The following is a 60,948-nucleotide window of genomic DNA, read 5'->3' on the forward strand; positions in this document are numbered from 1 at the left end:
TACTTGAGACTCTTATGGTCGGTGAAGATCTCAAATTTCTCGCCATAAAGATAATGACGTCAGATCTTCAAAGCGAACACAATGGCTGCCAATTCCAAATCATGGACTGGGTAGTTGTCCTCGTGAAGCTTTAGCTGTCTAGAAGCGTATGCGATCACATGCCCACTCTGAGTCAGGACACAACCTAACCCCTGAAGAGAAGCATCCGTGTAAACTACATACCCTCCAGATCCTGACGGTAATGCTAACACCGGCGCAGAAGTCAACCGCCGTCGAAGCTCACGGAAATTCTCCTCACACTCGGAGGACCACTCGAAATCCACACCCTTGCGGGTAAGCTGCGTCAACGGTCGAGCTAACTGAGAGAAGTTCAGAATGAAGCGACGATAATACCCTGCTAGACCCAGAAAACTACGGATCTCAGCAACCGTCGTCGGACGCGACCAATTAAGTACCGCTTCAATCTTGCTTGGATCAACAGAAATCCCCTCCCTGGATATGATATGGCCAAGAAAAACCACTCTATCCATCCAGAACTCACACTTGCTCAGCTTGGCGTACAATTGCTCATCTCGAAGAGTCTGCAGTACCAACCGCAAGTGAGAAACATGCTCTTCCGTATTACGCGAATAAACCAGGATGTCGTCAATGAAGACCACGACAAACTTGTCCAAATACTCCCTGAAGACACGGTTCATCAGATCCATGAATATAGCCGGCGCATTAGTCAAACCAAATGGCATCACTAGGAACTCGTAATGCCCATAGCGAGTACGAAATGCAGTCTTGGCTACGTCCTGATCACGGACTCTCAACTGATGATACCCAGATCTCAAGTCAATCTTGGAGTAAATTGATGTGCCCTGCAGCTGGTCAAACAAGTCATCAACACGAGGCAACGGATACTTGTTCTTCACAGTCACTCGATTCAGCTGCCGGTAGTCAATGCACAGCCGCATCGACCCATCCTTCTTCTTCACGAAGAGAACAGGAGCTCCCCAAGGAGATACACTAGGACAGATGTACCCCTTGTCCAAAAGATCCTGTAGCTGATTCTTTAACTCACGCATCTCTGACGGAGCCAGACGATACGGTGCTCTAGAAATAGGCGAAGTACCCGGCATCAACTCTATGCCAAACTCGACTTCCCTAGCAGGAGGAAAACCCGGAATCTCATCAGGAAACACATCTGGAAATTCATCCACAACAGGAATGCTCTCTATCCCAATACTCTCAGCGGACAAATCAACTGCATAGATAAGGTAGCCTTCCCCGCCAGACTCCAGAGCTCGACAGGCTCTCAAAGCTGATACCAAAGGCATCGGGGGTCGCGCTCCCTCACCATAGAAAAACCAACTCTCACTCCCTTTCGGATGAAAGCGTACTAATCTCTGATAGCAGTCCACTGAAGCTCGATAGGTAGTCAGCACATCTATTCCCAGAATGCAATCAAAGTCGTCCATCGCCAGGACCATGAGATTCGCCAACAGAACGTTCCCTTCGAACTCTAAAGGGCAACCCATCACTAGACGCTTAGCCAAAGCAGATTGGCCCGTCGGAGTAGAAACAGACATCACTACGTCTAGTGCAATGCATGGTAACTTATGCCTCTTAACAAAACGTGCAGAAATGAAGGAATGAGATGCACCAGTGTCAATAAGTACAAGAGCAGGTATACCATAAAGCATAAATGTACCTGCGATGACTTTCTCATTCTCCTCCACAGCCTGATCATGTCTCAGGGCAAACACCTGGCCAGAAGCTCGTGGCCTCAAATGAGAACTCCCAGCAGACTGTCCCTGCGACCTCTGCTGAACGGTGGCCTGAGAACCCGATCCTGAACCAGATCCAGAACCGCCTCCCCCAGACATTGGACAATCTCTCCGGATATGACCAGTCTCTCCACAATGGAAACAAGCTCCAGAAGCTCTGCGGCACTTGTCGGATGGATGGTTCTTCCCACAGTTATCACACTTGTCCTTCTTACCATAACGGACAATACCTCCAGAACCAGAGGAAGAAGAAGATCCAGACTTCTTGAAAGTTTGGGCACGGGGACCCAAAGAACTAGCAGGTCTCGACTGAGAGAAAGACCTGTTCCGCCGAATGCTGTCCTCTGCCTGATGACAACGGCTCACCAAACCCTCGTAGGACATGTCGTCACCAACCGCCACACGATCATGGATCTCAGGGTTAAGGCCCTGAAGGAACAGATTATACTTCATCTCTGAGCTATCAGCAATCTCGGGGCAATAGGATAGCAGATCAAAGAACCTCTGCTGATACTCATCGATAGACATGGTTCCCTGTCGCAGACTCAGTAGCTCGCCTGCCTTCGACTGTTGGAGTGCAGGAGGAAAATACCGCTTTCGGAAAGCTGTGCGGAACTCGGCCCAGGTGGCCACTCCTCTCGCCGCAACAAAAGGTGCAGAAGTAAACCTCCACCACCTGCGCGCACGCCCATCCAGAAGATAGCCAAGGGTCTCCACCTTCTGCTCATCGGTGCATTGGAAAGTCTGAAAAGTCGTCTCCATGCGGTCTAACCAGTTCTCCGCATCCTCCGGAGACTCACCTCCAACTAAGGGCTTAGGACCCATAGCTAAGAATCGACGCACGGTGAAACGCTCGTCGTCATGATGACGATGACGCCGTTCTCGACGAGGCTCCCGGTCGGCATCACCCCAACGCCCACCAACACTGCCATGAGAACTCTGGTCGTCATGATTTGACATCTACAAAAATACCTCAAGATGAGACTAAATCCCAAGAAATCTTTTGCATGCTCAGATACCATAAATGTAGTGACCCTTACCCGGATCACCTACTAAACAGAACTTAGGCATGCAATTAACTTAATAAAACAGATATCAGAATAAAACTGCGGAAACCAATAACATTATACAATCCCAAGAAAAGGAATCTGTAATTATCCAATATTATACAACCAAATCGAATAGCTGTATAAACCCAAACAACAGTAATAAAACCTAGACGAAGCTCCAGCTGGCCAACCACTGACTAGCCCCTCCTGGATCCACCCTCCTCGTCCAATCGCAAACCTGCCCCATGGAATAGGGTGTCCAGAAAATACAGAGTACGAGACGTGAGCATAAAACGCTCAGTGCGAGAGTATGAGTATACATGCATGCAAAGTGAACTCCCTATAGACTCGAGGTCAAGGATCAGATAACAGAGACAGACCGGGCCCTGGTATGTAGCACGCTGTGCCGTCGCTTCAGGAGGTGGCTCCCATACCGAGATAACTGTGGATACGCCGGACCCAAATCGATGGAAGTCCATCCACTAACAGGATAGGGTACAACCCTACTACAGACATCTCGAAGGAGATACAGCAAGATGCAAATGAATGCAGCATAATATCATGGCATATAAATCATGCAGTCATATAATACATGCATACTCAGTCAGGATATCTCGAACAGTACTTTCGTACCTCAAATACCAGGTAGGCACTACCAGCTCTAAGTCCAAGCCTAAAGTCCGCCTACACAGCGAAATGATACTACTATCATTATAGTGCTCTAAAAGCCTTAACTAAGCTATTGCATACTCCTAAATATTTATAGGAAGCAAAAGCTATACCTTCGTCCGTCGTTAGCCCTTTGATGTCGATGCCTCCAGAACTTGGGCACAACTCCGCTACGACTACCGAACGCCTCTCCGACCTCCGGACCAAGCCTAAGAAGACTAGAACAGCTCCAAAAGGACTAGAAAGGAAAGGAGAACTCGGAATTGGCAAAGAGAAATGAAGTCTCGGCCTTCTATTTATAGACAACGATCGGAGCCTCTGATCCTCGATCGGAACGTCCGAACCTGGATCGGAACGTCCGATCCTGCCATCGGAGCTTCCGAAGATCCTGATCTGCCACGTGTCAAAATATCACTTGATGACTCCGGATAGGGGTGATCGGAGCCTCCGGTCCTGATCGGAGCTTCCGATCCAGCCACACGTCATGGATGACGTAATATCATCGGTGCCTCCGATCCTCATCGGAGCTTCCGATCCCGATCGGAGCTTCCGATCGTCCCTTCGGAGCTTCCGATCCGTCCGATGCCTAATTGAATTAATTAGCATTAATCCTTTAATTACTCAATTAGGGTTCGGGCTACTACAATAAACTTAACCAGAACATTTGGCGACGAAAAACTATACATTTGGCGACGCAAAATCACGTCGCAGAAATAACCAAATTGTTTTTTTTTCTAAAATCAACAATAAAGAGGTTGCCAAAACAGTAGGATACACGGACCTTGGCACGGGGCATGCACGGGGTCCGTGTCTTGCACTCAAAATTCAACAATGAAGCTTTTAAAATCTGAAAAATGATACAATCTACATATAAGCTTATCAACATGATTCTATATACTTGACATGAATTTAAACATCAATCTACATATCTGTAATACATGAATTCTCAAGTATAAATAAATACTCGACAACAACATATACAAAGGTGCTTGTTGTTCTAACATGTTTACCACATTCTTAAACTACATGTCATCTGCTTAAAACCCAAGTCACCACTTCTAATATTTCAATCTCGTACTATCCAAGCCATATCTGACTTGCTTATGCCCCAACCTGATGCAATGCACACATACAAACAAAAAAGCAACAGCCGGATAACTCCGGTGAGAATAAATCTCAGTATGAACGACATGCATATACCTCATATAAGCATAATAAATCTATATGCTATAATAATCTTAAATCTCAAACATGTAAAAACATGTCAATCATAGAAGCATAATCGAATCTTCATTCATTTAACAAAACTATTCAGTTACAGCAATATCAAATCAATCATATAAATACATTCATATCTTGAATGGCATATAATCACATGCTAGCATTTATAAACGCATATTCTAAACCATAGAAATCTCTAGGTTAATGCATAAATGTAATGCATGTTTCAAGGAATAGGCTATCAAATCTGATACCAATAAATCTTAGTTCTTGGGATCCTAGGGAAATAAAATCTTTAACCGATCACCAATTTACCCAATCGAGGTGGCGTTAAATATCTCAATTCCCCTGACTTTGGTGCAACTATAGTGAGTCTTCTAGCTCTGAAAGTAAATCTACATTCCGTGCCACTCAACTATAGCCCTCCAAATGTCATTTTGCAATCTAGGCCAATCAGCCCTCTATGCTTTTCGAGGTAGGGTTCAAGATGAATGTAACATAATCTTGATGCATTAAATCATACAAATACTGATAAAAATCTTAAACACACAATTCAATAATCATTCAAAGCAACAATAACAAGTAAATCACATAAGAGCACTTAAACAGATAAGTATGTGATTTTAGGAAACTCGATAATCAAAACGATCTCGAGTTATTCTTCCCATAATATCTAATGTCTATTCATCCCTTTTGTCTGGTTCAAGTATCTAAACTCGTGCCAGTGTAGTGACCCGCAATTAATCAAGGTAATTAAGGTAATTAATTACTAAATTATGCCTAAATAGTCCAAGATAGATCGGACGGCCCGAAGAGGAGTTCGGAGGATCCGAAATGGATCGGAAGCTCCGAAGTCGGGATCGGAAGCTCCGATCGAGATCGGAAGCTCCGTCGGCAAGATCGGAAGCTCCGATCTGGATCAGTATACATGTCATCGGTTACGTCAGCAAGGTGGCTGACGTAATATCGGCGATCGGAAGCTCCGAAGGGGCGATCGGAAATTCCGATCGTGATCGGACGTTCCGATAAGGGATCGGACGTTCCGATCGCCGTCTATAAATAAGGGGTCCGAGCCCTCATTCTGTGCACCGAGTTCCCTCCTTTCCTCTGGTTTTCGAACCTTCTTACTTAGATCTACGGAGTTCTAGGCATCCTATTGGGAATCCGGTAGTTGCCTAGCGATCCTGGCGTCGTAGCGGAGGTGTGCCTAAGTTTTGAGGCGATTCTATACCAGCGGGCTGACGACGGACGAAGGTATAATTTGGCTTCCTAAAAATATTTAGGAGTATAAAATAACTTAGTTAAGGCTTTTAGAGCGTTTATAGTGATGCATGGACTTTTGCATATGTAGACGCAGTAGAGCAGACTTGTAGGCTTTGGACCTAGACGGGTGTGCTAGGAGTTGACCTACAGTGTAAGAGGTACGTAAGTACTGACCGAGATAGCCGGCATGATATTTATACATATGTGTGTGATGCATGATGTATGTGCTTTATTGGTTATGTTTTACTGTTTTTAGCACATGCATATGTTTTTACGGAGACTGCATCGGGTATGATGTGAGTCATGACAGTTTCCATCAGTCGAGGCGATTCTTCCTGAGGATTCGTGTCTTGGGAATATACGAGTACCACGCGGAGTTGCTCTCTTGCCCGATACTATGTATTCCAGGCGCCATGAGTAAAGTGATTTAACGATGATTTTTAAAGTCATATGCATGCTCATATTTGTATTTATATCATTGCTTCCGTATTGAGCGTTCTAGCTCACGCCCCTGTATTTGGTATCGTGTACCTTGTGGCGGGGCAGGTTTGAGGCTGGACGGTACCGGTGGTTCCCAGCAGTGTTGAGGTTGCTACCGTGCATAGGTAGTTTTTTAGGGATTCTGATACCCTAATTTCGATTTGGTTGTATAAAGAATTGTACACTGTTTCTATCATCGGTTGTATTCTGCTGATTAGATTTGTTGTACTTTAAAAATTATCCGCTATTTAACGCTTTAATTATTGTTGCTTGCGCTAATCACTCTGATTAGGTAGTGGATCCGGGTAGGGTCGCTACATTTATTGGTATCAGAGCGCATTGCAACTGGGAATTTGTAAAGCGGATTTTAAGAGTTGTCTGTTGTTATTGACAGATGGCAGATGATGATTACGAGAGTCAGGCTAGCGGTGGTCGTTGAGGTGATCCACCAAGGAGACATCACCATAGACATCATCATGAGGATCATAGGCGTTTTAGTATGAACCGTTTTCTTCAGATGGCTCCTAAGCCATTGGTGGGTGGCGAGGCTCCTGCAGTTGCTGAGGACTGGTTGGAGCGTATGGAGAGTTGTTTTCAGGAGTATCAGTGTACTGAAGCCCAGAAGATGGAGACTTTAGCTTTTGTTCTAGAGGGAAATGCGAAGAGGTGGTGGAGAGCTACTTCTACTCCATTTATTGCCGCCAGGGGTACCGCTACTTGGGCTGAGTTTAAGTCTTCCTTCGAGAAGCATTACTTTCCTCCAGCTTTGCGTCAGACGAAGGAGAGCGAGTTGCTGAGTTTGCGACAGGGTACTATGACCATTGATGAGTACCAGCAGAAATTTTTTGAGCTTCTTTCTTTCAGTCCCCATATTGCGAGTAGCTCAAAGACGATGCACGATCTATTTCTTCAGGGCCTTAACCCTGACATTCATCAGTTGGTTGCCATGGGCAGAGAGAGGAACTTCGAGAATTTGGTGAACAATTGTCACCAGGCAGAGGACAGTCTACAGAGGAACATGACTTTTGGATCTTCTGCATCCAGACCATCTAGCTCTTTGGGTCCAAGGGCCCAGTCTTTTAAGAGACAGGGTGGTACTTCTTCTTCTTCTTTCGGATCTGGCGGTGTTCATCGTTTTGGTGATTCACGACGTTGTCGTCAGTGCAAACGGAAGCATCACCCAGGACCGTGTCCTCATATCACTGGTGTTTGTTTTCATTGCGGCCAGGAGGGTCACATGAAGAGAGATTGTCCCACTTTGGCCGGTACAGTGAGTGGTTCGGGGAGTGTTGGTGGTTCTCAGACCACTATCTATCAGCCACCGCAGTATCAGCAGCAGCCTTCGCAGCAGCAGCGTCAGCAGTCGCAGCCATCGCAGCGACATCATTCTCAGTCTTCTTCGAGAGGACAGTCATCGCGCCCGCGTGCTCAGGGGCAGGTGTTTGCGCTGAACCAGGAGCAGGCTCAGGCAGACAGTGAGAACATGATTGCAGCTACTTTTAGTTTGTGCGGTTTTCCTGCTTATCTTTTGATCGATACCGGTGCTTCGCATTCATTCATATCAGCTCGGTTTGTTAAGAGGCATAGATTACCTTTTGTTTCCTTAGACGTATTGTTAGCGGTTTTGACTCCGATGGGTCAGGAAGTCTTAGCTAAGCGTCTTGTTTTGGGTTGTATTTTGGGATTTGAGGGACATCTGTTGAGCGCTAACATGATGGTTTTAGCGATGGATGACTTTGATGGTATCATCGGGATTGATCTTCTGACTTCGTATCGAGCGGTAGTGGATTGCTACCAGAGATTTGTCCAGTTTCGCCCCGAGGCTGAGGATTCTTGGTATTTCTATGGTGAGGGAGCGCGACCCCCGATGCCAGTGGTTTCTGCTCTGAAAGCCCGACGTGCTTTAGAGTCTGGCGGGGAAGGCTACTTGATCTATGCGATTGATGCATCCTTAGAGGGTCCGGACATGTAGGAGATACCAGTAGTCAGTGAGTTCCCGGATGTGTTTCCCGACGAGATTCCAGGGTTACCACCTGTGCGAGATATCGAGTTTGGCATTGACTTGTTGCCAGGGACAGCGCCGATTTCCCGAGCACCGTACCGATTAGCTCCATCTGAGATGCGAGATTGCAGAAGCAGTTGCAGGATCTTATTGATAAGGGCTACATTCGACCCAGTGTTTCACCTTGGGAAGCCCCGGTTCTATTCGTCAAGAATAAGGATGGTTCGATGCGTTTGTGCATTGACTATCGTCAGTTGAACAAAGTGACAGTAAAGAACAAGTATCCTCTCCCGTGGATTGACGATCTGTTTGACCAATTGCAGGGTACTTCTTTCTATTCCAAGATCGACTTGCGTTCTGGGTATCATCAGTTGCGAGTTAGAGACGAGGATGTTTCGAAGACAGCATTTCGTACTCGATATGGGCACTATGAGTTCTTAGTGATGTCATTTGGTCTGACGAATGCTCCAACTGTTTTCATGGATTTGATGAACAGGGTTTTCCGAGAGCTCTTGGATAAGTTCGTTGTAGTGTTCATCGATGACATCCTTGTGTATTCTCGTAGCATGGATGAGCATGTCTTTCATCTTCGTACTGTTTTACAGACCTTGCGAGAGCATCAGTTGTATGCTAAGCTCAGCAAGTGTGACTTCTGGATTGACCGAGTTGTATTCCTTGGTCATGTCATTTCTAGAGAAGGAGTATCAGTGGATCCTAGCAAGACAGAGGCTATTCTTAATTGGTCACGCCCGACGACAGCATCTGAGATTCGTAGTTTCTTGGGTTTGGCCGGATACTACCGTCGATTCGTGGAGAATTTCTCTCAGATAGCCAGGCCTTTGACACAGTTGATGCAAAAGGATGTTTCTTTTGAGTGGTCTTCCGCGTGCGAAGACAGTTTTCGTGAGTTGAGACGTCGATTGACGACTGCTCCAGTACTATCCTTGCCGACTGGATCTGGTGGTTTCGTAGTCCACACCGATGCTTCTCTTCAGGGTTTGGGGTGTGTGTTGACTCAAAATGGGCATGTGATTGCCTATGCCTCCAGGCAACTAAAGACTCACGAGGGGAATTACCCCGTACATGATCTAGAGCTTGCAGCCATTGTCTTTGCTCTGAAGATATGGCGTCATTATTTGTACGGTGAACGATTCCAGATTTTTACTGATCATAAGAGTTTGAAGTACCTGTTCACTCAGGCAGAGTTGAACATGCGACAGCGTCGTTGGATGGACTTGCTGAAGGACTATGATTGCGAAATCAATTACCATCCAGGATCTTCTAATCCGGTTGCTGATGCGCTTAGTCGCAAGATTTATTTGAGTTCCCTTCGTACCAGTGCAGTGTCACGAATGGTCGAAGAGTGTTGTTCCTTGGGTTTCACTTTCCGTCATAAGAAGGAACAACAGGGAGTTTGTGTTGCATCTGTGCTTGCCGAGCCAGCCTTGTATAGACGTATTCGTGAGGCACAGGGTGTTGATCCCAAGATTCAGAGATTAGCCCGGTTAACTGAGGGTGAGAATTCAGCTGGTTTCCATTTTCAGGCAGATGGTTTGTTGTGTCTTTCTGGCCGTGTGGTTGTGCCTGATGATTCCACACTTAGAGACGAGATCTTATCGCAAGCTCATCATAGTAGGTTCTCAGTACATCCTGGCAGCATGAAGATGTACAAGGATCTACGTACTCGATTTTGGTGGAAAGGAATGAAGCGCAGGGTTTATCAGTTCGTGTCCCGATGCCTTGTGTGTCAGCAGGTCAAGGCAGAGTATCGTCGACCCGGAGGTCTACTTCACAATCTCGATATTCCTGAGTGGAAGTGGGAGCATGAGACTATGGATTTTGTCACCCACTTGCCTATGTCTTCCAGGAATTGCGACGCGATTTTGGTTGTTGTTGACCGATTGTCGAAATCCGCGCATTTCTTACCATATAACCGGGATTTCACCTTTGATAGGATGGCACGGCTGTATGTGCAAGAGATTGTCCGTTTGCTTGGTATTCCACTGAGTATTGTGAGCGACAGAGATCCTCGTTTCACCTCAAGATTTTGGGGGAGTTTTCTGCGTGCTCTTGGTACCACTTTGAGTTTGAGCACAGCATATCACCCAGAGACTGATGGACAATCAGAGAGGACTATCCGTACTCTCGAGGACATGCTTCGAGCTACCGTAATGGATTTTGGCCCAGCATGGCACGATCATTTGCCATTGGTGGAGTTCGCTTATAACAATAGCTACCATAGCAGCATTTGCATGGCACCATTTTAGGCTCTTTATGGACGTCGTTGTCGTACGCCTTTGTTTTGGGACGAGGTTGGTGAGCGGCAGGTGGAGGGTCCTCAGATGATTCAGCAGATGACTGATGCAGTAGAATTGATCCGACGCAGGATTAAGGCATCCCAGGATCGACAGGTTAGCTACGCGAACACTCACCGCAGGCCACTTCATTTTGAAGAAGGAGAGTATGTATTCTTGCGTGTATCACCTTTCCGGAAGGTGATGAGGTTTGGTCTCAAGGGTAAGTTGTCACCAAGATTTATTGGTCCTTTCGAGATTCTCGAGAAAGTTGGAGACGTGGCTTATCGTCTAGCCTTGCCACCAAATCTTTTGGAGATCCACGATGTGTTCCACGTGTCCTTGTTGAGGCAGTATGTGGCGGACGAGTCGCATATTTTGCATCCGACCGAGGTAAAGGTAGATCGGGATCTATCGTATGTGGAGAAACCCCTGCGGATTCTTGACAGGAAGGACAAGGTACTTTGTAACAAGCGAATACCATTGGTTATGGTACAGTGGCAACGCAGAGGTACAGAGGAAGCTACTTGGGAGTTGGAGCGTCGGATGTTAGCCGAGCACCCCGAGTTGTTTTAAGATTTTGTACTCTGTTGTATCGAATGTATATTGTTCAGTTGTAATAAGAGCATTGATTTTGCGTACTATGTTTTCCTTAAGATGTAATTTCGAGGACGAAATTTCTTAAGTGGGGGAGAATGTAGTGACCCGCAATTAATCAAGGTAATTAAGGTAATTAATTACTAAATTATGCCTAAATATTCCAAGATAGATCGGACGGCCTGAAGAGGAGTTCGGAGGATCCGAAATGGATCGGAAGCTCCGAAGTCGGGATCGGAAGCTCCGATCGAGATCGGAAGCTCCGTCGGCAAGATCGGAAGCTCCGATCTGGATCAGTGTACACGTCATCGTTTACGTCAGCAAGGTGACGTCATGGCTGATGTAATATCGGGCGATCGGAAGCTTCGAAGGGGCGATCGGAAATTCCGATCGTGATCGGACATTCCGATGAGGGATCGAACGTTCCGATCGCCGTCTATAAATAAGGGGTCCGAGCCCTCATTCTGTGCACCGAGTTCCCTCCTTTCCTCTGGTTTTCGAACCTTCTTACTTAGATCTACGGAGTTCTAGGCATCCTATTGGGAATCCGGAAGTTGCCTAGCGATCCCGGCGTCGTAGCGGAGGTGTGCCTAAGTTTTGAGGCGATTCTACACCAATGGGCTGACGACGGACGAAGGTATAATTTGGCTTCCTAAAAATATTTAGGAGTATGAAATAACTTAGTTAAGGCTTTTAGAGCGTTTATAGTGATGCATGGACTTTTGCATGTGTAGACGCAGTAGAGCAGACTTGTAGGCTTTGGACCTAGACGGGTGTGCTAGGAGTTGACCTACAGTGTAAGAGGTACGTAAGTACTGACCGAGATAGCCGGCATGATATTTATACATATGTGTGTGATGCATGATGTATGTGCTGTATTGGTTATGTTTTACTGTTTTTATCACATGCATATGTTTTTACGGAGACTGCATCGGGTATGATGTGAGTCATGACAGTTTCCATCAGTCGAGGCGATTCTTCTTGAGGATTCGTGTTTTGGGAATATACGAGTACCACGCGGAGTCGCTCTCTTGCCCGGTACTGTGTATTCCAGGCGCCATGAGTAAAGTGATTTAACGATGATTTTTAAAGTCATGTGCATGCTCATATTTGTATTTATATCATTTCTTCCGTATTGAGCGTTCTAGCTCACGCCCCTGTATTTGGTTTCGTGTACCTTGTGGCGGGGCAGGTTTGAGGCTGGACGGTCCCGGTGGTTCCCAGCAGGGTTGAGGTTGCTACCGTGCAGAGGTAGTTTGTTAGGGATTCTGATACCCTAATTTCGATTTGGTTGTATAAAGAATTGTACACTGTTTCTATCGTCGGTTGTATTCTGCCGATTAGATTTGTTGTACTTTAAAAATTATCCGCTATTTAACGCTTTAATTATTGTTGCTTGCGCTAATCACTCTGATTAGGTAGTGGATCCGGGTAGGGTCGCTACAGCCAGTCTTGATCAATCACAAGTTATCAAACTTTTTCTTTTCACAATCTGCTCAATATATCATCAAGATTGTTCAAACTCTACTTGATTCAAACTTTGATTCAATTTCAACCAACTCGAGCTCTCCGAATCGAACTCGATCTCTTGCAATTCAAATCTAAAATGCATTGATATACAATTCAATATCAGCTGCCAATATCATTACAATCTTATGTAGGCTCAAACAATCCAACCACTTGATCACATTACTTGAATTCAAACCAACGACGTAACGGTTTGAAACCGGCAATTCTAAACGCATAAGCATCATCAATACCACCATCTAAATAATATATCATCACCAATTCCACAATATAATTTCGAAATATACAGCCCCATATTTTCAGAATTTCAAAAATCCTTTCAAAAATAAAAAAACATAATCAAACGACGATCTTTTCTCGATCCGTCTTAGATATGCTATCGTCATATATACTAAAACATGTTTATACAATCAAAACTTAATTCTAAAAACATCTTAAAATTCAAAAATGGTAGAAATTCTTAAAACTTACGTCAAAACGTAGCACTCGGAGCTGTGATCGCAAATATACGATCAATCGGAAATTCTACCGGGCAGATCAATTTTTATCGACATTGGAACTATGGAAATCGGCTTTTCTTCTTATTCTTGGCTGAACTCTCAACTTTCTGATTCCATTCTGAAGGATATACACGTTCAATGCAATATTTATCACATGTGTCATCCACTTGCAAAGGAAATTGCACTTTGGTCCCTAAACTTTGGCATGATTGCAAATCAGTTCCCGGACACGCGATTTACTTCAATTTCAATCCTTAATAATTTAAGAATATTATAATTTAATTCTAAACTCTAAATATTCTCAAATTAAATATTCTTGGATTAAAATTAATTACTTTTGGACCTTATTGCATTTTAGTCCTTGATTTTCTCAATATTTGAAAATCGGTCCTTCTTCAATTCTTTGCTTCTAATTAAATCCGTTTCATATTTAAACTCATAATTGAAATCTTAAATCCAGAAATAATCAATTCAAATATTCTAAGTTTTTAATTTAAGAATTCCGGATATTAAAATCTTAAAATCCGAAAATTCTCAAATTAAATATTTGTGACCCGAAATTAAAATCTCTAATTTTGACATTTCTCAAATTCATATTTTCTCATATTCGGAATTTAAATCTTAAATTTCTTAATTAATCTTAATATTTTCGGGTCTTGATCAGCTTAGTGGTAACAGGATTGAGTTGAATTTGGATATATGCCTGGTGGTCCAAGTTCGAATCCTGGGGAGAGCAAAAACTCTCATTTTCAGGTGGAGAGAAGACCGTGAGTATCGGCCTCGGCCCCCAGAGCAGAAGGCCAGATGGGCCAGAAGCAGAGGGACGCACCCAGCCCATTACACTATCGCTCTAACATGATCCCTTAGCACCCTCAGTAGCTTTTCTTCTTCTGTACCTGTCAAATATAATGAAAAAATTACTGGCAATTTATTGTCATCCTTCAAATATAAATACTTTAAATGGGAGGGGAGAGGTTTAAGTTAGAGAATGGGAGGCTCTTTGGCTGATGGTTTCAACGGTTTTGGAACATGCCCAAGCTCTCCGATCTTTGAATTTATCATCTTAGTCAATGTCTTGGCAGCATACAAGTAAATTGTGCACTCTTTTATGTCTTCACTATCATCTTTGTCAGTGATTATTTTAGTCATGCATATTTCAAATGGATCTCCACACAATTGTTCTTGCATATTACACTCGACCAAACCGTCAGTAGCATCAATTCTAAAACATTCAGAAGTGTCCATGGGATATCTCATAGAATGAAAAACATTAAACATTATTCTCTCATCATTCATTCTCAAGACCAACTCGCCTTTGTGTACATCAATAATAGCTTTTCCGATGGCTAAAAATGGTCTCCATAAAATTAGAGAGATCTCTCGATCCTCTTCCATATCAAGAACTAAAAAATCCACCAAAAAAATAAAATTATTCACCTTTACCAACACATCTTCCACAATTCCCCTATGATACTTAATAAACCTGTCAACTAATTGCAAAAAGATTTTTGTTGGGTTTACTTCACAAATTCCTAATTTCTCAAAGCACGACTAAGGAATTATGTTTATACTAGCTCCTAAATCACACAGTGCCTTACTAAAGAAAGAATTACCAATAGTGCATGGAATGGAGAAACTACCAGATCCTTGAGTTTTGGTGAAAGCTTATTTTGCAAAATAGAAGAACATTCCTTCGATAACATTACAATTTCAAAATCAATCAGTGTTCTCTTATTAGATAAAATTTCCTTTAACAACTTGGCATAACTGGGCATTTGAGCTAAAACATCTGCAAAGAGAATATTGATATGAAGCTTTCTAAAAACTTCCAAAAAATTGTAAAATTGACTATCCAATTGGAGTTGATTCGCTCTCTGGGATAAGAGGAGTTTACTCAAGTCTATATCAACATTCACATCAGTCTTAGAAGACTTACCTCTTTTACCTTTCGACAATGACTTTTTCGGGCTTTGCTTGTCTTCCTTCTCTCCAATATTCGCACCAATAGTCTCCTCATCCTCATCATTCTTTTCAAGTTCCTCAACCTGTGATCTTATCACGGCCATGATGGAATTCACATCCCTTGGGTTCTTCTCAGTATTGCTTGGAAACGACCCCGGCTCTCTAATAGATAGGTGGGTTTCTAACTGACTCATATGTGTCTCCAACCTTTTCAGCATAGCTTCTTGGTTCTGCAGCCTTGTCTCATTCCCAGCAACATATTTCATCATAATCTCCTCGAATCTGGGTTTCTTCTCTTCGGACATAGCAGGATTCGTAGAATTTTCAGAGGATTTCCATGAGAAATTTGGATGATTTTTCCAGCCCGAGTTATATGTGTTGCTGTAGGAATTGTTCTGCTACTGCCTTCCTTGGTTTTCCATGAAGTTTTGTCTTCGCCTCTAAATCCTGTAGTTCCTTCGTGACGTTCCCTTGAACATGGTTAACAGCAGATGACTGCATTTGTGACATCTGATGAGAAAGGGCGTCAATCTTTGCATTCAAAGCTGTCAATGCATCAATCTCCAAGACTACGACCTTCTTTTCCTTTTTCATATCCAGCCATCCCATATTACTTTCAGCCATATTCCCAATAATTTCCCATGTTTTTGCTGGAGTTTTTCTGAAAAGACTTCCATTAGCTGTAGCATCTAGCATAGATCTCACCGATGGATCTGCTCCATTGTAGAAAGTCTGAGTCTGTTGGATTTGCGTGAGGTTATGTTGAGGACACATCCTCAAAATCTTCTTGAATCTGATCCAAGCCGCATTCAGATATTCTTCCTCCTTTTTCTTAAATGAAATAATATCAGAAAACAGTTTGGCCATCTTTGTGGGTCGGAAGTATTTCTTCAGGAATACTTGGACAAGCCCCGCCCATGTAGTGATAGAACCGGTAGGTAAATCATCTAGCCACTCGAGTGCGTCTCCTTGCAAAGAGAATGGAAATAACCGCAGTCTCATTGCATCAGATGTTACCCCATTGAACTTGAGCGTGTCGCAGATCGACAGGAAACACTCCATATGAGCGTAAGGATCCTCCACAGTCGTGCCTCCAAAACGTGATTGTAGTTGGATCATCTGCATAATAGAGGGATTCAGCTCAAATTTATTCTCCTCAACAACAGGGCGAACGATGCTCGATCCATAGCCTTCCACAAGTCGGCAGATTAAATCCCATATGGTACGGTTATCTGCCATATCTTTCTCTGATTCAAGTTCTAGATTAAAATTCCTCTTAGCCCTCCGAATTCTGCTGAGCATGCGTTCAATCTCCAAGTCAAGTGCAACAAGCTCTTTGGAATATCGAGTGTTATGCATACACAAACATAAAGTACCTGAAAATCAAAGACAAAGGGAAATGTTCAGAATTCAATAAATAAATATGGAAAATAAAAGTCTAGTCTCAAGTAAAATAAAAATTCTGATATCACTATCAGTCCCCCGCAACGGCGCCAAAAAGTTAACCGCCTCAAAACTCGGTATTAAAAATAATTATTGGCAAGCGTATAAGGTCAAGTTATAGTAAGTGGACAAAAGTACAGATGTCGAACCTACATGGATTGATTTTTTGTGATTGCCAAATTATAATTATTCTAACTTAATCTATACTAAGCAATAAAAGTGATTTGTAAATTCAATTAAAAATTAAATTCTGATTAAATTGAATTAAAATAAGAACACAGTAAAAACCTTGGAAATAAATTAAATAATGAGAAATTTGATCAAGGTCACACGTAGGTACCGAACAAATCATGAAACCAGTAATAAATCAAGGATCCAGATTTAATCTTAAATCACAGTGAATTCTCCTAAATTATTCAACAGTCTATTTCTAGAGCAGTTAAACCTATTCAAATATTGATGGATTAATTATTTATAATTAATTCTAATCAAATTCATATGCATTGAGAATGATGAAAATTCAATTTTTACCTAAAGCCACACAATGAAATCGAATACTATTTCTATTCGATTTAACCTTGTGTTAATTATTGGAGTGATCAAAATCAATTCCTAATATTTCAACTTAGAATCAATTAACATGCAAGCAAATAATTGGCCAGATCATTCACAAGAAAAAACATAAATCCAATAATCAATAATTCTACTAAAAATCTAAAAATCCCAAATAACATCCAAGTATTCAATTTGTTCGGCCCAATCTCGTGGCCTCGATCGAAAAGAAACTACTACTCAAAATTAAACATAATTCTCAACTCAAGTTTTTACAACCAAAATTACGAATCAAAAATAAAAATAAAAAGAAAGGAAGAAGATGGGAGAAATCTTCACTCCAAAGATGTTGTAGCAGCCTTCTCATGTCTCAATGATGTCCGGAACGTGTGTAACCCTAAATCTGATAGGAAAGATCCTATTTATATGCCCAAGATCTCGAAAATATAGATTCCCTTTCGAACAAGAATTTTCCAAAAATCAGAACTCTGCACGCCGTCTCGCTCGAATGCAAGTATTTTCCGCTCGAGCGAGTAACACTCTGCCAAATTTTTGTTTTTCCACCTCGCTCGAGCAACTAGAAGTTTCTCTCTAGCGAGTAATACTCTGTAATGTTCTTTTCTTCACTCGGGCTTGCTCAAGCGGCAAGTTCTTGTGCTCGAACGAGAGATATTATGTCCAAAGTTCCGGCCCTTTGTAAATTTCCTACAAATAAACCAGGGAAAACATTATGTAGGCACGATGCATGCAATAAGACTAAAATTCATGAAAACATAAATAATAAAACATGAATCCATGCAAAATGAGTATTCACATGACATAAAAATATGCACACAAAATGCAATTATCATTCACTCAGGCAGAGTTGAATATGCGACAGCGTCGATGAATGAATCTTCTTAAGAACTATGACTGTGAGATTAAGTACCATCCAGGTACTACGAATCCAGTGGCAGACACACTGAGCCATAAGGCGAGTATTAGTGCTCTCTGCACTAGTGCTAGAGCTAGTACGATTCAGGAGTGTTGTTCTTCAGATTTTATGTTTTGGCATAAGAAAAGACAACATGGGATCCGAGTGTTTTCAGTATTATCTGAGCCATATTTATTTGCTCGTATCTGAGAAGTGCAGTTTTTTGATCCTAAGACTTAGAAGCTAGCAAAACTTTCTCAGGGAGACGACACATCTTGTTGCCACTTTCAGGCAGATGGATTGTTATGCTCGTATGGTAGAGTGGTGATACCTAATGATTCGACCTTGCGAGATGAGATTTTGTCTCAGGCTCATCGTAGCACATTCGTCGTACACCTAGGAAGTGCCAAGATGTATAAGGATATATGTACCAGATTTTGGTGGAAAGGTATGAAGTGTTGCGTGTTTTAGCTTGTTTCTCGATGCCTTGTTTGTCAGGAGGTTAAGGAAGATCATCGACGACCAGTTGGTCTGGTGCAGAGTTTGGAGATTACAGAATGGAAATGGGAGCATGTGACGATGGATTTTTTCACCCACTTGCCAATGACCTCCAGCTAGCGTGATGCAATTTGGGTTGTGGTGGACAGGTTATCCAAGTCTGCTCATTTTCTTCCGTATAACCGCAAGTTCACTTTTGATCGCATTGAAATGTTATACATTCAGGATATAGTGCGATTGCATGGAGTTCCTTTGAGTTTAGTCAGTTAAGGATCCGAGATTTACCTCACGATTTTGGGGTAGCTTTCAGCATGCTTTGGGTACTACTCTGAGTTTGAGTACGACTTATCACCCAAAGACGGACGGTCAGTCTGAGAGGACTATTTGGAAATCTGAAGAAATTCTAAGGACTTCAGTGACGGACTTCGGGTTATCCTAACAGGATCATTTTCCATTGATAGAGTTCTCCTACTGTAAAATTCGAGGCTCTTTATGCACTACAAGAAAAAAGCTCATACACAACACTTAAAAAACAACGCTTTTTGTAAAAAGCATTGTGTTTTTTTGATAGACAACGCTTTTATTGATATCTTCAACAACGCTTTTAAAAGACAACGTTTTTGATATCTTCAACAACGCTTTTAAAAAGTGTTGTCTATGAGCGTCTTTTTAATTATCTACAACAACGCTTTTTTAAAAGCGTTGTTAATGAGCGTTTTTTTACTATCTATGACAACGCTTTTTAAAAAACATTTTCTATTAATTTTTTTTAAAACATAACCTGGCCCCAAAATAACCCAAAATAAAATATTTCTTACATGTATTATTCTCTCTCCTTGCATGGTCTCTCTTTCACCGAGGTATCTTCTTCCTTTCTCCCTTCACCATTTCGAAATTTCTAGCTTCGATCTACACCGCCTCGTTGCTTGAAAAATTGATTTGAGCATAGATTTAGAATCCTCTCGTCGAGGGCTTTCTTCCAGTACCTATTTCCCTAATTTTTAAGCACGCTCCGTCGAACCTTTTTTTCTGTCGTCGTCGTTTTGCCATCACCGACTGTTGCATAGGAGAGAAGGAAGGTTTTTTGGATTTTTATTTCGAAGCCTGGAGGTATATTTTGAATTCTAGGTTTTCGAACTCGGGAATTTTTTTAGTTGTTTCGTTTTTCTCGATTCATTTGGTCTGTGAAGTATGGTTTGGAATTATTCGGTGTTGTGTATGTTTCTGCATGATGATTTTACAGAGATTGAGTTCTTGTCCTGTGGAGTAGGTACATCCGTACATACCCATAGAATTTGTCGGAATTGTAAATTTTTTTGTCATTTTCATGGCAAGTGAGGCGTGGACAACCTTTTTTCTGTTGCTGGTGTTTTTTTATGAAAACCCGGGGAAAGGCTCCATTCATTTAAACTATTGAAGCTTTTTCGTTCTAATTTCCCATTTTGAATTCCAAAAATTAATGTACATTGCTAAATACTATGAACTTTTCTAATCTTGCTGATATTGCTTGCATTTTCTTGAGTTGGTGGTTCTTACTGACATTCTCTCTTTTTCCACTCCATACATAATACGATGCTCTGATATTGATTACATTTTCTTGAGTTGGTGGTTTCACTATGTACGTAATCTTGACGCCAAAGCCTTTCTTTGTTAAGTTGCTCTTGTTTGATATGGTTATATGCATTGAACTCGATTCTGTTACTGAAAATGTATGCATTTTCAATGTTGGACCATGTCGAGTAGATTTGCAAGACTCTTTAGAATCTAGTGTGCTACTGCGGGGAAAAATATGTGAATTAGATTTAGCTGCAGCACAGGTGATGCCATGGGGATGAACATGGTTTTGAAAGGTGTCCAGAATTTCTTAGACTTCCTTGAAAATGATTTTCCTGATATGGATGTTATTGGCATTTAAGGTGAGTATGGCTGTAATGAACATTTGTAACAACATAATCATACAATATACGCAGCTGGTTGACTAAAATATCCACGATTTACGTGAAATTTTTTATAGATAGCCATCTGCGGGGTATAATTTCTTATGCTGTTTTTGTGTGTCTGAAAATTTCTCAACTCCATCTCGATATCATCTCCAGGATCTCGAGCTCCTGTTTTAGAAAAATTCCATTTTTTTGTAAAACTCAGTTTTAGAAGAGATTCCCCAGAACACTACCCTAGACCTTCAGAAATGAGAGGCCATTGAAGAGATGTTGGCTTGCTCGATGCTAGAGCTGAATGGCAATATATAAAATAATCATGCATATTAACAAAGCTGTATTAGTTCGATGCCTAAAACTTCAATCATAACCGTGAATTTGATTTTGATTTTGATTCTTTTGTTTTTTTTTCCAAATGATTTGATTTTACTTTCAGGAAAAGTGCTCCACCTCTATCTTTTTCCCTGACGATCAAGATATTCCTACTTTCACTGATTGGGTATGTGCGTCATATGTTTCAGAATGTTAATTACAATTTTTTTTTGGTGGTAATTAAACAAGAATATATATAAAAATCATGAATTAAGTGTTTTTTTTTTCATAATTATGATTTTGTTTGATCCTTTTAGTGTTTTAAATTAAATATGGGTGTTCAAACATACTACAGAGATATTAATTATATTTAATGAGTTGGATAATTAATAATTTGCAGGATCACGATGAGCTTAAACATTGTTGGTGTAGCTTTGAAATATACATCCGCATCTTTGGGAGCTGCTTCTTCAAATACTCATCCTGTTATTACTTTCTTTCTTGTTGTTCTATTAAGGTAATTAAAGTTAATTACGAAAAAATATTCTAATTTAATTATAGCGAAATTTTTCGAGGGAATGGAAATACAAGGAAAATAATTCGATTATGTATAAGAAATCACTTGTTATCATTCCTAGCTATTTAATTTAATGATTCCTGGCCCTGTTTAAAACAAAAATTAATAATTAATACATGAACTTTAATCTCATCATGACAGGATGGAAAACATAAAACTAAGGACAATTGGTGGGATAATGAAATTTGGAGGACTAAGTCTATGCATTTCCGGAGTAGCGACTATTGCTTTCTTCAAAGGGCCTCTCTTGAAACTACTGGTGCACCATCACTTGATCAGTAGTCGCATTCATGAAATGCGACGAGGCGAAGATCCTGCCGCTGATACTTGGATTAAAGGTGTCTTCCTCATGATGCTTTCCAATGTAACCTGGGCATTATGGCTGTTATTACAGGTATTAATTCATTAATAATTAATATTCTATGCTATTTAAATTCATGTTCTTTTACTGATAAATAAGTGTTTAAGTTTACTTTTCATTTTAATATATTCATATTTGTTTTATGTTTGTTTTTATTTTTAATAATTTACAATATGAAGATACAAATTAAAGGAAAAGAGATTGTTGCGGCTTTTATGAAAGCTTGGGACGCTAACATGTGCTGAAGGAAGGAATCAAAGTTTTTCGAGATTAATTCATAGTTTTTTCCTAGTTTTCATTAATTTAGAATTCGATTATTTTTTTATTTGAATAATTTATAATATTGGAAGATTGTATACTAAATTTTATTTTAGAAATTTTTGAATTTTGAGTGATTTATAATATTGAAAATTTGTGATTTAATTTTTTTTTGTTTTATGTTTTAAAAACGACAACGCTTTTAAAAAGCGTTATCTTTTCTGGTAAATACAACGCTTTTTTTTAAGCGTTGTCTTTTCCAAATACAACGACGCTTAAAAAGCGTTGTCTTTTTCAAAAAACAACAACGCTTTTTATAAAAGACAACGCTTAAAAAGCGTTGTCTTTTTCAGAAACAACAACGCTTTTTTGTGTTGTCTTTGACCATGGTTTTTTACAACACTGGCTACGACAACGCTTTTTTGGGGACATTAACAACGTGGAAAAAGCGTTGTCTTTAGCCGTTTTTCTTGTAGTGATGGTTGTCGTTGTCAAACATGCTTGTTTTGGGATGAGGTAAGAGAACGACAGGTCGAAGGACCGGAAATGATCCAACATATTGTGGATAAGGTGGAGTTGATCAAGAAAAAGATCAAGACAGTGCAAGACATACAGGCTAGTTATGCCAATAAAAAGCGCAGACTACTGCGTTTTGATGCAAGAGAGTATTTTTTTCTTGCGAGTATCGCCTTTCTAGAAGGTGATGGCATTTGGTCTAAAGGAAAAGTTAGCACCTAGATTCATCGGACCGTTCGAGATTTTAGATAATATTGGAGATTTGGCTTACCGTTTGGCTTTACCACAATATTTCTTCAGCATTCATAATGTGTTCCACGTATCCTTACTCCGATAATATGTTGCAGATGAGTCTCACAATCTGCACCAGACAGATGTTCAGTTGGAGCATGATCTATCGTACGTGGAGAGACCACTAAGGATTCTTGACAAGAAGGACAAAGTACTACGGAACAAATGCATTCCTCTAGTCATGGTTTAGTGGCAGCGACGAGGCACTGAGGAAGCGACTTGGGTGTTAGAGAGTCATATGCATTTTGAGCATCCGGAGTTATTCTGATTGTAATCGGTTTTTTTTTTTAACGGTTGTTTTGTATTTTGTAAACTGCATAAATTGTAATAATTAATTTCACGTTGATTGTTCTGATTATCCTACGCTGGATTTCGAGGACGAAATCTCTTAAGTGGGGGAGAATGTAGTAGCCCGAATATTAATTTAACTAATCCATTTCCTAAGTATGATTAAAGAGTTCTCAAATGAGTTAAATGAGTGAAAAATTGGATTCAAGACGTTCGAAAATGGTTCAAAGAAGTTCCAAGTGCTCGAAATTTTGGACGATCCGAACCAAGCAAGCCAAGAGATCGGACCATCCGATCTATTTCTATAAATATGGGCTGAGAACCCCATTTTCAAATGCACCAATCACCTTCTTACTCTAACAATCTAGCTAGATTTAGGGGTTTTAGGCGTTCTTCTTGAGGGCCAGTAGGCGATGGAGCAGTGCCAGAGTTGTAGCAGAGTTGTGCCCAAGTTTTTGGGCTATCGCCATCAGAGGGCTAACGACGGAAGCAGGTACTACTAGACTCAGAATAGTTTAATTGTGTATCTATTAGTCTAGTTAAGGCCTTTAGAGGATAAATAGTGATACAATGATTGTCTGCTTATAGGCTTGGACTAGAGGACTTGTATTGCTATGTTTCTTACTTTGAGGTATAGACGTACTATCTGAGATACCTTGGTTGAGTATGAATTTTCTATGTTTTTATGTTTTATGTTGCATTATTGATATGTGTATATATATATTATTTCATGGATATTATTGCTGCATAAATTACACGTTGAGCCTATATTATTGTTATAACCAGTAGAGGGGGAGGGGTCGCTCATTCCCATTATATTTTTGAATGGATGCCATAGTTTTGGATCTTGATATGTACACTTTTTATGGTATGGGAGCCACCTCCTGATGCGACGGCCCAGCGTGCTACATACCATGGTGCCTTTGACTGAGTAATGTTTATTATATGTTTTGTACTCATAGCACTTTTATACTCATGCTTTCGTACTAAGCCTTTTATCCTCACGTCTTCGATTTTTGTTCTGGACACCCCATTCCACGGGGTAGGTCTCAGGTTGGACGGATTAGGTGGTAGCGGTCGTTGAGCTACAACAGGATGGATTTTTACTGTACCAGGTTTTCCATGTCGGGATTTTTAGTATTATCTTCGATTAGGTTGTATAACATTAGTATTTGTTTTGGACCGGTTTTATTTTACCGGTAGGCTTTAGTGGTTTTAATTAAGTTTCGCTGAATTTTCTGATTATCGCTTTTAAGTTTATTTGCATGTTTCAAGTTTTGGCTAATTAGTGATTTCGGGTTGGGTCACTACAATTGTAGTATAACATAATTGTAGTAATTTTGGGATTCGGTGTTGAGTATAATATAAGTTTTATTTATAATCTAAGAGTTAACAATAAAAGTTTTGGATTACATTTTTCTTTAAGAAGATAAAAGTGGCGAAAAATTTATTATTAGTTTACTATTAGAGATTAATGTAAGAAATAAAATTTTAGTCATGGTTTTGGGAATTTAGAACTATATATATGTGACGCCAAAAATCCATAAATTAAATTACATGCCTAAATTAGTTTTAATGTTTAAAATTCTAAAATTCCTGGTAATTTAAATGATTTAAATCTTCTTAGAATTTAATTGTATGATGTTAAAAATTTAATTGCTTAAATTGCTTATATTGGTGACTTTCGGCTTCGGCACACGGAAAAAGCGAACACGGCGAAAAAATCCTTCATTTTAAATTTAGGTGACCTAAATCTCTTGAGATGTGAGGAAAATAAAATAAAATCTTTATTTTAGATTTTCCATTCAAGAAAAATCGCGTAAGCGCATTTTCGCGCGTAATTCTTTAAATTTCCCAATTTAGGCTTTTTGAACACGAACAAGTGAAATTCCATTCCTGGCAGTTAAAATTTAAGTTTCTAGACTTAGAACTTTAAATTAGAGGCAATTCTACAAGCTAAAATTTTAAAATCAAAACTAGCACTTTTATTTGGTCAAATAGCACATTTTGACTTGTCTTACTCTCACACACTCACACCTATACATACATATACATATTATATCACACCACAAATTAAATCCTAGCATTTCTATCTCCCTCCTAGCCGCCACACTCATCCTCCTCCACCATTTCTCACGCCACTCCACTCCCCCCTCCATTTGAAGCTCTCGACCACTTTTCTTCTCCTTCCTCATCGCCGGCCGACCTCCTCCAGCCACCTGCCGCCGTGCTGCCACCTTGGAGGAAGTCCTTGGAAGCTTGTTCAACTGCTGGACATGAGCTTAGGGCAGCCGCCTCTCTTCATTTATTTTGGTTTCAAGATTTAGGCAAGAAATCCCTTCTAATCTTTAAAACCCAAGCATAGGATATAGAGTTTTGATTTCTTGCCTTGAATTTGGTTTTTGAGCAGAATTTTTATTTATTATGGGTGTGTGTACGCATTGGTTCAGCAGGGGTCTTGGAAAAAGGGGTTCTTTTTGTGTAGTTTCATTTGCTAGCTAACAAACTTAAGTTGTATGGAAAATTTCTTGCATGTAAAAAGGAATATTGCACGGATTGAATAAAAATCAGTATGGGTTACCCTTCATTTCGGCCTTGTTGTATGTATGGATGCTTGGTTTTTAAGCCCACATGTTGTTGGTTAAGTTTAATATTGTATATGCTTTGAAATAACGCAAATCGAATTGATTTTGTGGCGTTTGAATCAAAATTTTGTATGAATGGATGAAAGGGGTTGAGGGGCTGCCCATGGGAGGTTCATGGGGTTTAACATGTGTTTTTTATTGTGTTTTGGGTGGATTATAGGGCTGGTCATTGGGCTTTTGTTGGATTGTCGGCTAGTAGAGTTTTGAAGGCGTTGAGTTAAGTGTTTCGGGAAAAAAAAAAGAGAAGTTAGGTAGAGTCGAGCTAGAGCCTTGTCCAAGGGCCCTAGCTGGTGGTATAGCCATGTTTAATAGTTTTCATTGAGGGTTTTTGAGGTTTATTAGCTTGAGGGATGAGTTTGGGTAGCCATAGTTGTAAGATGACCAAAACAAAATTTTTGTCGCTTTGTCTTGTCTTTGAAAAAACAGGGCTGGTTGGACTGGTTAATGAGGTCTGGGCAGAGGATACCCCTGATATTCTGAATATATGGAATGTTAGGTTCGTTTCAGTGAAAATTGGGCTTCTTTCGGATAAGAATCTATTAAGTTAAGGGCGTTTTAAGTTGGGGTGTCGTGAGCACATTTTTCTATTACCTAGGAGCTGTCCGAAAATTTAAATCATATGGGTGGTTTGGGTTGCCATTTAAGGTTTACTACTGATCCTAGGCATACTTTAAGGTGATTTTGAGGTGCCGGTTCAAACTGGAGGTCTTTTGAACTTAATTAGGATGAGTTATGGATCTTTTGGGTCAACCGCTCGAGTTAAGCCATTTTTTAGCATAAACTAAAGTGTAAGATGAAAGCCCTTAAGCCTAGGGTGCTCACCTATACTCCAAACATTCATTCATATATTTTCACACTATCTTTTTAGTTTCATGTCATCTAAATTATTCAACGCCATTTATTCGCGTGTATGACTTCAAATTTGATTAATAATCTAGCCCCGAAGTCTTGTATTAAAGAATGCTTGTAAAGGCAAATGTTGAATTGAGAAAATGTTAAATGAAGGAAAAGTTAAAAGAATGAAGTGAGTTGGTTGTGACTTAGATGTGCAATGATGGGTCGGGGGATGCCTCGACTCACTTGCCAAATGAGACGTGTAGTACGGTATTTAACGGGAGACATCCCGACATCCCTACCAAATTCAGACGCGTAGTACGGTGTTTAACGGGAGAAATCTCGGCATCCCTACCAAATTCAGAGGGGCAATATGGTGTTTAACGGGAGAAATCTTGGCATCCTTGTCGGCATTGTATACTATAGTCATTGATCGATCAAAATCATAGTTACAATCGAGGATCCAAATTCAAAGCAAAGTAAAGGATAATTGATTCATGAATGTGTTTTCCATCACATATTGCTATCGTTCTTACGTATGGCATGTCATGACTTTTTCCCTTTCGTGTGAGATTCATTAGTTTACTAAGTACTATTTTTAGTATTATGCATTATTTTGAACCCTTGCTGTATTATTTAAATATTACTGGGCTTTTAGGCTCACTACTATGCTTGGTGCAGGTAAGCATGCGGTCGAGGCTGCGGGGCAGGATTTCCAGGGCCCATAGGTGTTCGGTGGCACGCCCTGACCGTTGCTGCTCTTTTCTTTCCGCATTATGTCTTTGTAATAATTATACTTTGTCGTTTGTTGTTTCCCTTTCAATAGCAGGATGCGTTATTCCCTGCAAATTATGTTGGCATGTAGACACTTTATGTCATTTTTTGTCTGGCGTCAAACTAGTTACTATTTACATATTGCTTTGTGGGATGTTTACCTCGGGTTGAGGTTTATTTTAAACTGCTGTTTGAGACAGGTGGTTTTATTATTCAAACAAATAGGTCATGCCAAATGTTTTTTAAAATTTTCCGTATTTTCTTTATTTATTTAGATATTAGTAGTTAGGGTCGTTTCAGTTGGTATCAGAGCACGGTCATTGGGCTTGGGATGTGCCTACCTCCGAACGCTGGGACTCGGGAGATCTCACCTCAAAGTCTGTAAGATTTAAAATTTTGCTATCTTTGACTGTTTAAATGTTGAGAATAAGATTTTTAAAGTCCCTTGAGTATGTAAAAGTTTAAAGAAACCTTTTTCCTTTAGGCATGAAATTTAAGTGTTGGAATTTGAACTTACGTACATATGGCCACTCGTCGTGGACGTGCCTTGCCGCCACCACCACCTCCACCAGCCGTGGATGTTGGGACTCAGGTGCTAGCTAGATTAGCCCGTATCCTTGAGCGACATGTGGACGCTCCTAGGGCTGGACTTGGGACTGTTTATGAGCAGTTTAGGAAGATGAATCCGAAGGACTTTGCTGGCACTACTGATCCACTGGTAGCGGAAGGATGGATTCGTTCGCTGGAGGTGATCTTTCGCTATATGCAGTGGGGAGACCCGGATCGAGTTTGTTGTGCCGTCTTCCATCTCCAGGATGATGCTGCCCTCTGGTGGGAGGGAGTTAAGAAGACGGTGGACACGACTACCCTGCCTTGGGCTGAGTTTAGGAGACTCTTCTTCGAGAAGTACTTTACCGCAGATGTGAGGGCCCATTTGAAGACGGATTTTATGAGCCTGCGACAGGGAGATTTATCAGTGGCTCAGTTTGTGGTGAAGTTTGAGAGGGGCTGCCACTTTGTGCCCTTGATTGGAGACGATGAGGAGGAGAAGCTCCAGCACTTCATTGTGGGGCTACGACCCGCTATCCGTCGTGATGTACTTATGGCGGAGCCAGCTGACTATGCTTCTGCCCTTAGGAGAGCCTTGAGGTCTGAGCAGACACTGAGGGATATCAACGCTGAGGCGCAGAGTAAGAGGCCATTCTCAGCTCATGGCCAGCCAGCAGCAGCAGCACGACAAGAGGCCGTACCATGGACCACCACATCAACAGGGGCATCAGGCCCACAGACCCGCTCCTCCCATGGCGGGGGAGAAACCAATATGCGGGATTTTCCACAAGGCTCATTATGGGAAGTTCTTGATGGGAGCGGGAGTTTGCTACAAGTGCAAGAAACCAGTACATGTGGTTACTGATTGTCTAGAGGTCTGGAGGCCCGCGACTGAGCGAGCCTTCATGATGCAGGCCGAGGAGGCCGACCCTGATACCACCCTGATCACAGGTAATACTTTAAGCTTTCAAGTTAAATCGGTACCTTAAATTTATTTGTGGATTTATGTTGGTAAACTGTTTTAAGTGAGAATTTGGTTATACTAAGTGCTACATATTCTTGAGTTATTGGGGAACTTGCGTAAGATTTGTGTGTTATTGCATGATTTTGTTGGTTGTTATCTGCATGCTTAGAATATTGGGAGCTGATTGTATTAGGATGAGCATAGATTTAACTTGTGGTTAGGAGACCCAAATTCTACGTTGTAACTGTGGTTTTTGCAGGAATAATCTTAGTAGCTGGTGTAGCCACCAAGACATTATTAGACTCGGGGGCTACACATTCTTTTATTTCTGAGGCATTTATGCTCAAGTGGGGTATTCAGCGAGAGGAATTATTGGTGGGGTTCTCAGTTATTATCCCGTCAGGGGAAGAGCTGACCACCAAGAGTTTAGTCAGGAGTCTTGAACTTCTTTTGCAGGGTCAGACGGTGGTTGCAGACCTGATAGTGTTGCACATGCCCGAGTTTGATCTGATTCTTGGGATGGACTGGATGGTGAAGAATGCAGTGGTTATTGATTTTCAGTAGAGATCAGTGTTGGTTAGACCGGAAGGTGTTGAGCCTTTCTGGTTTGAGGCAGCTAAGAGTCAGAGGAAGGACAGGGTCATATCTTTTATACAAGCGAGACAACTTGTGTTGGAGGGCTGTGAGACATTCTTGGCAAGTTTGACCTTGACAGAAATGCCAGTTAGACCCGTGATGAGAGATGTGGATGTAGTCAGAGATTTTGGAGATGTGTTTCCGGAAGACGTTGCAGGTCTTCCGCCCGATAGGGAGATTGAGTTCTCTATCGATTTGGTCCCAGGTACCGCGCAAATTTCTAAGGCACCATTTAGGTTGGCGCCTACGGAAATGAAGGAGTTGAAAGAGCAAATTCAAGAGTTGCTAGATAAGGGTTTTATATGCCCTAGTTTCTCTCCATGGGGCGCATCGGTTCTCTTTGTGAAGAAGAAGGATGGGAGCCTAAGGTTGTGTATTGATTACAGGGAGTTGAACGGAGTGACTATGAAGAACAAGTACCCATTACCCAGGATTGAGGACCTCTTCGATCAGTTGCAAGGAGCCTCTGTATTTTCGAAGATTGATCTTCGTGCTGGTTATCATCAATTGAAGGTGAAGGAGTCAGATGTATTCAAGACATCTTTTAGGACTCGTTACAGCCACTACGAGTTCCTTGTGATGCCGTTTGGGTTGACGAACGCGCCCGCGGTCTTCCTGGATCTCATGAACCATGTCTTTCAGCCATACTTAGACCGGTTTGTTATTGTTTTCATTGATGACATCCTAAACTACTCTAAGGACCGAGCGGAGCACGCCCAACATTTGAGGACAGTCCTTGAGGTGCTTCGAGATCAGAGATTGTTTGCTAAGTTCGACAAGTGTGATTTTTGGTTGGAGAGAGTAGCATTATTGGGTCATGTAATCTCCAAGAGTGGTGTAAAGGTTGATCCCTCTAAGGTTCAAGCAATGAAGGAGTGGGCTATACCTAGTATTGCATCGGAGATTCGCAGTTTCCTTGGTTTGACAGGCTATTATAGGAAGTTCATCAAGGGCTTTTCGTCCATTGCAGTGCCCTTGACCACATTGGCCAAGAAGAATTCCAAGTTTGATTGGAGTCCGGAGTGTCAGAAGAGCTTTGACGTATTGATGACAGCTCTCACGACAGCGCCGATTTTAGCCATGCCATCTGGGCAGGGTGACTTTTGTTGGAGAACGCGGCGATCAGATCAATGAGAATTGATACCCGGTGCAGCGGAAGTTTAAAAATTTTATATGGAACGATTCCATATTGGGTATCAAAACTTTTACGATTAAATTGTGTGTGTGTAAAAATTAAATAACAATTATAAATTTTTACCTTCAATCTCGAATCGAGATTTTTGACACCAACAGATTGCTCTGCTCTTGTTGTATATCCCTGGAACTGATGGACGAACTGTTCTTCAATCAGGTCCACGAACGGATATTTAATCCCTCTGATAGATTGCACTAGAAAATCTATCAGAAGTTTCTACGAAGAGATTAACGAATTTGATCCGTTAAACCAGACTGTAATTCAAAATTCACAGACTGGATTTTACCGAGCAGAGGGGAAAAGGGGGCGGCCACTTCAGAAGAAAAAGACTAGGGTTTTTCAAAAATTTTGTGACCTGTTGTGTGTAATTTTTGTACTGCAATAACTTATTTATAATGTAGGCCACTAACAGCTTAGGGCCCATTAGTCATAAGTTCAAGCCCGACAAGCAAAGCCCGCATGTTAAGAAATTAATATAAAATTCATCATGACTCCGATTGATAAACCGATTTCACCAATGTGCACAGAAACCTTTTCTGCACCTTTTAAAGTCAAGATAAATTTTTCTGAATCCGAATTCAGTGATTTCCAAAAATGCCCATCCCTATGTCATTTTAGGAAATCTTACTCCTCTACTCTTAAATAAGAAGTCCAACTTCTTCGTTCATTAAATTTAACTCTTTAAATTTAACTATCTCAACGGGGATTAAAAATCCATTACTCTATGTGACCCTCAATGGTTCAGGGATACAGCTAGCCGTGGGCTCACAACTCCTTGTGACTCGTTACAACAATTTCCGACTTGCCCATCGAATCATGGTAAGAGCGCCTAGCAGCATCGCCCCATGATTCCCTAGGTATCACTGATAGTGCCTGCAAGAACCAATAGATTTTGGTTAGCGTACAGTACGGTCCCTTCATCCATATATCCCGATCGAATCAACAACCATTGGTATATCGAGAGTCGTTCGAGATTCGATAACTATGCAATACATCTTGAAGATCAAATAGTGACATCGCATGTGTTACTAAGAAACCATTTCTTAAAACACATCATGTACTCTGGCCAGAGATTCGTCACACTAATATCTCCTCAGATCGCATAGGATATCCACACTCGCAAGTATGTGGTGAATCCTTGACAACAAAGCATCGACTCCTATATGTGTTGTAACTGTACCCAATCCCGACACCTGATGACCCCAATAGAGTCGGTAAACGAGTCAAAGCACAGTACTAGCATATAGAGTCTCAATGATGTTTCAAGTAGTAAGGACTAATGGTGTACAACCAAAACCGCGGACTTTATCCACTCGATAAGTGATAACCACTTGGAAAGTCCGGATAGGGTAGTTCGATCATTCATCGTATGAATATCCATTTGCATGCTTCGAACATCTCTATGTTCCTTACCAATGAAACGTGATACTCTGCATCGCAAATGCTAGTCTCAAACTCGAGCGATCCTTATCCTTATTATCGGACGGCTCAATCGACTATGAACAGTTTAGAATATACAGTGACTATAAGATGTGTTTCATGATAGACATCCCCATGTTCTACCACATCTTACATACACTATAGTATATTCAAGGTCTTTATCAAAACAACAATAGTATATCACAATATAACAATATGAAGAAAGATAAAGTCATTGCCATTAATAAAAGTGTAAATTATATTAAACAAAAGATTGTTTATACAAAGAGTCATCAAAGCCCTTAGCCACAAGTTGGCTCACCGGGCACCTACTCTTTCAACTTTTTCGTTTACACGGATGCTTCCAAGCTGGGATTAGGAGAAGTTCTTATGCAGCGGGAGAGAGTGATTGTCTATGCTTCCAGGCAGTTGAAGGGTCATGAGAACAACTATCCTACTCATGATTTGGAGTTGGCCGCCGTAGTCTTCACACTCAAGATTTGGAGGCATTATCTCTATGGAGAAAAGTGCAAGATATTTACGGACCAAAAGAGCCTCATGTAATTCTTTACCCATAAGGAGTTGAACATGAGGCAGCGGAGATGGCTAGAGTTGGTGAAGGACTACGACTGCGACATTAGTTACCATCCGGGTAAGGCTAATGTCGTTGCGGATGCCTTGAGTAGGAAAGCAGCAGTGATTTCCTCCGTGTCAGTGTCTAGACCTTTGCAGTATGAGATTCAAAGGTTTGATTTGGAGTTTTATGCCAGGGGTAGAGCGCCCCGATTATCTTCATTGACAGTGGGGACTACATTGTTTGACCGTATCCGTGCTGAACAGGCTAATGATGAGCAATTAGGTAAGTGGAGACAGAGAGATGAGGAGAGGAGTAGTGGTTTGTACTCAGTGGTTGACGGGATTGTGAAATTTAAGGGACGGTTTTGGGTGCCTGTAGGTGATTCTTTGCAAACTACGATCATGGCAGAGGCTCATGCATCGCCGTACTCCATCCACCCAGGGAGTACGAAGATGTACCGTGATCTTAAGCAGTTATATTGGTGGCCGGGCATAAAGCGAGACATTGCCCAATTTGTGGCTGAGTGTCTAACTTGCCAGCAGGTTAAGGCGGAACATTAGAGACCCGCTGGGTTACTCAAGCCTCTCCCTATACCTGAGTGGAAATGGGAGAATGTTACGATGGATTTCGTAGTGGGATTGCCAAGGACGGTGAAGAATTCGAATGCCATATGGGTTATTGTAGACCGCCTCGATAAGTCGGCACACTTCCTACCCGTGAGGACGACCTACTCCATGGCTCAGTATGCAGAGTTGTACATCCGTGAGATAGTCAGACTTCATGGTATCCCTGTCTCCATAGTGTCTGACCGATACCCACAATTCACTTCGTCATTTTGGAAGAGTCTTCATTCAGCCTTGGGGACGAAACTTTTGTTCAGTACATCATTTGACCCTCAGACGGATGGCCAATCCGAGAGGGTAATACAGATATTGGAGGATCTTTTGAGGGCTTGTGCCATTGATTTTCAGGGCAGCTGGGAGTCGAGATTACCCTTAGTGGAGTTTGCGTATAATAACAGTCATCAGGCCACCATCGGTATGGCACCTTATGAGGCATTGTATGGCAGACCATGTAGATCACCGGTGTTGTGGACCGAGGCCGGTGAGAGATCGGAGTTAGGGCCGGAGATTGTACAGCAGACAGCTAAGGTTGTAGCCAAGATCCAAGACAGGATGAGGAATTCTCAGAGCAGGCAGAAGAGTAACGCTGATCATAGGAGGAGAGACTTGGAATTTTCGGTGGGAGATCACGTGTTTGTCCGAGTAGCTCCTATGAAAGGCGTGATAAGATTCGGCAAGAAAGGTAAGTTGGCACCGAGGTTCATTGGGCCTTTCGAAATATTGGACCGGGTAGGGGCATTGGCGTATAGAGTGGCCTTGCCACCTAGTCTTGATGGAGTCCATAATGTCTTCCACGTGTCGATGTTAAGGAAGTACATCTCGAATCCATCTCATGTGCTCAGCTGTGAACCTCTTCAGTTATCTCCCCACATGACGTATGAGGAGAGACCCGATCGGATTCTTGATAGGCAAGAAAATAGACTTTGCAAGAAGTCGATACCAATGGTCAAGGTTGGTTGGTTGCACCATACAGATGAGGAAGCTACTTGGGAGTCAGAGGCTGACATCAGGACTCGCTACCCGGAGCTCTTTGGTAAGATTTAATTCGAGGACGAAATTTCTTTTAGGGAGGGAGAAATTGTGACGCCTAAAATCCATAAATTAAATTTCATGCCTAAATTAGTTTTAATGTTTAAAATTCTAAATTTCCTTGTAATTTAAATGATTTAAATCTCCTTAGAATTTAATTGCATGATGTTAAAATTTTCATTGCTTAAATTGCTTATATTTGTGACTTTCGGCTTTGGCACACGGAAAAGGCGAACACGGCGGAAAAATCCTTCATTTTAAATTTAGGTGACCTAAATCTCTTGAGAGGTGAGGAAAATAAAATAAAATCTTTATTTTAGATTTTCCATTCAAGAAAAATCGCGTAAGCGCATTTTCACGCGTAATTCTTTAAATTTCTCAATTTAGCCTTTTTGAACCCGGACAAGTGAAATTCCATTCTTGGCAGTTAAAATTTAAGATTATAGACTTAGAACTTTAAATTAGAGGCAATTCTACAAGCTAAAATTTTAAAATCAAAACTAGAACTTTTATTTGGTCAAATTGCACCTTTTGACTTGTCCTACTCTCACACACTCACACCTATACATACATATACATATTATATCACACCACAAATTAAAACCTAGAATTTCTATCTCCCTCCTAGCCACCACACTCACCCTCCTCCACCATTTCTCACGCCACTCCACTCCCCCCTCCATTTGAAGCTCTCGGCCACTTTTCTTCTCCTTCCTCATTGCCGGCCGACCTCCTCCAGCCATCTGCCGCCATGCTGCCACCTTGGAAGACGTCCTTGGAAGCTTGTTCAGCTGCTAGACGTGAGCTTATGGCAGCCGCCTCCCTTCATTTCTTTTGGTTTCAAGATTTATGCAAGAAATCCCTTCTAATCTTTAAAACCCAAGCATAGGATATAGAGTTTTGATTTCATGCCTTGAATTTGATTTTTGAGCAGAATTTTTATTTATTATGGGTGTGTGTATGCATCGGTTCAGCAGGGGTCTTGGAGAAAGGGGTTCTTTTTGTGTAGTTGCATTTGCTAGCTTACAAACTTAAGTTGTATGGAAAATTTCTTGCATGTAAAAAGGAATATTGCACGGATTGAATAAAAATCAGTATGGGTTACGCTTCATTTCGGCCTTGTTTTATGTATGGATGCTTGGTTTTTAAGCCCACATGATGTTGGTTAAGTCAAATATTGCATATTCTTTGAAATGACGTAAATCGAATTGAGTTTGTGGCGTTTGAATCAAAATTTTGTATGAATGGATGAAAGGGGTTGAGGGGCTGGCCATGGGAGGTTCATGGGGTTTAACATGTGCTTTTTATTGTGTTTTGGGTGGATTATAGGGCCGGTCGTTGGGCTTTTGTTGTATTGTCGGTTAGTAGAGTTTTGAAGGCGTTAAGTTAAGTGTTTCAGGCAAAAAAAAAAAAGAGAAGTTAGGTAGAGTCAAGCTAGAGCCTTTTCCAAGGGCCCTAGCTGGTGGTATAGCCATGTTTAATAGTTGTCATTGAGGGTTTTTGAGGTTTATTATCTTGAGGGATGAGTTTGGGTAGCCATAGTTGTAAGATGATCAAAACAGAATTTTTGTCGCTTCATCTTGTCTCGGGAAAATAGGGCTGGTTGGATTGGTTACTGAGGTCTGGGCAGGGGCTACCCCTGATATTCTAAATATATGGAATGTTAGGGCCATGTCGGTGCAAATTGGGCTTGTTTCGGATAAGAATCAATTAAGTTAAGGGCGTTTTAAGTTGGGGTGTCGTGAGCAGATTTTTCTATTACCTAGGAGCTGTCCGGAAATTTAAATCATATGGGTGGTTTGGGTTGCCATTTAAGGTTTACTACTGATCCTAGGCATATTTTAAGGTGTGTTTGAGGTGCTGGTTCAAACGGGAGGTCTTTTGAACTTAATTAGGATGAGTTATGGATATTTTGGATTAACCGCTCGAGTTAATCCCTTTTTGAGCATACACTAAAGTGTAAGATTAAAGCCCTTAAGCTTAGGATGCTCACCTATACTCCAAACATTCATTCATATATTTTCACACTATCTTTTGAGTTTCATGTCATCTAAATTATTCAACGCTATTTATTCGCGTGTGTGACTTCAAATTTGATTAATAATCTAGCCCCGAAGTCTTGTATTAAAGAATTCTTGTAAAGGCAAATGTTGAATTGAGAAAATGTTAAATGAAGGAAAAGTTAAAAGAATGAAGTGAGTTGGTTGTGACTTAGACGTGCAATGATGGGTCGGGGGATGCCTCGACTCACTTGCCAAATGAGACGTGTAGTACGGTGTTTAACGGGAGACATCCCGGCATCCCTACCAAATTCATCCGTGTAGTACGGTGTTTAACGGGAGAAATCTTGGCATCCCTACCAAATTCAGAGGGGAAATGTGGTGTTTAACGGGAGAAATATCGGCATCCTTGCCGGCATTGTATACTATAGCCATTGATCGATCAAAATCATAGTCATAATCGAGGATCCAAATTCAAAGTAAAGGATAATTGATTCATGAATGTGTTTTCCATCACATATTGCTATCGTTCTTACTTCGGGCATGTCATGACTTTTTCCCTTTCGTGTGAGATTCATTAGTTTACTGAGTACTATTTTTATTATTATGCATTATTTTGAACCCTTGTTGTATTATTTAAATCTTGATGGGCTTTTAGGCTCACTACTATGCTTGGTGCAGGTGAGCATGCGGTCGAGGCTGCGGGGGCAGGATTTCCAGGGCCCATAAGTGTTCGGTGGCACGCCCTGACCATTGCCGCTCTTTTCTTTCCGCATTATGTGTTTGTAATAATTATACTTTGTCGTTTGTTGTTTTCCTTTCAGTAGCAGTATGTGTTATTTCCTGCAAATTATGTTGGCATGTAGACACTTTATGTCTCTTTTCGTATGGCGTTAAACTAGTTACTATTCACGTATTGCTTTGTGGGATGTTTATCTCGGGTTGAGGTTTATTTTAAACTGTTTTTTGAGATAGGTGGTTTTATTATTCAAACAAATAGGTCACGCCAAAAATTTTTTTAAAATTTTCCGTATTTTCTTTATTTATTTAGATATTAGTAGTTAGGGTCGTTTCAATATCCTTTAGGGTTTTGTAAAAATCATGATATTTGAAAATAAATTACACAAGTTACACGCCTAGAATTTAGACGACATACCTTATAGGGACGTAGACAGTCGAGGAATTTTCGAAGTCATTAAGAAATTTTTGGATTCTAGAATTCAGGTTGGTGGCGATTCACATGAAATGCTAAATTGAGGGATTTCAGAAAAGTCAAGTTCCAATTTTCGAAGTCATTAATTTTTAAACATGCGGGCTTTGCTTGTCAGGCTTGAACTTATGACTAATGGGCCCTAAGTTGTTAGCAGCCCATGTTATAAATAAGTTATTGCAGTACAGAAATTACACATAAAAATTCATAATTTTTTAAAATCCTAGAGTTTTCTCTCTAGGGTTTGGCCGCCCCCTCCCTCCACAGTGTTCGAAAATTCAGACTGCAGTTTTCGAAATTTGCAGTCTGATTTAACAGATCAAATGTAGTGATCCTGCATGGAATCACCTACTAACTGGCAACTAATAGCATGCATTAAACTTAATACATCAAAATACTTAACAGAGTAAAAACGTGCGGAAACATAATCCATAATTTACATATCAGCTTAGTAATATAATCCAGACTTAAATCTGTAGTGATACAACCAAATCGAAATCTTAAACAGTAAACATTATACAGCTATAACGAATCCTGCTGTATAATAAAATCCTCAAGGCTCCTGCTCTCTAGTCCTGCCCTGAACTACCAGCTCCGTCCATCCTGCGACCTGCCCCATGGAATAGGGTGTCCAAGATAACAACTAGGACATGAGCGCTACGCCCAGTTAATAGACATGAGTAAACATATGTATATAATGCATGCTGCATGATGACTGGTAAAAGATCATCTGAAAAATCATGCTCAGAACCGGCGCCATATGAGTGCTGCCACCGCACGGATCAACCTCTGGGTGCAACCACACACGTCTAGTACACCAGAGTAGACAGACATAAATGCCCCCGCCGTCGCGGTACTCTCAGTGACAGACTATCGAGTATAGAGCTGAGCGGCTCTATAATAAGGTATAACAGGGAATAGGCTCAATGTGTATATGCACATGACATATGAGTATAGAAAACGGTAAATCATACATCATGCCATATAATAATGCCAAATAAATGCAACATATAAACATGTATACTCGCTGGCAATCTCAGTCAATGTGTACGTACCTCTAGGCTAGTTCAAGTAAAGTAGATCCTAGGTTCCAAGCCTATATTCAAAAGTTCACCGTATCACTACATAAATTCTATAAGCCTTAACTAAGCTAATAAGTACTCCCAAAACTTAAATAGATTCCCGGACCATACCTTCATCCGTCGATAGCCCTTTGAAGTCGCTAGTCCCGGATGACTATAACCACACCTTGGTTATTCCAGAACCTCTATTATAACCGATAGGGCCCTCAAGTGTATAACTCACACTATATAACTGAAGAAGGAAACTCGGGAATTCGTAATTCAGAAATGAACTCTGAACGGCCCTATTTATAGCCAAATTTCTCGGCTAGGATCGGAACTTCCGATTTCGGGATCGGAGCTTCCGATCCAGCTCATTGCGTGCATGTCTGCCATGCCAGGATCGGAACTTCCGATCTGCTCTATGACCGACACTTGTCAAAACTCGCGACTGAGTCATCGATCATTTTTGACAGCTGGGGATCGGAACTTCCGTTCCAGGATCGGAGCTTCCGTTCCGATCGGAGCATACTATCCGGGATCGGAGCTTACTATCCGGGATCGGAGCTTACTATCCGGGATCAGAACATACTATCCGGCCCAAAATGAAAAAGCCCAAATTTTACTTCTGAAGTCCAATAACACTCCGAAATTGGTTAAATACCAACCCTTAATCATGTTTAACATATTATTATCTTAAAATGGTATCTGGGTTACTACATTCTCCCCACCTTTAGATATTTTGTCTGCAAAATAACATCTAAAGATAAATCAAGATAACAATATGAAACATCAAACCATGTCTTATTACAACAACGGTAATTACATCTTATATGGTAATCAAAAATACAAAGCAAACAACTCAGGATATTCTGCTCGCATACGACTCTCAGTTTCCCAAGTTGCTTCTTCAACGCCTCGGCGCTGCCACTGTACCATCACAAGTGGTATAGTCTTGTTCCGAAGAACTTTCTCCTTCCTGTCTAGGATACAGATTGGTCGTTCAACAAAAGATAGATCTGGCTCTAGCTGAATATCAGTGGACTGAATCACATGAGACTCATCAGCTATGTACTGTCGAAGCAACGACACATGAAAAACATTGTGTATACTGGAAAGAGATGGCGGCAAAGCCAAACGATAAGCAACATCTCCGATCTTCTCCAGTATCTGGAAAGACCCAATGTAACGAGGAGACAACTTGCCTTTCACACCGAATCTCATCACCTTCCTGAAAGGTGATACTCGCAGAAAAACATATTCACCAGGCTCAAACTGAAGTGGCCTGCGGCGAATATTCGCATAACTGGCTTGTCTATCTTGAGCAACTTTGATCCTATGCTTGATCAAATCTACCTTGTCTACAATCTGCTGCACCAATTCAGGATCCTCGACTTGCCGTTCCCCGACTTCATCCCAGAATAACTGAGTACGACACCGTCGATCATACAATGCCTCAAAAGGTGCCATATCAATACTACGATGATAACTGTTATTGTAGGCAAATTCAATCAAAGGTAACTGATCCTGCCAAGATAAGCCAAAATCCATGACAGAAGAACGTAGCATATCCTCCAGCGTACGAATAGTGCGCTCTGACTGCCCGTCAGTCTCCGGATGATACGCAGTGCTCAAACTCAGAGTGGTACCCAACGCCTGCTGAAAACTACCCCAAAAACGTGAAGTAAATCGTGGATCTCTATCACTGACGATACTCACTGGAATCCCATGTAATCGCACAATCTCCTGGATATATAAGCGTGCCATGCGATCATAAGAATACTCCTGGTTATAAGGAATGAAATGTGCTGATTTTGTCAAACGGTCAACGACAACCCAGATAGCATCACACTGACGTGAAGTCATAGGCAAGTGGGTAACAAAATCCATAGTCACGTGCTCCCACTTCCATTCGGAAATCTCAAGATTCTGCAGTAATCCACCTGGTCATCGATGTTCAGCCTTGACCTGTTGACAAACCAAACATCTCAAAACAAATTGATACACACTTCGCTTCATCCCCTTCCACCAGAATCTAGTTCGTAAGTCCTTATACATTTTCATACTTCCAGGATGAACTGATAATCGACTCCTGTGAGCTTGAGATAGAATATCATTCCTGAGCTCCGCAACATTAGGTACAACCACTCTATTGGTTAGGCACAATAAACCATCTGCCTGAAAATGGAATCCAGATGTATTAACTCCATTGGCTAGACGTGCCAATCGCTGAGTCTTAACATCAGATATCTGAGCATCTCTGATCCGAGAATACAATGCTGGCTCAGATAGAATAGTATACAAACGAATCCCATTCCTCCCTTTCTTGTGCTTGAGCGTAAAACTCAATGAACAGCACTCTTGAATCATATGAGATATTTCATTAGTCTGAAGTGCAGACAGTCTCACCTGCCGACTCAAGGGATCAGCAGTAAGATTAACAGAACCTGGATGATATTTGATTTCACAATCATAATCCTTCAGGAGATCCATCCAGCGTCTCTGTCGCATATTCAACTCTGCCTGAGTGAATAAATACTTCAAACTCTTGTGATCCGTAAATATCTCAAATTTCTCGCCATAAAGATAATGTCTCCAAATCTTGAGCGCAAATACAATGGCGGCTAACTCGAGATCATGCACTGGATAGTTATTCTCATGCGTCTTCAACTATCGAGAAGCATAGGCAATAACATGTCCATGTTGTGTCAACACACATCCCAACCCCTGACCAGAGGCATCAGTATAGACAACATAACCTCCTGATCCAGAAGGTAGAGCTAACACAGGTGCAGTAGTAAGACGTCTACGCAGCTCGTGAAATGACTCCTCACAATCCGAGGACCAAATGAAGGCAACATCTTTCCGTGTAAGCTGAGTCAAAGGCCTTGCCAACTGTGCAAAATTCTCGATGAACCGACGGTAATATCCAGCTAGACCCAAGAAACTACGAATCTCAGCAACCGTCGTCGGTCGAAACCAGTTCAGCACTGCCTCTATCTTACTAGGATCAACAGATATCCCTTCATTCGAAATCACATGACCGAGAAATACTACCCGATCAAGCCAGAATTCACACTTGCTCAATTTTGCATATAGCTGCTTATCTCGTAACGTCTGTAGAACAATTCTCAAATGTTGTGCATGCTCATTCTTGTCATGAGAATAGACAAGAATATCATCTATGAAGACGATGACAAATCTATCCAGATAATCTCGAAATACCTGATTCATCAGATTCATAAAGACTGCCGGTGCATTCGTCAAACCGAATGGCATTACCAGAAACTCATAATGCCCGTATCTGGTCCTGAAAGCAGTCGTAGATATATCTGAGTCTCGTACCCGCATCTGATGGTATCCAGATCTTAGATCTATCTTCGAATAAACAGAAGTACCCTGTAGTTGATTGAACAGATCATCAATCCGCGGCAAAGGATACTTATTCTTGATGGTGACACGATTCAACTGCCTGTAATCAATACATAATCGCATCGATCCATCTTTTTTCTTGACAAACAAAACAGGTGCTCCCCATGGAGAAACACTCGGACGAATATATCCCTTATCAAGCAGATCTTGCAACTGCTATTTCAATTCCCTCATCTCTGACGGTGCCAGATGATAAGGTGCTCGGGATATAGGCGTAGTTCCTGGTACTAGATCAATACCAAATTCAACCTCTCGAACCGGAGGAAAACCAGGAATCTCATTAGGGAATACGTCAGGAAACTCGCTGACAACCGGTAGCTGATCAATACCCATACTACTCATGGACATATCAACTGCATAGATGAGGTAGCCCTCCCCACCTGACTCCAAGACATGACATGCCTTCAGAGCCGAAACAAGTGGCATCGGAGGTCGCGCACCCTCACCATAAAAGTACCAACTATCACCCTCAACGGGATGAAACTGTACCAAACGCTGATAACAATCCACAGTAGCGTGATACAAAGTCAGCATATCTATTCCCAAGATACAGTCAAAATCCGTCATCGCTAATATCATCAAATTAGCCGATAACACATTACCCTCAAACTCCAGAAGGCAACCCATCACTAGACGCTTAGTTACTATCTCTTGCTCCAACGGAGTAGATACAACTAAATCCATATCTAATGATACATAAGGTAATCTATGTCTCTTAACGAAGCGACTAGAAATAAAGGAATGCGATGCTCCAGTATCAATTAATACAAGTGCAGGAATACCACATAACAAGAAGTTACCTGCCAACATGCGATCGCTTCCCTCAGTAGCCTGCTCCTGAGACAGAGCAAACACCTACCCTTGAGTCTGGGGACGATAACCAAAAGAACTCTGTGGTGCTGGCTACTGACGTGGAAAAGTAGAAGCCTGAGATCCAACCTGGGATCCCGATCCACTAGCAGAACCCATGCGCTGAGGACAATCTCTCCGCAGATGTCCCTGCTGACCACAAATATAACAAGCCCTAGTAGCTCTCCGACATGAAGCTGCAGGATGCTTCCCACCACAGTGGCTACAAAACTCCTCCTTCTTCTTCTTCTTCCCAAAGCGGAAAGTACCTCGTGAACCACGAGAACCAGACGAAGTAGTAGGAGTAGAAGAAGACGTAGGTACAGATGGCACAACAGATTGAGCTCGAGGCTCAATAAATCCACTAGGCTGTGCTAGCATCATCAACTGTCCACGCCTGTTTCTGGTCTCCACAAGACGGCAACGGTTCACCAAAGTCTCATAAGATACCGGGTCATCACAGACGACAACCTGAGAGTAGATATCTTGGTTCAAACCTTGTAGAAAGATATCATACTTCGATGCATCACTCTCATTGATATGAGGACTGAAAGGTAGCAGATCAAGAAATCGCTGCTGATACTGATCAATAGTCATTGATCCTTGCCTCAAAGTAAGCAACTCCATAGATCGTGCTTGGCGAACAGCCGGAGGAAAATATAATTTCTAAAATTCCCGACATAAATCCCCCCAAGTCACCTGTCCTCTCTCAGTACGTGCCTGAGCAGCTTTGGCATCCCACCAAAAACGTGCTCTATCCTCTATAACGAATTCTAGAACTTCCAATTTCTGATCCTCAGTACAATCGAAAGCACGAAAAGTACTCTCGAGTTTAGACATCCAACTCCTCGCCTGTTCAGGATTCTCGCCTCCCACCAAGGGTTTCGATCCTACTTGCATGAACTTATTGATAGAGTAGCGACGTCTACCCTCATGATGACGATGTTGATCATCATGATGGCGGTGATGACGATGATGATGACCACCTCCCTGGCCAACACTACCATGACTCTCGTCAGCCATATCCTGAAAAGAATTGCACATTAAAACCCCAAATGCGCAAGAATTACTCAAGACTAAACTAAATCCCAAGTACTAATCCCAAAATCTAAGCATGCTCTGATACCAAAAATGTAGTGACCCTGCATGGAATCACCTACTAACTGGCAACTAATAGCATGCATTAAACTTAATACAGCAAAATACTTAACAGAGTAAAAACGTGCGGAAACATAATCCATAATTTACATATCAGCTTAGTAATATAATCCAGACTTAAATCTGTAGTGATACAACCAAATCGAAATCTTAAACAGTAAACATTATACAGCTATAACGAATCCTGCTGTATAATAAAATCCTCAAGGCTCTTGCTCTCTAGTCCTGCCCTGAACTACCAGCTCCGTCCATCCTGCGACCTGCCCCATGGAATAGGGTGTCCAAGATAACAACTAGGACGTGAGCGCTACGCCCAGTACATATACATGAGTAAACATATGTATATAATGCATGCTGCATGATGACTGGTAAAAGATCATCTGAAAAATCATGCTCAGAACCGGCGCCATATGAGTGCTGCCACCGCACGGATCAACCTCTGGGTGCAACCACACTTGTCTAGTACACCAGAGTAGACAGACATAAATGCCCCCGCCGTCGCGGTACTCTCAGTGACAGACTATCGAGTATAGAGCTGAGCGGCTCTATAATCAGGTATAACAGGAAATAGGCTCAATGTGTATATGCACATGACATATGAGTATAGAAAATGGTAAATCATACATCATGCCATATAATAATGCCAAATAAATGCAACATATAAACATGTATACTCGCTGGCAATCTAAATCAATGTGTACGTACCTCTAGGCTAGTTCAAGTAAAGTAGATCCTAGGTTCCAAGCCTATATTCAAAAGTTCACCGTATCACTACATAAATTCTATAAGCCTTAACTAAGCTAATAAGTACTCCCAAAACTTAAATAGATTCCCGGACCATACCTTCGTCCGTCGATATCCCTTTGAAGTCGCTAGTCCCGGATGACTATAACCACACCTTGGTTATTCCAGAACCTCTATTATAACCGATAGGGCCCTCAAGTGTATAACTCACACTATATAACTGAAGAAGGAAACTCGGGAATTCGTAATTCAGAAATGAACTCTGAACGGCCCTATTTATAGCCAAATTTCTCGGCTAGGATCGGAACTTCCGATTTCGGGATCGGAGCTTCCGATCCAGCTCATTGCGTGCATGTCTGCCACGCCAGGATCGGAACTTCCGATCTACGATCGGAGCTTCCGATCTGCTCTATGACCGACACTTGTCAAAACTCGCAACTGAGTCATCGATCATTTTTGACAGCTGGGGATCGGAACTTCCGTTCCAGGATCGGAGCTTCCGTTCCGATCGGAGCTTACTATCCGGGATCGGAGCTTACTATCCGGGATCGGAACTTACTATCCGGCCCAAAATGAAAAAGCCCAAATTTTACTTCTGAAGTCCAATAACACTCCGAAATTGGTTAAATACCAACCCTTAATCATGTTTAACATATTATTATCTTAAAATGGTATCTGGGTTACTACATCAAATTTGTTAATTCTCTTCGTAGAAACTTCTGATAGAATTTCTAGTGCAGTCTGTCAGAGGGATTAAGAATTCTGTTCGTGGACCTGATTCAGGAGTTGATCGATAGAGTCATCAGTTCCTGGGATATATAAGAAGAGCAGAGTAATCTGTTGGAGTCCATAACCTCAAGTTGAGACTTGAGAGGTAAAATTTAATTCTGTTTTATTTTACTTGTTTATTTTAATCGTTACGATTTGATACCCATGATATGAAATCGTTCCAGATCAAAAAATAAAAATTTTTAAACTTCCACTGCTACGGGTATCACATCTGATTGATCCGAGAACGTGTTCCAACAGTTGTAACATCCTCACATGCTTTAAAGTACCCCCACCCCACCATGTTTTGTTGTTCTTTCTTTTGCAGAGTGTGGCTACATGTTAATGTAAGCATCGATTTTACTGATTTTTTGTTGCTTATGCTCTTCAGTTTAAATAGAATTTGGAGGAAAGTTGAGGGTCACTATGATGGTTGGGCTACTTGTCATCCTATTTGAGTTGATTGTCATTTTTCATTGTTTTCACTTTTCCATAACTTCAGAAAATGATTACTTACTCAACTCTTGTGAAGTTTTAGTTTGAAACTTCTCTCTATATTTATCATTTTGTTTATTGGGGATGGTGGAATGGCAAGAAAGACATTTGTCGACCCTGGATTGCTCCAGGTCTTATTTAATCAATCACTCGATGGGAATAGGCACTTGAAGATATTGTAAATCAGTACTTTGTTATGGATTATGCCGGAGCGAACATGACGATAATAATTGCGGAATAAAATAATCAACAAGAACACCAAAGATTTACGTGGTTCACCCAAGATAGGCTACGTCCACGGCTAAAAAATATTTCTCTAACTCACACAAGAGAACACTCAAGAAAACCCAAGAAACTCTTTTCTTTCTTTTTTTCTTTTTCTCTCTATTTAAGAAGCTGCTTTGCTTCTTGTTGGGATAAATGAAAAGGAGGAACGAGGGGCTCCATTTATAGACATCATCCTCCGTGTGAAAGGCCTCCACAAAAGAAATCAATTCTGATTTCTTCAGCCACAATTTTAGACAATGCATGTGAACATATTAATGATTGGTGGGTTGTCGGTCAACATTTCCAACTTTCAACAATCTCCCACTTGAAGACTTGATTTCAATCATGGCTTCACACAGTCAATGCAGCAGCTCATGCCTCCTCATTTACGCTTGTAGTCCAACTGAAGTCGAGCACAACTTCAGTTTGTCAGTGGTCACCACCTTCGTGAATATATCAGCAGGATTTATACTTCCAAGAATCTTCTCAAGCTTCAAGACTTCATTCACCCGATCTCTAAGGATCCCGATTCCAAGGATTTGTTTTGCAGCACCCAAATCCTTCATAGCAAATTCTATCTTTAGTTTATCAATCTCCTTCAGACAAACTCCTGCTATCAACATATCATCTACATATACCAGTAGCATGATATAAGAACCATCAAGCTTCACATAACACCAGTGATCAGCATGATACCTCGGGAAACCATCATTATTCATTACACCATCAAACTTCTTGTACCACTGTCTTGGAGCTTGTTTGAGACCGTACAAGCTTTTCTGAAGTTTGCACATCATTTTCTCTTTCCCTCGTACTTCAAATCCCTGTGATTGATTCATTTCTTCATCTAGCTCACCATGATGAAACACAGTCTTTACATCTAACTGCTCCAGATGAAAATCTTCTTTTACCATCAGTCCAAGTACAGTCCTGATAGTAGTTAACATTACCACCAGAGAGAAAATATCAGTGTAATCAATGACTTCTTTTTCACCTTTTACAACAAGGATTTCTTTGTACTGCTTGCTACCATCGTGTTCTAACCGGTACTCCCACTTGCTATGTAAAACCTTTTTACCTTCAGGAAGTTCTGACAACTCCCACATGTGATTGGATGACAGTGAATCCATCACATCTTTCATGGCTAACTCCCACTGTTTAAAGGTCTCATAAACATCTGATTTATTTTTCAAAAAATAAACCCAAAATTTCCTGCTCGAATCATCAACAGTAGTGCCATAATATCTTGAGTGATCTCCAAGGAATTTCACAGGAGATGGTCCACATACGTCAGTATGTACCAGCTCCAAATCCGTCGATTTTGGTTCTCTAACCTCTTTTGAAAAGCTCACCTTTTTCTGCTTTTCAAAAAATACAGCTTCACACGGCTTGTGTTCAACGATCTTTAATACCGGTAGCTTTCCATTTGAAACAAGCATTTTCATTCCCTTCTCACTCGTATCTCCAAGCCTACTAAGCCATAGACTTGAATTAGCACCAGCATCCACAGCTGCTAATATGTCTCTGCAACCAAGGATCCAGAATCCATAACCCAAGAGTCAACAGGGCTTTTCATGGATAACACTAAAGCATCGTGTACTTGCTCAGCCAAAACATTTGCATTATTCTTGGGTGATCTGCAGTCCTTTTTCATATGACCAGTTTCACCACAGCTCCAGCACTTTAATTTATTTTCGAATGTATTTTTGTCTTTTTCACTCCTTGAGCCACGCCATCGGTTAGAACCTTTTTCGCTACTCCTGCCCCTACTTCTGTTTTCGAGATTTAGGGCAGATGACGATGTCCCTTCACCCGAATCCCTCCTTCGAACTTCTTCGCCAAGAATTCGATCTCGAACATCATTGAATTGTAATTTTCCCTTTCCAGCAGAATTGCTAACCGCTGCCCGCATCGTCTCCCAAGCATTTGGTAAAGACGCCAAAAGAATAAGTGCACGGATCTCATCATCAAATTTGATTTCAACCGATGTTAGCTGGAAAACAATCGTGTTGAATTCATTGATGTGTGCCGCCACCGAAGCACCTTCCTCCATCTTCAAGTTGAATAACGTTTTTATGAGGAACACTTTATTATTTGCTGATGGCTTCTCGTACATGTCCGATAAAATGGACATCATCTCCTCTGTGATTTTTGCCTCTGCCACGTTGTGTGCCACGTTCTTTGTTAGGGTTAATCGTATTACCCCTAACACTTGTCGGTCAAGAAGCTCCTACTCATCATCCTCCATCTTTTCTGGCTTCACCCCAGATAGAGGTTGATGTAGCTTCTTGCTATATAGATAATCTTTAATCTGTAACCGCCAAAACGTGAAATCTGTACCGTCGAACTTATTGATTCCCGGTCCCGATCCGTCATTTCTGGCCATCGCTTCTACTGACTTAATAAAATTTCAAAAAAATCTTTTATGATGTGGAAGATCAGACAAAGCTGCAACCACAGAGCATACTCAGAATTTTAAGAAATTTTTCACCAAGGCTCCCGGACACCGTAACTGCTTTGATACCAGTTGTTATGGATTATGCCGGAGCGAACATGACGATAATAATTGCGAAATAAAATAATCAATAAGAACACCAAAGATTTACGTGGTTCACCCAAGATAGGCTACGTCCACGGAGCTGCTGCAAATATTTATAACCGGAGAAATATTACAAGTGTAAACAAAACACTATATCTCTCACACGATCCCAACCCCCGATTATTATCGAGAAAATATTTCTCTAACTCACACAAGAGAACACTCAAGAAAACCCAAAAAACTCTTTTCTTTCTTTTTTTCTTTTTCTCTCTATTTAAGAAGCTGCTTTGCTTCTTGTTGGGATAAATGAAAAGGAGGAACGAGGGGCTCTATTTATAGACATCATCCTCCGTGTGAAAGGCCTCCACAAAAGAAATCAATTCTGATTTCTTCAGCCACAATTTTAGACAATGCATGTGAACATATTAAATGGTTGGTGGGTTGTCGGTCAACATTTCCAACTTTCAACATACTTTACTGAATAATTGTTGTGAGATTTGCAATCTCATGAACGGTCTGGTATGATGCCCTGAATCCCCAAGGCCTAGGCCTAAAGTCTAATATTTGAAGTATCTCTGATAGATTTTTTTTCCTGCATTGGCACGGTATGATGGTTTCCATTAAAGAAATCTCTGATACCTTGGTTTCTTCCTTATTTTAGTCATCCAACATTAAACCTGACCCCAAGGATCCGGGTTTATGTGTTTATGTCAAATGAGTCTTATTATTTACTACACGAGTATCATTGCTCTGTTTTGATTTTTTTTTTCTCATAAAGTTTTGGCTGCAGATCCCAAAGGTCCATCTTTCTCTCTCTCTTTTATTCTTTTTTTGCACTGAATATGTGAACAGATAAGTACACAGATACATATTTATACATATCTATCAGCTTTTGGGAACTGGGGGCCTTTTTCTTTTTTGGTGTTCTGGTTGAGAGTTGTTTATCTTGTTTGATTAGTATCTGTTGTTTTGGTCTTAACTTGTCTATTTTTTGTATGGGTTTCTGATGTGGAATGGGTTTTTGGAACGATTCTTGCTTGTGGGGGATAAGATTTGGGTAAAGTTGTAAACTTTTTTGCTGATTTTAGTTGCAGATTTGGTGTATTACTTGTTTGGGTGTGTTGCCTTATCAAGTATAAGTGCTTCGTTTATGGGATTATGGAAGTGGGTTGACTTCGAATATCTTGGTGGTACACATAATTCTTGAATGCATGGCCAGTGTCAGATTTTGGGTGTAGGGGAAAAGATTAACCGTAATTTATAATTCAGTCCCCAAATTTAAACTTAAATTGGTAATCAGTCCCTATCAGAAAAAAACTTTGTTTAAACTCCCTGGGCCCACATGTTTTGTTTCGGATGAAATTTGGTACAAAACATAAAAAATATGGTACAAATACATGATATTTGAGTATCAAATATGTTAGATCTAGTATAAATATATGATTTTCGAGTACTAAAAAATATTGATATTAATAACACATTTATCTTATTTGGATAAAAATTGGTACAAAACATTGAAAATATGGTACGCATATGTGATTTTTGAGTACCTAATGTGTTAGATCTGGTACAAATATATGATTTTTGAGTACTCAAACACATGTTGCAAGTTCACATTAATAAAGATGTTTAGATTTTATACTCAAAATTATATTTTTTTGTACTTGATCTTGAACAATTAGTGCTCAAATATCTTGTATTTGTACCATATTTTCAATGTTTTGTACTTAATTTTATCCGAAAAAAATAATGTGGGTCCAGGGAGTGCAAACAAATTTTTTCTGACAAGGGACTGATTCTTAATTTGCTTTTGGATTTAGGGACTGAACACCAATTCACCCAAAGATTAAATGTACAATTGTTTGATTTTTTTATCTATTTAAATGCATTTCTAATGGAACTAAAGAACTAAGGATTAGTGAAGCTCTCTGCTTTTTTGTTTTTTTTATGCTTTAAGCGAGAGTCTTCCTCTTAAAAGTACTTAGTAGGGGATTTATGTTCATGAAAGAAGAATTCTTCCATTTTTTGTTCTTCGAGCACAATTTGTTAAACATGTTTCTGCATACACACGTGTGTGCATGCATTAAATAAAAAGAAGCATTTGAAGAATAAACGTCAATAAAACGAGCCCATTTCCAGCTCCTACGTGTATATTTATATTCGGAAGATCATAAAGTACTTTAAATTCATCTTAATACAATATTTGATTATGTATACTAATAATTGAAGATTTAAAATCTATTATATTCTTTTTGTTTACTAATATGTGAATAAGTGGTATATATTTAATATTATAGTATTTGGTACTTGAGATTGTGTTTTTAACTTGTTGTATGATGTATAACTTTTTGAAGGTAGATTTTGATGCGTTTTGGGCTGATAATAAAAAAAATGGACAAAGACTGGATGTCAAAGAATAAGTTATCACATGAATATGAGGTTGGGGTAGAGTCTTTCTTGCAGTTTGCATTGGGAAACGCTACCAATCCGAATGAAATACCTTGCTCATGTACAAGATGTGGTAATCTGCAGAAGATAAATGTTGACATTATAAGGGCACATTTGTGTTGTAATGGTATAGATTTAACATACCATAAATGGATTTGGCATGGTGAAAGATATCCGATCAATAACTTAATGAAAGATGAACAGAAATCTTTTGCCAAGGAACCTATTGATATGGTACATGACGCATTTGATAGTTATGCAGAGAATCCAAACCAATTTCATAAGCTACTTGAAGATGTTGATAAACCTTTATATCCTGGATGTACCAAATTTACCAAATTATCTGCACTTGTGAAATTGTATAACTTGAAGGCAAAATATAGTTGGAGTGATAAAAGTTTCACAGACTTACTAAGTTTGTTTGGAGAAATGCTTCCTGATGAGAATGAATTGCCCTCATCGTTGTATGATGCAAAGAAAATATTATGTGCATTAGGGATAAATTATGTGAAAATTCATGCTTTCCCTAATGACTGTATCTTATATCTAAAGGAGTACGAGAATTTGACTAATTTTCCTGTTTGTGGGACGTCAAGGTGGAATTTGGGTAAAAAAGCTATGTTAAATGGATTTCCTGCAAAGGTCCTTTGGTACTTCCCACCTATTCCAAGATTTCAAATATTGTTTCGGAATAAGGAGATATGTAAGGATTTAACTTGGCATGCTGATAAAAGAGTACTTGACGGATACTTGCGTCATCCGGCTGATGCGCCATCTTGGAAAGTAGTGGATCACAAGTGGCCAGATTTTGCTGCTGAACCCAAAAATCTTAGATTGGCCTTATCATCAGATGGGATCAATCCTCATAGTTTGATGAGTTCTGCATATAGTTGTTGGTCAGTTGTCATGATCACTTACAACCTTCCTCCATGGTTGTGTATGAAGAGAAAATTTATGATGCTGACATTGTTGATTTCTGGTCCTAAACAACCGGGAAATGATATTGATGTTTACTTAGCACCTTTGATCGATGACTTGAAAAAATTATGGGATATAGGTGTTGATTCATAAGATGCACGTCGAGAAGAAAATTTCTTGCTTAGGGCTGTCTTGCTATGGACAATCAGTGATTTTCCTGCATGTGGAAATCTATCAGGTTGTGTTGTTAAAGGATATTGTGCATGTCCTATTTGTGTTGAAGAAACATATTCGACAAGGTTAAAGCTTAGTAGAAAAATGAGTTATACAGGGCATAGAATATTTCTTCCTACAAATCATCCTTATCGAAGGAAAAAAAATCATTTAATGGGAACCCAAAGCTTAACCCCGCACCGAAACCATTAACTGGGCATGAAATTTTGGAGCGAGTTGAAAGAATTAATTATTGTTTGGGAAAAGCGAGTGGGAAGCTTCAGAAGAAAGGTGAGGCTGTATCATGCTTGAAAAAAAAATCTATATTCTTTGAACTTGAGTATTGGAAACATCTACATGTTCGGCATGTTCTTGATATGATGCAAATTGAAAAAATGTGTGTGAAAGTCTGATCGGTACTTTGCTTGACATTCCTGGAAAATCAAAAGATGGAGTAGCAGCAAGACTAGACCTAGTAGAGATGAATTTGAGGATTGATTTGGCACCAAAGATGGGGGAGAAGAAAACTTTTTTGCCAATGGCCTGTTATACACTAAGTAGGGATGAGAAAAGAAAAGTTTGCAATTGTTTGTCTGGAATAAAGGTCCCTACAGGTTATTCATGCAATGTTAAAAATCTAGTGTCGATGAAGACTTGAAACTTGTTGGCCTTAAGTCACACGAATATCACACTCTGATGCAACAATTGCTTCCAGTCGCCATCCGTGGTGTCTTGCTTAAACATGTTAGAGACACTATTACTCGGTTGTGTGGCTTCTTCAACGTGTTATGTAATAAAGTTATAGATGTCTCGAAGTTGAATGATCTGCAAAGAGAGATTGTGACACTGTTGTGTTTGCTTGAAAAATATTTTTCCCCATCTCTTTTTATTCTTTGTAATTCAAATTCCTAAAAATTTGCTGCCTTTTGCAGGAAATGGGATATTGAGGAACTTGACTATATTCTAGAATTGACCATATGGAAGCTCATGGAAATAGATTGGCGAGGATTTAGAATTTCAAAGAAATTATTTCATATGCTGCCACTAAAAATAGTTGCTAGGGTCAAACAACAATGGAATATACAGAAACGAAGTCAACAAGAACATCGAGGGGGCGTACACGTTTGGATAAGCTTGCTAGGCTAAGGGTCGAAGGAATTAAAAAGGATGTATGTTTCAACAAAATTGGACAGCCAATTGGATAATTTGCCGGTGAAATACAAAGCTACATTGGGGTTCTCGTTCGAGATAAAATCTCAATAGGTTACAAATCATGGAAGCAAGTGCCAAATGATGTTAAAGAGTTGATATGGGAATCGGTGAATGTAAGTGTTTTTAATCTTCTATGTGGATTAATTTTCTTCATGATTAATTTTTGATTCTTCTATGTGGATTATCGAATCCTTCACAACGTTCTCATTTGAAACCGGAAAATTCTGCTGCAAGAAAGAAAGATGTGCAAATTGCTCAAAAATCCCCAATGCAAACATGTTTTGCTCTTAACTCCCTAGCCATTTTTTGTACCACATTTTTTGTTAATTTGTACCACATCTTGTATAGTTTTGTACTACATCTTGTATTGTTTTGTACCACATTTTATGACTAGGGACCCCAAAGCAAAACATGTTTGCATTTGGGGATTTTTTAGAAAATTGCCAAAGAAAGATTCATAATTATTTTGATTAAATGGAATAAACTCGTAAAAAATTATTTCGGACCTTGCTATGTGATGACGAAGTTAAATGCTTACTTCTGTAATTTTCTCCTTTGAGTCGCTGCATCAATAACATTGTCCTCCGATTGGTTATCCAAGTTGTCTTGTGGATTTGCAGCAAGGATTTGCTTTTGGCGAGCACTTGCTTCTGTGTCTTCATATGAATCATTTGCTTTAATGTCCTTATAAACTGTATACTCTTCCACTCGTGCTTCTTCCTTGAACTTAATTTCTGAGTACTTCTTACTTTCAAACTCAAATTTTTTTTTTTGCGGATCTTGATGAATTTATTAAGTTTGTCACTAACCTTAAGGTTGATGAAGTAATTCTGCCACTCTTTTAAAAGAAGCAATTCATGATATTATTTGTGTTTATGAAGACAATTAAAATCTGAAATCAATTAAAAAAATACTCCGTTAAATCTTTCCATTTGTAAACCATAAACAGAAGTAATTGATCTTTCACCCTTTCACCATAAGAAGACATTAACAACTGTGTTAAGAAATCGCTACTATAATCTAATAAACATGAGATAACTGTTGGGATTTATTCCCATAAACAAATGTTTTGTTTTATGTGAGAAATATTTTAATATTATTTTTGCATGCATATTTATGATATTTTATAAATATCAAAAATTCCAAGATTATTGTTATGTGAATTTAAATATTTGTATATAAGTGTTATATACATGAGCATAATATTTAAATTATAATAATCTAAATATGTTCGCAATTAGAAATTAAAGTTGGGATCTTTAATTTAAAATTGCTAGTGTGGTTCATTATATTCTGAATAAAACAATCTTATCCAGATTGTTGATAATGAGATTATTGGGATGAGAACACTTTATATAATTTGATTATATAGGACTGAAACATGATTAATTTTGAATCTCTATAAATTTCCATATTATGTTGAGAATTCAATATTAATCGATGATGGTCATATATGAGTCAATCTTAATTCTGAGTGATTAATAAACTACTATTTATGATTTTGTATTTTTTGACATATCAAGTAATGACACAAATTACATGGTGTCAAAATTCTTGATACATTGGAAATACAATAAAATAAATAGCTGGGAATATTAATATACAAGACGAAATCCATTCCTTCGTAAAGAAGTCAGATAAGTTGTTCTCTTAAGTATTGATTCAGGACTTGAATAATAAGAGCGCTCAAATTTATGATTAGATCATAAATATATTATTCATTAGAGAATCATTGGGACTTAAGGAAAAAGATATAATTAAAGAGGTTAAGTGGAAATTACCTAGCTTTAATTATGAACGATTCATGGAGGATTAATTTATATGTAGTGACTATATCAATGGACTATTCATTTTGTTGAATAATTTTATATCAATTTTTTCAAGAGTGCAATTCCAAGTTTATAGTGGAATAACTTTGGAATTAATAATATTAATATATAAATTAAAGAGTTTAATTTATTATCAATTTTATTGGAGCTTGAAATTATAAGTCCATAGTTCACCATGCCATCTCCGGATTTAAGAACACTTATGATATAAGTATTAAATTTGTTAACTTGAAATTATTGAATTTTAAGTTATTGCACACTCTTATTTTCTATGAATAAAATTACAAGGAAAAATATTTTTTTTTTAATTTTAATTACAAAATTATATTTTATCTCAGTTATTAATTTTGAATTAATAATACTTATAATTTTCTCTATTTATTTATTAGATAAATATATATGGGAAATGGATTTTGAAATAAGAAATAGATGATATTTTTTTTCATCTATTTACATTCATGCGTGTATATATATATAGAGAGAGTTTTGCTATCCTGCCCACCTACCGTGCCCACATAATGTGCCCATCATGAGGTGTCACTCAACTATTGGACGCACAATTTATCACATCCAATAGTTGAGTGCCATCTCATGGTGGGCACATTAGGTGGGCACGGTGAGTGGACAGGATAACAAAATTGTATATATATATATATATATATATATAAATATATATATTTATGAATATAAGTAAATGATTATATAAAGATATAATCAAGATTGAGTATAAGATATATAATGCCTATCCACCGTGTATCACTTATATCTCATTTAAATATTTAAACAAAATTATTTTGTTTAAAAGATAGTCTAGAGATCAGATTGTTGAGAATACATTTCAAACAATTGTGATAATATATATGAAAAGATATGTATTTTCTTTTGAAAAATTTCGAAAAGAAAATAGTAATATATCTATATATATGTGATGATAGGAGAAGGAACTGAGTAGAACGTCGTACTCCACAGTGCATTTATAATACTAATATATTAAGAAAAGTTGGTGACGCCCACACGTCAGTGTTCGGTTGATCTGGAGAATAGGTTTGGAAGGACTGCGGTATCAGCATTCAAGTTTGAATAGGCTTGAAAGGACTACAGAATTAGCATTCAAGTTTTATAAATCTCGTTCAACATAGGTATATTTTCTATCCTTAGTTGATTCTATGTTAAATTAATATAGATATTGATCGTTAAACAATTTTAACAAGAAAATTGTTTTTATTCGATTCGATCTATACCAAGCTTCCGCTACAAAATTTTTGAAATTCGGTTTACGAAACCGACAATTGGCGTCAGAGACAGGTTAATACTCTATATTGATTTATTATATTTTATTCAAAACTATTACAGTCATGTTCCAATTTTTATTGTATTTATAATGATAAATATGTGGTTGGGGTATGAGGTACGGTTTTGAGATTGACATAATCTCCAGTAATTTCCCTATCACTTTTGTACGTTGACACTTATTTTGTATATTCATGTTGATGAATGTTTATGTGTATGTCTTGCTATATGATTTAGTTTAAGAGTTTTAAACTTATATTTCATTTTTTATTTTCATAATCAAATTATTCATAATATCTTTTATGATTTAATTTTCTCATGTGAGATGATGAAATAAAAACCATATCAGTTATTAAATCGGATTTCAAATCTGATTTTGTTTCTTGATATTCGGTTTAGACACTGAATTAGATTAGTTTGTATATTTATCAAGTTTTTTTTTTATTTCAGGATTTAATGAGATTAAATTGAGATATTATAATATGTTTTTGCATTGGATTTGCAAAAAGGATCGGAGCTATATGAATGTATTTAAATGTTAAATTTCATTCATTGCCATCATCGATTTATAATTTTAAAACTGTTTAAAATTATAAAAACTTTGTGGTTTAAAATGTTTAAATCCAGGATTATAATCTAATGGTTATTTTATAATATTGGATTTTATAATAACATTTTTTTTATCTAGTTATAATTCTATACTGCATTTCTAAAAACTTTCTGTTTTTAATTATTTCGTGGTTCTAGTAACTCGTGTGCAGTATACTATATTTCATGATGATTGTTTTATTATCAACATAGGCATGATACATGTGTATTATTCTTTATTATTTTTCCAATGTTTGTCTTGCCTCGTCTGTTGTTGCATTCCTGAATAAATTGCTTAAAATATTACGTGATTGATAATTTACAAAATAATAGTTATTTTGTTATAAGTGGTTTAAAATGTTTAAATTCACTGCATATTATAAAATAATAGTTATTTTATAAATAAAATACATTTTCTTTTAAAATAGTGAGTGGGAGTGGTTAATATGACAATATTAACTTTCGGTCTCCATCGTTTGAACAACAACGTGAATTTTTAGTAGCGTCTTGAGATGCTTTGATTATGTCCTCCCTACGGAGGGTGTCTACTAATTACAATAGCAAAGTTGTTTTCCATGAGATAGGATTTTAAAATATATTTTAGTATTGACCTACCCTACGGAGGCAATTACTAAATTAAGTTTTAAAATCTGATATGGTGGGTTACACTCATAAAGAAATAATTAAATTTGTTAATTATTTTCTTGACTAAAATTTGAAAAAAATTAAGAAATGCTAGAAATATGAGATATTTTCGATAGCATTTATTAATTGAGAAAGTCTTATTATAATTAACAATTTTTTTGACCTACCCTATGACGGCTTTTAATTGTGATGATTATAATTCCTTAGACAACGAGTAAACATGTTTTGTGTATTATCATGTGCTCTTATGCATTATATTTACTCTTGTCTTTAATTGTTAATGATATTTATGCATTCATATATATTGAAAATATTTCTCATTTTTTGTAGTGACCCTGCATGGAATCACCTACTAACTTGCAACTAATAGCATGCATTAAATTTAATACAAAAAAATACTTAACAGAGTAAAAACGTGTGGAAACATAATCATAATTTATATATCAGCTTAGTAACATAATCCAGGCTTAAATCTGTAGTGATACAACCAAATCAAAATCTTAAACAGTAAACATTATACAGCTATATCAGATCCTGCTGTATAATAAAATCCTCAAGGCTCCTGCTCCCTAGTCCTGCCTTGAACTACCAGCTCCGTCCATCCTGCGACCTTTCCCATGGAATAGGGTGTCAAAGATAACAACTAGGATGTGAGCGCTAACGCCCAGTACATAGACATGAGTAAACATATGTATATAATGCATGCAAAATGATGACTGGTACAGGGTCATCTGAAAAGTCATGCTCAGAACCGGCGCCACATGAGTGCTGCCACCGCACGGATCAACCTCTGGGTGCAACCACACTCGTCTAGTACACCAGAGTAGACAGACATAAATGCCCCCGCCGTCGTGGTACTCTCAGCGACAGACTATCAAGTATAGAGCTGAGCGGCTCTATAGTCAGGTATAACAAGGTATAGGCTCAAAGTGTATATGCACATGACATATGAGTATAGAAAACGGTAAATCATACATCATGCCATATAATAATGCCAAATAAATGCAACATATTAACATGTATACCCGCTGGAAATCTCAGTCAATGTGTACGTACCTCTAGGCTAGTTCAAGTATAATAGGATCCTAGGTTCCAAGCCTATATTAAAAAGTTCACCGTATCACTACATGAATTCTATAAGCCTTAACTAAGCTAATAAGTACTCCCAAAACTTAAATAAATTTCCGGACCATACCTTCGTCCGTATTTAGCCCTTTGAAGTCGCTAGTCCCGGATGACTATAACCACACCTTGGTTATTCCAGAACCTCTATTATAACCGATAGGGCCCTCAAGTGTATATCTCACACTATATAACTGTAGAAGGAAACTCGGGAATTCGTATTTCAAAATGAAATCGAACAAGCCCTATTTATAGGCAAAATTCCCGGCCAGGATCGGAACTTCCGATTTCGGGATCGGAGCTTCCGATCCAGCTCATTTCATGCATGCAGGACACGCCAGGATCGGAACTTCCGATCGAGCGATCGAAGCTTCCGATCTGCTCTACGTTCAACACTTGTCAAAACTCGCGGCTGAGTCATCGAACATTGCTGGCAGCTGGAGATCGGAACTTCCGTTCCAGGATCGGAGCTTCCGATCTCTGTGCTTCCGATGAGCTTCCGAAGTGGCTAGGATCGAAACTTCCGATCTGGGTTCGGAGCTTTCGATCCGGCCCAAAGTCAAAAGCCCATATTCTCTTCCGAAGTCCAATAACACTCCGAAATTGATTAATTACCAACCCTTAATCATGTTTAACATATTATTATCTTAAAATGGAATCTGGTTTACTACATTCTCCCCACCTTTAGATATTTCGTCCGCGAAATAACATCTAAAGACAAAATCAAGATAACAATATGAAACATCAAACCATGTTTTATTACAACAACTGTAATTACATCTTACATGGTAAATCAAAAGTACAAAGCAAACAACTCAGGATATTCCGCTTGCATACGACTTTCAGTTTCCCAAGTTGCTTCTTCAATGCCTCGGTGCTGCCACTGTACCATCACAAGTGGTATAGTCTTATTCCGAATAACTTTCTCCTTCCTGTCTAGGATACGGATTGGTCGTTCAACAAAATATAGATCTGGCTCTAGCTGAATATCAGTAGACTGAATCACATGAGATTCATCAGCTATGTACTGTCGAAGTAACGACACATGAAAAATATTATGTATACTGGAAAGATTTGGCGGTAAAGCCAAATGATATGCAACATCTCCGATCTTCTCCAGTATCTGGAAAGGCCCAATAAAACGAGGAGACAACTTGCCTTTCACGCCGAATCTCATCACCTTCCTGAAAGGTGATACTCGGAGAAACACATATTCACCAGGCTCAAACTGAAGTGGCCTGCGGCGAATATTAGCATAACTGGCTTGTCTATCTTGAGCAACTTTGATCCTATGCTTAATCAAATCTACCTTGTCTACAATCTGCTGCACCAATTCAGGACCCTCGAATTGTCGTTCCCCGAATTCATCCCATAATAACGGAGTACGACACCGTCAACCGTACAATGCCTCGAAAGGTGTCATATCAATACTACGATGATAACTGTTATTGTAGGCAAATTCGATCAAAGGTAACTGATCCTGCCAAGATAAGCCAAAATCCATGACAGAAGAACGTAGCATATCCTCCAGCGTACGAATCGTCCGCTCTAACTGCCCGTCAGTCTCCGGATGATATGCAGTGATCAAACTCAGAGTGGTACCCAACGCCTCCTGAAAACTACCCCAAAAACG

General features: G+C 39.7%; 3 protein-coding genes across 7 annotated transcripts; all 3 read left to right on the forward strand.

Annotated features, from left to right (window-relative positions):
- The first annotated feature begins 19,570 nt into the window (after positions 1-19,570).
- On the forward strand, positions 19,571-23,289 carry LOC140893035 (WAT1-related protein At5g64700-like). Of its 5 annotated transcripts, none has more exons than XM_073302107.1 (5): positions 19,571-19,602; positions 21,116-21,178; positions 21,392-21,508; positions 21,710-21,962; positions 23,051-23,289. In XM_073302107.1, the coding sequence occupies exons 1-5, from the start codon at positions 19,583-19,585 to the stop codon at positions 23,120-23,122; spliced, it is 525 nt and encodes a 174-aa protein (XP_073158208.1). In that variant the 5' UTR covers positions 19,571-19,582; the 3' UTR covers positions 23,123-23,289. The 5 variants fall into 5 exon arrangements, with proteins under 5 accessions (XP_073158208.1, XP_073158209.1, XP_073158210.1 ...); XM_073302108.1 differs by lacking the exon at positions 23,051-23,289 and adding an exon at positions 22,109-22,313; XM_073302109.1 differs by lacking the exon at positions 23,051-23,289 and adding an exon at positions 22,122-22,313.
- Positions 23,290-28,992: 5,703 nt separating this feature from the next.
- On the forward strand, positions 28,993-29,612 carry LOC140889344 (uncharacterized). The gene is made up of 2 exons (XM_073297061.1): positions 28,993-29,035; positions 29,308-29,612. Exons 1-2 carry the CDS (start codon positions 28,993-28,995, stop codon positions 29,610-29,612), a joined length of 348 nt encoding a protein of 115 aa, XP_073153162.1.
- Positions 29,613-51,441: 21,829 nt separating this feature from the next.
- Positions 51,442-52,569, forward strand: LOC140889345 (uncharacterized). The gene has a single exon (XM_073297062.1). It carries the CDS (start codon positions 51,442-51,444, stop codon positions 52,567-52,569), a length of 1,128 nt encoding a protein of 375 aa, XP_073153163.1.
- Positions 52,570-60,948: the final 8,379 nt, after the last annotated feature.

Source organism: Henckelia pumila, chromosome 3 (assembly GCF_033568475.1).
Source record: "Henckelia pumila isolate YLH828 chromosome 3, ASM3356847v2, whole genome shotgun sequence".
In the NCBI taxonomy this organism is placed as follows: domain Eukaryota; kingdom Viridiplantae; phylum Streptophyta; class Magnoliopsida; order Lamiales; family Gesneriaceae; genus Henckelia; species Henckelia pumila.

Excerpts from the sequence above, each read along its gene's own strand:
- LOC140893035 (XM_073302107.1), top strand. The coding sequence starts at position 19,583 with ATGGTCTCTCTTTCACCGAG. Across the intron at positions 19,603-21,115 it reads ATGGTCTCTCTTTCACCGAG|GAAAAGTGCTCCACCTCTAT; the intron begins GTATCTTCTTCC and ends TTTTACTTTCAG. Across the intron at positions 21,179-21,391 it reads TTCCTACTTTCACTGATTGG|GATCACGATGAGCTTAAACA; the intron begins GTATGTGCGTCA and ends AATAATTTGCAG.
- LOC140889344 (XM_073297061.1), top strand. The coding sequence starts at position 28,993 with ATGCAGGCCGAGGAGGCCGACCCTGATACCACCCTGATCACAG. Across the intron at positions 29,036-29,307 it reads TGATACCACCCTGATCACAG|GAATAATCTTAGTAGCTGGT; the intron begins GTAATACTTTAA and ends TGGTTTTTGCAG.
- LOC140889345 (XM_073297062.1), top strand. The coding sequence starts at position 51,442 with ATGGACAAAGACTGGATGTCAAAGAATAAGTTATCACATGAATATGAG.